Source organism: Eleutherodactylus coqui, chromosome 3 (assembly GCF_035609145.1).
Source record: "Eleutherodactylus coqui strain aEleCoq1 chromosome 3, aEleCoq1.hap1, whole genome shotgun sequence".
Taxonomy (NCBI): Eukaryota; Metazoa; Chordata; class Amphibia; order Anura; family Eleutherodactylidae; genus Eleutherodactylus; species Eleutherodactylus coqui.
This window is the reverse complement of record NC_089839.1, coordinates 293,030,852-293,091,799: the sequence shown is the minus strand read 5'-3', so window position 1 is coordinate 293,091,799 and position 60,948 is coordinate 293,030,852. Positions and strand designations below refer to the sequence as shown.

Genomic DNA, 60,948 nt, shown 5'->3' with positions numbered 1-60,948 from the left:
CTCCTGCTGTGGTTGTGACAGCCGCAGCAGGAGATTCCTTCAGCCCTGCTGGGATGGGGGGCTGTTTCCCTGTGGAAACGCCTCGCATCCAGGGCTGCAAGAAGGATTGCGACAGTGTTACTGGGGCGTCAATCACATCCCGATATCGCTCTCGCCAGTGTGCAGGAACCCTTAGAGAAAGGCAAGACTCCAGTGCACAAAAGAGCGCAAAAATGGTATCACTGAGCAGTGGAAAAACACCACCTGGTCAGATGAATCCGGATTTCTGTTGCACCGAGCTGATGGGAGGGCAGAATTTGGCAAGCTTTTCCTGTCAGGTGGCAACGGGTCAGGCTGGTGGAGTAATGGTGTTGGGAATGATTTCCTGGCACACAAGGGGTCCTTTGATATCTATGGATGGACGCCACAATGTATTTCTGCTGTTCTGAGTCCAAAGGAGGTCCAACATGCTATTAGATTGGGGTCTCTAATATAGTGTCCAGACGTATACCTCTAATGGGAGTCTAATAAAGTGGTCGGTCAGTGCACAGTGGTAGAATTAACAACAGTTATGATTTTGTTTTATTCCGTGTGGAAACATTTATCAGAGCGCTATTTTTCTAATACAGAGCGCCAAATCCCCAGAAGTCACTGAATTACAGTAAAACAATGCAGTAATCTTCTGCCTGTCTGCAGCCACCACTAGGGGGAGCCATCGGAAGATACAGGAACAAATTTATGAAAACTGTCTAAAAGTTTTGTTGTCCCTGGTAACCAATCAGAGCACAGCTTTCATTTCTCAGGAGCAAAAAAGAAAATGAAAGCAGTGCTGTTGCAGCATCCGAGAAGCGGTCCCCAACCTAGGAGATTGCGTGGATGAGTCATAGGCCTTGTCACGGTGGCACCACTGTCTCCCACCCGGAGGGTAGCCAGGGACACGTCCGCCAGGGGCAGGCTATTTAAGTAGTGGGTAACCGGAACCAGGTTTACCTTTTTCGTCTTTTGTGTTGTCACGGGTGAGCTCCTCCCACCTGTATGCGGTGAGCTCCTCCCATCTGTATGTGGGGAGCTCCTCCCATCAGTATTCCGTGAGCTCCTTCCATCTGTATGTGGTGAACCCCCCCCATCTGTATGTGGTAAGCCCCTCCCATCTGTATACAGTGAGCTCCTCCCATCTGTATGCGGTGAGCTCCTCCCATCTGTATGTGGTGAGCTCCTCCCATCTGTATGCCATGACCTCCTATCATCTGTATGTGGTGAGCCCCTCCCATCTGTATACGGTGAGCTCCTCCCATCTGTATGTGGGGAGCTCCTCCCATCTGTATGCCGTGAGCTCCTTCCATCTGTATGTGGTGAACCCCCCCATCTGTATGTGGTAAGCCCCTCCCATCTGTATGTGGTGAGCTCCTCCCATCTGTATGCGGTGAGCTTCTCCCATCTGTATGTGGTGAGCTCCTCCCATCTGTATGTGGTGAGCTCCTCCCATCTGTATGTGGTGAACCCCCCCATCTGTTTGTGGTGAGCTCCTCCCATCTGTATGTGGTGAGCCCCTCCCATCTGTATGTGGTGAGCTCCTCCCATCTGTATGTGGTGAGCTCCTCCCATCTGTATGTGGTGAGCCCCTCCCATCTGTATACAGTGAGCTCCTCCCATCTGTATGTGGTGAACCCCCCCATCTGTTTGTGGTGAGCTCCTCCCATCTGTATGTGGTGAGCCCCTCCCATCTGTATGTGGTGAGCTCCTCCCATCTGTATGTGGTGAGCTCCTCCCATCTGTATGTGGTGAGCCCCTCCCATCTGTATGTGGTGAGCTCCTCCCATCTGTATGTGGTGAGCCCCTCCCATCTGTATGTGGTGAGCTCCTCCCATCTGTATGTGGTGAGCCCCTCCCATCTGTATACAGTGAGCTCCTCCCATCTGTATGTGGTGAGCGCCTCCCATCTGTATGTGGTGAGCCCCTCCCATCTGTATGTGGTGAGCCCCTCCTATTTGTATGTGGTGAGCCCCTCCCATCTGTATGTGGTGAGCTCCTCCCATCTGTATGTGGTGAGCTCCTCCCATCTGTATGTGGTGAGCCCCTCCCATCTGTATGTGGTGAGCTCCTCCCATCTGTATGCAGTGAGCCCCTCCCATCTGTATATGGTGAGCTCCTCCCATCTGTATGCGGTGAGCCCCTCCCATCTGTATGTGGTGAGCTCCTCCCATCTGTATGCAGTGAGCCCCTCCCATCTGTATGTGGTGAGCTCCTCCCATCTGTATGTGGTGAGCTCCTCCCATCTGTATGTGGTGAGCCCCTCCCATCTGTATACAGTGAGCTCCTCCCATCTGTATGCGGTGAGCCCCTCCCATCTGTATGTGGTGAGCTCCTCCCATCTGTATGCAGTGAGCCCCTCCCATCTGTATATGGTGAGCTCCTCCCATCTGTATGCGGTGAGCCCCTCCCATCTGTATGTGGTGAGCTCCTCCCATCTGTATGCAGTGAGCCCCTCCCATCTGTATGTGGTGAGCTCCTCCCACCTGTATGTGGTGAGCTCCTTCCATCTGTATGTGGTGAACCCCCCCCATCTGTATGTGGTGAGCTCCTCCCATCTGTATGTGGTGAGCCCCTCCCATCTGTATGTGGTGAGCTCCTCCCATCTGTATGCCGTGAGCTCCTTCCATCTGTATGTGGTGAACCCCCCCCCATCTGTATGTGGTGAGCTCCTCCCATCTGTATGTGGTGAGCCCCTCCCATCTGTATGTGGTGAGCTCCTCCCATCTGTATGCGGTGAGCCCCTCCCATCTGTATGTGGTGAGCTCCTCCCATCTGTATGTGGTGAGCCCCTCCCATCTGTATACGGTGAGCTCCTCCCATCTGTATGTGTTGAGCCCCTCCTATTCTATGGCTCTGAGAGCAGTCTCTGTGTCCGTTGCCTCTTTCATGAGATTCCAGATTGGGGTTCACATCAGTGTTGGCGCCTCCGCTGATTTAGCTGCAAAAGAACCCGGACGAAATAGCAGAACTGCACAGCGAACAGCATAATGACAGCCGATGAACCAATTTTAATCAATGGGTTCCATCCTGCGCCTTTCGGGTCTAGTATGTCCGAACAATGGAAAAAGAAAGCCCCGAAGTGAACGAGCTCCTAGGGTGTATTTACACGGGTGAGATGTACAGAAATCGCATGGAAAAAATACACCTTGTTTTCAATGGGTTAATTTACAATGAGGCTAAGATAGAAAAATCGCAGCGTGCCCTATTTTTGGATGATATAGCCCATTATTTCCTGGGAGGCATTGCACGATGTACGTCGATATACCATTTTTACGTATAAGTATTGAAGCAATATGTGTTGTTTTTTTCACCAGTGTCAGGAACGCTATGTTTTCTCCTTAGGGAGAGTGCCTAGACCAGTGATGGCGCACCTTTTAGAGACCGAGTGCCCAAACTGCAACTCAAAACCCACTTATTTATTGTAAAGTGCCAACATGTCAGGGGGCGGGGCTTATCACAACGTATGATTTTACCGCCGTCGTTCTTAAAAGGACAGGGCTGTTTCAAAATAGACAAATGGCAGATTTTGACTTCTTTTGAATGCGGATGCTGTGGAATTTGCCACGGAAATTTCCGCTGAGGACATTCTGCAGCATTTCCACCTCGTGTAAACATATCCCAGCAGTGATATTGACCCCCCCCCCCAGAGCGGCCCAAGCAGTTAGAGTGACCCCACCAGAGCAGCTTCAGCACTAATAGTGACCCCCCCCAGAGCAGCTTTAGTGGTTATAGTTATCCCGCACAGCGGCCCCAGCAGTAATAGTGACACCGCACCATGGCCCCAGTCGTAATAGTGACATCCCACAGTGGCCTCAGTGGTAATAGTGAGACCACACAGTGGTCCCCAGTGGTAGTAGTGACACATCACAGCGACCCCAGTAGTAATAGTGACATCCCACAGTAGCCAGTAGTAATAGTGACATCCCACTGTGGCCCCCAGTAGTAATAGCGACATCCCACAGTGGCCCCCAGTAGTAATAGCCCCCTCACCCCCCTCTGAGACCCAAATATCCCCCCCCCCCTCATCTGCTTGGCGCTGTTGCTGCCACTGATCCCAGGAGCACACTGTGACGTGCTGCCGGACACCTTCTCCCCTCCCCTGCTCTCGCGGAACCAAGTAGAAGACGTCAGAGGAGGGGGGAGGAGGATCCCGGATGCACAATGACATCACAGTGTGCCCCGGGATCAGCGCTGCTGAGTGAATACCAGCAGGGGAGCTCCGGCACCCCTGCCGGTATTTACTAATGCGGTGAGTGGCCGACCGCAGCAAGTGCCAGCTGGAAAGGCTCTGAGTGCCGCCTCTGGCACGCGTGCCATAGGTTAGCCACCACTGGCCTAGAAGGTGAGTGAGGAGACTTATAAGGCCATCCATGCTCCTCTGGGTAATATGCAAATAAGGGAGATGTAACAATATGTCTGCAGCGCCACCTATTGGAAGGCAGCATTCCTTCAAGTCAATGTTAGACTCTTTATCCAAGCCTAATAACAATGACTGGGAATTGAAAGCAAGTCAGAATCCATACACAGACAGCAGTTTTGGGGGGTTTGCCCCTCATCAGTGTGCAGTAGGTTTCTTGCTTGGCTAGCAAGACGCTTATGCCATCCTGCAACCTCGCACTCTCATTGAAGTCAATGGGGTTGTGGTGCAACTCACAAGTTGCTGTGACCTTCAGATTGCAAAACATCCAACCTTGGTGGATTTTTTCTGATCTGCGGTTGTGGCCACTTGCGGGTTGCACCACGACCCCATTAACTTCAATGAGAGGGCAAGGTTGCAGGACAACACAGCGGTCTTTAGTCGCACGTCCCCTCTTTCAGCCAAAGTCACCTTGTAGCCCTAGTCTGGCAATAAGATGCTGCAATTTTATCAGAATGTCAAAGTTCCATTTTAAATCTGCTTATACTGGATGAGACACAGGCGGCACCAGCCTTGCAGCATGCTAGGGCCCGACCGCACTGTCTTCTGCATCATCCGTTTCATGTACTGAGTGCAGAAGTGTGTCCTGGCATGACTGCGGGTCCCAAACTCAGAGCACCCTACGCGGTTGGGGTCCGGAGACCTGCGTTCAGGCCGGGACTCAATTCTGCAGGCCACATGATTACGGTGGCGTTCAAAATCGCAGTATCACGCTCCCATTGATTTCAATGGAGCCTCGCAGGCGATTTTTCGAGCATGGTCTGTTCTATTTTTTGCGTTTCGCGCACCTCATCAATAGTGGGATGTGCTAAAGCCGCTGTCAGAGGCAGGAATACATCCGGCTGTGCGGACCCCACATAGCACTCCAAAAGCAGGCAGATAATTACACAGTGTTTCATTCTTGTCCTTGCGGATGGTGGACACATTGACTTCTACGGAGATCCTTGGTATAACAGGCTTTTTTCAGTTTTTTTTGCACAACCAAAATGCGCACACAAAACACGGAGTTGTGAATGAACCCATAGAAATGAATGGGCGCTGTTCTCTGCGTATTGCGTCATGCACAAATACGCCCGTGTGAAGCTGGCCTCATTGCCCAAAACAGCATATGAAGTGCAACGGTTCAGGATCACATTTTTCACATTGTTTGCATTCACATTTGCATATTTTGGTCAGTATTTGTAAGCCAGCGCCAGAAACGGGTCTAAAACATGTTAGAGGTGCAGATATTTCCGTGACACTTTTTCTCTGCACATGTTCCGCTCCCAGTTTTGGTTAAAGGGGTTTTTCCAAATTATTGCAAAATTGGACAGAGGGCTGGAAATGGTTAAAATAAGAAAAAACTAGGTTACTTTCACCGCTGTGATCTCCCGCTGATACAGCGCCGCCGCTCCTGTCCGGCCTTACTTGGCAGCAGTGACATTGCGTATACACATGTAAGGCTGGATTCACACAGGGCGCAATTGCCGCCGAATTTCCGTGCGGACTCTCCGGCACAGGTTTTGAAGCTGCCTCTCTGCCGCGGAAATCTTGCGGAATTTCCATGCGCTCCGAGATTTCCACAGGATTTACGCCCCGTGCGAACCCAGCCTTATGGTTGAAGCTAATCACTGGCCTGGCGGGTCGGCAAGGCCGCACTGAAATTGATGGGAGCGTTATACCGCGATTAGCAAGGCGTTCAAAACGCCATAGTAATCGCGGTAAATGATGAGTGGCCTTAGATGGCTGAGTGCAGCGATTGGGCACGTTTTTCATTGTTGTAAAAAATAAAGGATATGAAAAGTTTAACTTTTCCCCTTTTCCTGTATTTATAATAAAAATATCAAAACAAAATAAAAAAACATTTTTGGCATCGCTGCGTCCGTAAAAGTCCGATCTACCAAAGTAACACATTACTTGTCCTGTAGGAGAAACAACAGAATGGCGCTTTTTTGGTCACCCCATTTCCAAGGGAAAATGTAATAAAAAGCCATTAAAAAGTTGCTACAAAAAGAAACTACAGAAGATCCAGCAAAAAATGAGCCGGCGCCGAACTCCACTGACGGGTAAAAAAGTCATGGCGGTCAGAAGATGGCGACAAAAAATGTATTGTTAAAAAACCAGTACAGCAAGAAAAAAACACGACATAAATGTGGTCTCGCTGTAATCGTACCGACTCACAGAATAAAGCTATGATGTCATATGTGCCGCAAAACCCCCTAAAGATGGCGAAATTGTGGTTTTTTTCCACTTCCCTCGACTTACAAAGTTTTCAAAAATTTTCAGTCCATTATATTTTACATTAAATAGTACCGTTGAAAAATACAACTCGGCCCGCAAAAAACGACGAGCCCGCAGACAGCGACGGAAAAATAAGAGTTTTTTGAAAGTGAGCAGGAAAAACCGAAAATGGACGTATTATTAACCACACTACTACCGTATATTACCGTATTATTTTTTGTAGTTATATTCAAAGCTCCGCAGCACCCCCCAGCGGCCTATAAAGATACTGCAGCGCTCTCCTCCCCCTTTCTGGGAAGTGCCCTGGTGGCATATTAACTTTTTCCACAAGACTTCTGCACTATTCAGCAATTCCAGCAATCTGATTGGTTGTTTGGTGAATCAGCCAACCCAAACAACCAATCACTGTGAAGCAGCCAACCTAGACAACCAATCAGGTTGCTGGAATTGTGAATCAGCCAACCCAAACAACCAATCAGGTTGCTGGAATTGCTGAATAGTGCAGAAGTCTTGTGGAAGAATTAATATGCGTCCCGGTGGCATATTATCAATTTCTGCCCTATTCAGCAATTCCAGCAACCTGATTAGTTGTTTGGGTTGGCTGATTTAACCTGATTGGTTGTTTGGGTTTGCTGATTCATCCTGATTGGTTGTTTGGGTTTGCTGATTCAACCTGATTGGTTATTAGGGCAGAGGTGTTGCAGAAATTGATAATATGCGCCCCCCGCTGACCGGACGACTTCCGGCGGGAGGTGTGTAGTCTCTATTGAAGCCACACCCGGCGGCCCCTGCACGGTAAGGACCGTGGCCCCGTCTTCCCAGTCGTGCGCCTCTCTGTGGCCGGCGGTGACAGACCGCCCGGGGATCAGCTGTCTCCCTCTTAGCTCCTCCTTGGACTACATTTCCCGTCATGCCTTCCTGTAGAGCTGCCTGCTCGGGCATCATGGGAGTTGTAGTGTGAGGAGACTAGTGGCGTGCAGCTGGAGAAGTTGTAGCGGTGAGTGAGGTTATGTTATGCTGCTGCTGTCACCGGGGGGTCGGGTGGGCTACAGTCACAGGGCAGGGGGTATGTCTTGGGGGGAGTGAGGGCTGTAAGACATTGCTGTGCACCCCAGGACAGTGGCATCACCCTGGAGAGTGGCAGCTGGGTGTTCAGCCCCTTTATTATGTCCCCTTATGAATGCATTCCTGGTGGCACGGTAGCGGGCGGCTGGCACCGGCTGTGAGATCCCCTGCTTGATGCCTTATCACCGAGGGCCACATCAGCATTACGGTCGCCTATAAAGGGCCGTTTGCGAGGGCGCAGTCACACGGGCAGATTTGTGGTGCGTAATACGGGAAGTGTAATCGCCATTGGTTAGCGCTGCGGTCCGGGCGGTTTTCGTGTGTATTTTATGCATGTCCTGTTTTTGGTCCGTATTATGGGCTGAAATAGCCTATAAAAGTCAACCGGATCGCGCAAATGTGTATTAGTGCGTATTTACTGAAGACGTATGTGAGAAGGCGGGGGAAATCTATGGGACCTTGTTGCACTTTTTTTTTCCTTTTGCGCACGTGAAAAACATATTGTGTGTCCAAATGCACGCGGTTTTGGTCCGTGAAAATGCGTATTTTATGGAGCGTAACTGCATTGGTGTGAATGAGCCCTAAGGCCTCATGTCCACGGGGAAAATCAGGCCCGCTATGGATTCTCCATGGACCCGTAGTGGGTCCCTCCTGCCCTGCGGACATGAGCGCTGAAAATAATAACTTACCCGCAGCGGACCGGGCAGGTCTTCTCTTCTTCACGGCCGGATCTTCTTTCTTCGGCCCGGCGGATGTGCCCGGCGCATGCGCGAGGCATGCTGCCGGTGTGCCGAGCACATCCGCCGGCCGAAGAAAGAAGATCCGGCCGTGAAGAAGAGAAGACCTGCCCGGTCCGCTGCGGGTGAGTTAATTCTTATTTTAGGTCTCCCGCGGATCCGGACGGCTTCCATAGGTTTCAATAGAAGCCTGCGGGAGCCGTCCGCGCGGGAGACCCGCACGAAAATGGAGCATGTCCATTTTTTTCATGCTCCATATTTTTTTTTTTTTATTCCCTTTTATTGACCATCCGCGGGTATTTATCTACTCGCGGGTGGTCAATGCATCCCTATGGGATGCGGATCCGCGTGTGGGTGATCCACTGCGGATTTAAATTCATTGTTTGCCCGTGGACATGAAGCCTTAATGTACGCCCTCCATAACCCGTCAGCGGCGCTCTCTGCACTGTGATGGGGTTCACCCCTTTCACCTCTCTAGTACAGACTTCCTACCATGGCAGTTGGCTGGATGCCTGGGTGAGGTTGGCAGAGCTGTGCCAACACCTGTGAGCTGCTGAACAGAGCGGTATGGAGCTCAGAATCCAAGATGGCACCGGCTCCTTGGGCTGGCGCCGCACCCTCTGCTAAGCGCTGGCTGCGTCCTTTGGGGAAAGCTGGTCCTTCTGCTTCATACTTCATCGCGGGCCTCATAAAATAAAGCGGCGGGCGGGTTCGGCCCGCGGGTCTTGGTTTGACACGTTTTCGACTTGTTCTTTTCCAATTTGAGCCCGTATATTACCACCATATAGTGCCAAGATTGTACCGCCATACTGCAGCCGTAGAACAGTGATGCCATCATACCGCAGCCCACATAATGCTGTCATGTAGATCAGCGCCCCCAACAGGTGAGGTCTTCAGGATTTCCTCAGTATTGCACAGGTGATGTAGTTATTGTCGGTGCCTCAGATATTGCCACATGACCTGTTGGGGGCGCTGCGGGCTGGAGTTGGGGAACACTGATAGGTAATCCCACTATATCACAGTCCATAAAATGCCAGCATATGATGCCCAGATATATCTTCAGGGCTTCTGCACACGGGCGGATGTGATTTGCGGAATCCAGCGCCGGCGGCTGTCCCTGGATCCCGCAGTAAATACCGCCCATAGCCTCCTATGGAGAACCGCTGCTTCCTGCACACGAGCGCAAATCAAGTGCGATTTCCGCTCTCAGCAGGACAATCGCAGCACGCTCCATTTCTGTGCGGTTTCCACGTGGACGGCATCCATTGAAGTTAATGAAGCCGGCCATCCCGTGGCCCGTACGCAATCATCATTGCGGAAAGGCTGTGGGGTCTGCGTCCTTTCCTAGTGATGGCGGCTTTATCTGTACTGCACATCCTCTGCGGTGCGACTACCGCAGTACAGATAAAGAATCTGGACAGGTAAGCGGGGTCACCGCCTCATGTCCACAGGCAGATTTGATTTGCGAATCCACGATCGTCACCCGCGCCGAAGATCTGCCGCCAGTAGGAAAGCATGGAGCATCCGCACCTCCACGCACATATGTGGATTTGATTCGCAGCGTGTACCATTTTACCGCAGATTCCGCGCGGATGGGCTCTATCGATCTCTATGGAAGAGAGCGATCCGCAGTGCATCCGCACATTCAACTGCGCAAATGTACGCAGATAACTCTCTGGCTGCTTGGAGACCAGGGAGGAGGGGAAGGCAGTCACTTTGGGCTGATTGGATCGTGCTCTTACTAGTAATCTGCAGTGAATCCGCGAATCGCCGTTCACTAACGCGGTCTGGTAATGATGGTGTCGGCCCTGGACTGCACTGTCTCCTGGCTCCGTGTATGTATCGCAGCAGAAGGCCACTTCCAGTACACTTTCCGGTCTTCAGTCACAGCAGTGGGCCCACGGGGCTCATTGACACGATGGCGGCGGGCCCACGGGGCTCATTGACACGATGGCGGCGGGCCCACGGGGCTCATTGACACGATGGCGGCGGGCCCACGGGGCTCATTGACACGATGGCGGCGGGCCCACGGGGCTCATTGACACGATGGCGGCGGGCCCACGGGGCTCATTGACACGGTGGCGGCGGGCCCACGGGGCTCATTGACACGGTGGCGGCGGGCCCCGCGGGGCTCATTGACACGGTGGCGGCGGGCCCCGCGGGGCTCATTGACACGGTGGCGGCGGGCCCCGCGGGGCTCATTGACACGGTGGCGGCGGGCCCCGCGGGGCTCATTGACACGGTGGCGGCGGGCCCCGCGGGGCTCATTGACACGGTGGCGGCGGGCCCCGCGGGGCTCATTGACACGGTGGCGGCGGGCCCCGCGGGGCTCATTGACACGGTGGCGGCGGGCCCCGCGGGGCTCATTGACACGGTGGCGGCGGGCCCCGCGGGGCTCATTGACACGGTGGCGGCGGGCCCCGCGGGGCTCATTGACACGGTGGCGGCGGGCCCCGCGGGGCTCATTGACACGGTGGCGGCGGGCCCCGCGGGGCTCAGTCACATGAGTATTTTTTCAGGCAGTGTGTGATCATGTAAAAAAAAAAAATACACCGTATGACGCATCTTGCAAATGCGCACCAAAAGACTCCATGGACGGCGGCGGCCGTTGTTTTCTTGCGCCTGACCTATGCAGAATACCTGCATATTCATTTAAGCATTTTTGCACAAAATTAATGCGATTTCACACCCTTTTTTTTTTCTTTTGTGTGCGCAAACGAGTCCATTTAACGCATAGAAATGCATGTCCAAGCGGGCGAGATATCCGGGCAGAAGCGGTGTATTTGTGCATTCAAAGTGCACTTGCGCCCCTGTGAACAAGCCGTTAAGATTTCCGCTTCTCACATGCGGCTCTTCAACTCTACACTCTGTCACACGGCTGCACAATTCACGCAACATTTTACAGCTTCGGAGTCGGCGGTGCCATGTAAAACTGTACTGCGCATGGCGGTGTATCTCGCACGCGCTGTCATGAGCAGTCCACCGATTTTGGTTTTTTTATTTGTTTATATCTCCCACACCGTTGGGAAATGTAATTGTGTATGGGCCCTTTGTGTGTGTGTGCGTGTGTACGTGTGTACGCGTGTTACTGCATATCACATGGGTATACAGCGCACACGTAATACATGGTAATCATGCGCCTGCATGAGATTGAGCCCCATCTTCCAGGGCCGTGCATCACGTAGCGCAGCCATGCCTTCCTATTAAAGTGCGCTATTATTACAATATAGAAGCCAGTCGTGAGATACAGCGCTGCAGCCGTCGCTGTGACTACACTCTGTAGACGCTAGCTTCATGCAATATGTGATCTCTCATGGGAGGGTCCGGGTTGGGTGGGGGTCCGGGTGGAACGCTCATCAGTATACAGAATGCTTATTGTTTCCAGGGATTCCCCCATCAGAAGCTCCTTTGTGATCCCTGCAGGGGGATGACCAGCGGGTGACTAAGGATGCCATAAAGGCTGCAGCGGTCGCTCTGCTTACATGTTGTATAAAGGCTCTTCTACACGCAACGAGCAGCCTTCAACAAATCAAAATCATTCAAAGGAGCGAAAATGAAGGATAATCGTTCAGTGCGAACGCAGCAACGACGGATAATAAACTGTTCACTTTTCGGTCATCTTATTTAGCATAAAGACTTTGGCGCGTTCCCACGGGAAATCAGCAGGTCTAAACCGACCTTAAATACATCGCGTGGCTCTCGTGTGATGTGGGGAACCCTTCCGATCCGCTGTTGCGTGTGAATCTTGAGGATCCGAATTCCACAGATGGGATGCAGGGCGATTATTGTTTTTGTCTCTTCACTAAACGATGGTCGGGCTTCTCCTTGCACGGGCAGGGCGAGCCGTTACAGGGTACAAAGACCCGTCGTGGCTCAGAAGGGTGACTGGGGGAAGAAACCGGCATGTATGCGGTAACTAGAAGATCTTCTAAGGAAGGGTCTCGCGCACGGATTTTATTTGCGGAATCCACAATCGCCATCCGTGTGGACATTCCGTGGCAAACACAGGCATAGAAAGGCATGTAGTTTCGTTTTCTTTTTTTTTTCTCCCTCACCCCCCTTCACACTCACAGATACAAATTGCGTATCCCACAATTTGCATATTCTCTGTAGGACTTTAGTGCGCAAATACATAGAGTGTTTTTTTTTTTTTTTTGCCCGGCCGAAATGCTCACGCCAAAATATACGCATGTGATCGTGCCGATTGCAATCAGTGGGTTCTCTTCTCTGCGTATTGCATGTACAATTACATCTGTGTGAAGTCGCGCTCACTCGGCTGTATGCGTAAAACCCTGTGCACCCGCAGGATTGTATCGCTGTGACGTCGGTGGTGAGCCGGCCTATTGCCGCGGTATTGTACGGTTTATGACGGTATCTCACGCACACGGTCGGGCACAGACTTCCGGTTTTGTTTTTTTTTTTAAATTAAATTTCCCACATTTCGCACCGACATGTATATACGCCGCCCGTACGTAATTACATTACGTATGAGTGGCGTTGATTAAGTGCTCGTAGAGAATAATGGGCTCTCTTGAGCCTAATAGATGGCAAAATAGAACCTACTGCTTTCTCTTTTGCTCACGTATTGCACAATGGTGACACGCAAATGTAAGCAAAACAGCTTAAGGCAATGTGTTTGCCCGTAAATTGGCGCATATGACGAGCATAATACGCGGTAATGTAAACACAGCCTAATACCGGGTTGTCTTAGATTGCTTCGGGGGATCCTGAACTTTGTGGCCCCTAATAAATGGGTCCTCTGGACAAACGGTCAGGATGCCTTCTCCACAAACCAGGTATGGCCTGATAGTGTATCCATACGGACTGAGAAGCGAGCGGCCTGTGAGGATGAGCGGTCGCCGGTTGTACGTGCAAGCTGCGGTTCTCTGGAGGACCTTTTATCTGTTCTATTCTAAACAAATGTAGAGCGCCTGCGCACGGTGGGAGCCGGCGTCCGCCTCCGGATTCTGCAGCAAATGCTGCCCATAGCATGCTATGGCAAAACGCAATTTCCTGCCCACGAGTGGAAATCTATTGCAAGTTTCCACTTGCTGGAGAAAAATCCCAGCATGCTGTTGCATCCGTGCGAACGGCTTCCATTGACTTCAATGGAAGCCTTCTGGCCCGCGGCCATTCCCATTGCGGAAAGGTCGCGGTATCCGTGTCATCGCCTAGCGACACCCGCGTCACCTGTACTGCGCATGTGCTGGCCAGCTTGGCTGGCACATCCACATTAGAGATGGGAACGCTGCGGACAGGTACGCAAGGGGTCATCGGCCGGGCATCGGGTCGGATTCTGCTCTGGGATCCCGCATGCAGAGTCCGACCCGGCCGTGTGCAGGCGGCCTAAAAGTCCCAAATAAAATGTCATGGTTTATATTAAGGTGGAAAATCTGAATTCAGTTGTAACAAACCCTCATCTGTGAGAAGTTATCGCTCAGTCTGCTGTGTTCTGTTTCTGAATGGAGACAAGAATGTTCCTGTTTGCTGACATGAAGCGGAGATCTTAGAAATTGCGTGGAATTGCATGAGTGTGGACGCTCTCCAGATGAAAGCCTCAGCTGAGGCTTTGTTACATTGGCTTCCGTGTAGGCAGTCCTCTATACATTATGGGCTCCTGGGTGATGTATTTTATTTGCGCTGATACATTGTAACAAACGCCCATCACTGATGCATGTTTTCGTTCCTCTAGGTCCATGACTGCAGAGACTACACGCGGTGTTGGGTCCTTCTCGCGGGGAGAATATGGAGGCCAGCGGTAGCGTTGACAAAGCAAAGTCTATGTTTTTATCAGCGTGGAATAATGTAAAATACAGTAAGCTTGTTTTATTCTTCTTCACCGTATTTGAAGCCTTATCAGCTGATATCTTCGGCTGCCTGTCCACGGGCCTTGTGAGATCCTGCCGCAGATCTCCACTGCGGGTGCTGTCGCCTGGGAGCAGGAGCCAGCAGATGGATCTCCGCGGTCAGCCTATCTGACAGGCTGACCGCGGAGAATCGTGGCAATTCGCAGCATGCTGCGTTTTGCGAGCGGAGAATCATAGGGGGGCTATGGAAAGCGTGCACTGCGTTCCCGCGGCTGGATTATTGCCGCGGAGAACGCAATGCAACAATGCCGTGGACAGGCAGCCTTAGGGCTCCTGCACACTGGCGAGGGTGAATCACGACCCGAAATCGCCCTCGCAATCCTTGGATGTGAGGAGATTTCACATGGAAATGGCCTCGCATCCCTACAGGCTGAAGGAATCTCCCTTGGCGAGGAGTGGGAGGCAGAGCTACAGGGGATCTCCTAGAGATCTTCCCATATTCTCTTCTTTGGGAGAGAGGGGGTTCTCATAGTGATTCCTCTCTAGCCAAGAAAGAATGTGGGACTAGAGGGCGGATTCCTCTAGCGCTGCCTCCTGGCTAGTGAGGATTTACTATGGGACCCTTCCCCTGCTCCCAAGGAAGCCCTCTAGCCCTGACTCCTATCCCTCCGAATATGGGGAGATTTCTAGGAGATCCTCCTGTAACTGCCGCCAGCCCTATTGAAAACGATGGGCGATTTTGCTAAAAGAACGAACATGCTGCAATTTGTTCTCTGCATCCCATGCGATGCAGGAAAACATTGCAAATGTGTATTAACCAATTCAAAAGAATGGGTTTCATATTTGTGAGTTAAAAGGAAAAGTAATTTCCATCTGTTAATACTTAGTGGGGCTCCTTTTACCCTAACGACATCTGATACTCCCCATGGCATACTTTCTACTAACGTCTGCACTTCAGCTGGTATTTCCCTCCATTCATCCTGCAAACATCTGGCGAGTTCTCTCTGTTCATATTTCTTGATCCAACGTTCCAGTACGTCCCAAAGATGTCCAGTGAGGTTCAGGTTGGCACTCTGCGCAGGGCAGTCAATCGTGCAACATCCATATCCTCAAAACAGCATTGGATGTGTGACGCAGCGCGTTGTCTTGTTGGAAGTATTGCTGATCGTTCCCAGAGTATTGCCACATTGTCGGCAGCACATTATTGTCTTGAATGTCAGGGTACACCGCAGTGTTTTTGGTTCTTGTCACTACAACCAAAGGATCCAGGCCGTGCCACGTAAATCATTAGCAGACCATAACAGAACCTCCGCCATACTTACCTGTTGGCACAAAACACTCAGGCAAAAGGAGTTCCCCAGGATCCTCCACACCCAGGTACCTCCATCCGATGTAAAGATGAAGTAGGGTGATTGGTCATCGGGCAGTTTAGCAATGGAAGAACATTCCATGTAGTGACAACACTCCTTGTAGATGGGCTAATGCATAATTTTTTAGAGAACTTACTAGATGTTTGCAGGATGAATGGAGGGAAATGCCAGCTGAAGTGTATCAGATGTTAGTAGATGGTATACCACAGAGTATGCGATGTCATTAGGGCCAAAGGAGCCCCACTAAGTATTAACATATGGAAATAATGACTACTTCTGACTGTTGCTCAGGTGTTCAATTACTTTTGGTAGCAGAGTGTATAATAACCTAGGCAATCCCCCTGTAAGACAAACTTTAGCAGTGTGATCAGGACTAAACGGAAAGGAAAATATTTCTATATCCCCACAGGAAGCTGCTATCTTGGAGTGACCTTTATATACTTAAAGGGGTTTTTTTCAATTAAAAAAAAAATAAAGTTCTATACTCACCTATTCCTCTGGAGGCAGTCTCCTTATGGCACCTTCCCCTCCCTGAGCTTCTGCAGTCCCCCGTGTCACGTTGTCTCTAGCCGAGCTGGCTTGTTTGTTGTGTTTTGTGTTTTTTTTTTAAATAACAAGAACCCCTTTTAAAAGTGGAAAACCCTCTTAATGGGGTGATATTTGCCGCATCTCTAGAGCAACTTTACAAATAGTCTTGACTTAAGTTCCTGCCATTTAATGTATACAGCACCTATGCAGATCTATGTGTATAGTTGGAGCCCATCCCTGTGTGTAGTCTGATCCTACAGGCGCGTGTTACTCCGCTGCGACTTACTCCTGAGCACTGTAAAGGCCTCTGTGGTCAGAGCTGGTCAGTGTTATTCATGCACTTCATATTCTACAATGCTGAGGAGGCATTTTAGCTGCATTTTCCTCAAGGAGTCTTGGTTGGAACCTGTCATGCTGTTGGGAAAGGGGAAAAGACACAGGCTAAAGCATGAGGTGGAGAAGTAGCTTGCAGGGACTAGCCTGGCGGCTTTGTGGGCAGAGGGGGGGAGCACCCGGTGGGCTTTGGACCGGTGATTTTGCCAGTGGAGCACCTGGTGGCTCTTCCAGCAGGTGGAGCATGGAGTGGAAAAGTAACTTGTGGAGATCAGCCCGCTGGGCTCTGTCCCCGCAGCTGTGCAGGTAGGCATGATGCCCGCTTTGCACATTGAGGCGCAGGGATTTCATGCTGCATCTTCTGTCATTGCCGTCAGCCAGGTTAAATATGGCGTCAAATCCTAAATGATTCAAGTCAAGGTTTCCCACTACGCATGGTATAATTCTTGTTGTAGTAACCTGTATCTTTGTATTTTAGGCTGGGTACTCAGGACGAAAACCTATTTTAAACGAAGCTCCCCTGTGTTTTTGCTCGGCAAATGCTACCACTTCAAATATGAAGGTGAGTCCCAATAATGAACTGCTTTTAGGGAATGACCATAGACCGCTCTGGCTCTCCACAGCAGACTATAAACCCACGGGTATTCAAAATGCCGACCCTCAAACTATTGTATATGGTTTGTGCCTTACTAAGCTGCCAACAGGCGCAACAGGCAAACTTTGTTCTGACCACAATGGCCGGCGTGGCACCGTTGGTCTCATGTGGTCCTACGATGAAAATAGTTTTTTCTGGAAATATCGGTGAACATTTCTTTTACTTTTCAGAGTCCGATTCTTCTCCCGATAGCTCAGATTCTGGTTCGGTGACAAACGAAGATGGATTTGGCAATGTGGAGGATTTCCGTAAGGACTTTATTTCCAGGATATGGCTGACATACAGGAAAGAGTTTCCCCAACTGGAGGGGTCAACATGGACCACAGACTGCAGCTGGGGCTGCACCCTCAGGACCGGGCAGATGTTACTGGCTCAGGCTCTTCTGGTTCACTTCATAGGAAGAGGTCGGTACTAATTGTTTTACAGGATTTGTGCACTTTTGTTCCAAATCCTCTAAAATAAAATGCAGCTTTGCAGATGCTCAATTTAAAAAAAACAAAAAACTACCGTTTTGTGTATGCAGCTCGTATGCAAATGTGGTCAGTCTATCAAAAAACCCTGTGCGTGTCCTGATCCTTAACTTCCTCTGTATTCTCTGGTTAGCCTACAGCAACTTTATATTCAGTAACCCTGCAGGCGTGTCTGCATAGAAGCTTGTACAAAAAGCGGTAAAAGGTGTTTTTTAAAAAGGAGATTTCGGAGGCTAATCGAGGATAAGCCCATCAATATCTGATTGCTTGGGGTCCACTCCTTGGGACCCCCGCCGACCAGCTATATGAAGCGACAGCAGGAGTGCCGCTGTCACTTTAGAGCCTATCGGGCATAGCGCTGTGCCTGGTAGAGCAGCTGACTCAAATGGGACAGCGTTGCTCTTAGGTCATTTGACTGATAAATGTCGGGCCGCCCGAGTGCTGCTGCCTCTTCAGTCGATTGATTAGTGGGGGTCCTGAGCTTTGGACCTCCACCAATCAGATTGCTTAACCGGTAGGATAGGTCTTCAATATTTCAATCACTGAACAACCCTTAAATTACAAGGGTTGTGCCTAGATGCAGAACCCTTCTGAGAATGCAGGGCTTGCGGAAATCCCCTGATTACAATGAGTCCTGCCCTTGGCACCCTGCTAATTTAGCTGGGGTGGGGGGTGGGGGGGGGTTGGGAGCTGCAGCAAGCCTGACATTTGGCCAATGAAGGGGGATGTATAGTATTACAGAATGGCCATTCACATGAATGGCTACCCTCTAATAACAGAACAACAGAAGGTCTGCCAGGATGGGAGCGGGTCTCCATTCTGAAACATAAAGGGGAGTTCTGAGCAGGGGACCTCACTATATGATCATATGCCCTAATAGGGCGTACGAAAGGCAGATGACATCTTAGAACAAAACTCGTAAAGTTACTTCATTTTGTATCTTCAATGTGCTTTTTAAGAGCGACAGTCTCATGAGAATGGCTTTTGCAAGATGCTCTTGTTTTGCAGCAGCCAGGTCACAAATTCGGTTGGTAAGTGGGCAAATCTCACAGCTCTGTGAATTGCATTTTGGGGGTTGATGCTGTGCAGTTGGGGTTTTCAGAACACTCTCTAGGTTTATATACATCTTGCATTTTAGCGTATGTACACATGTTGCAGCATTTTACAGTAAAAGTATTGTGGATAAGGCTATATTCGCACTACGTTTCTTTCCGTCTAGCGGTTCCATTGTAGGAGCTGCTAAACGGAAATGAAAAACAGAAGCTAATGGATAACTTTCCATTTGTTTCCATATTTCATTGACAGCCATGTTAAAAGGAAGCGTTCAGGTTCCGTTTAGTTTAACTCGAAGTGAAAGTGCTGTAGTCTGCGCTTTTGCTTCAGTTTTAAAAGAATGAAAAGTCGCCGACCACATTGAAGCTGGAGGTCTTCCGGTTCAGTGCGTGTCTAAGAGCACAATAACTGAAACCTTTTCTTACTCCTTTAGCTGCTTCCGGGACGGAACAGTTAGATCAAAACAAAAAGCTCTAATGTGATCATAACCTAGGATTTGAAGAAATCTGCAACATAAGTGGAGCTGTGGCATGTTTATAGCAATCTATGCAGTGATTTCCCCTCTTCAAATGAGAAGGTGAAATTCATGTCAAAATTTGAATGTGACCCATGTGGACTTCGACATGGATCCGCACCAAAATCCACTGGTGGATTTTTTTTGACAACTCTTAGACATAGCCTTAAAAAGGATTGTTGATTGACGGCGCAGTTACTCTTTAAAAGGTTATCTAATGGACATGTCAAAAGTTTTGCTTACTGGGGGTATCAGCTGCTAAGACCCCCGTCCATCGCCAGTACAAGCCAGCTTAAGTGCTTGCAGTCACCGGTCACTCGCTGAAGATGGGCCATAGACTTTCTATTGACCTCTTCTGTAGCTAACAAGCAGTGACTACATTCAAATGGGAGCTTCAGCTAGCTCATTCCAGCGATCAGTGAGGGTCTCCTCATCCGGACCCCAAACGATCAAAACTTTTGACACATTCCTGTAACAAGCCAAAAGTTTACAATGTGATTGTTATCAGCACTAGAAACCAAGTAATCTTAAAGTGAAGAATGGGATTCCTTAGACAAAGCTTAGAAAGCGCAGTTATACTTTATGGTAACATCTGTTATGTTTATGCGATTAATGTCTGTGTCCCTGTCCAGTAGCAAAGCTTTAACAGCACAACAGGGGTTAGAGGAATACCCTTCAGTCCATAGCTAGGGGTCTCAATAATGAGGCTCCCACTTATCAGACTCTTATGTCATAGTGGGGGGGGCATTCCCATCACAATCAGAAACCCCTTTTACTTTTTTTTTTTTTTTTTTTTCCTCTCTCTCCTTAGACTGGTTATGGCCAAATGCACTGGACCTTTACCGACCAGAGGCAGAATTCTGGTTACAGAAGCTTGCACCCACCGAGTTATCGTATGACCTCAACACTCAGAATACAACATCCAGCGGCTATCAAGGAACCAAAAAAGATGAGGACCAAAAACAAACTGCATTTCATCATCGGAAAATCATCTCTTGGTTCTCGGATCACCCCACGGCCCACTTTGGGATTCATCAGTTGATCAAGCTTGGAAAAAACTCAGGGAAAGTTGCTGGAGACTGGTACAGTCCTACGGTCGTCTCTCACCTCCTAAGGTAGGACAGCTGTTATAAGGACCCTTTTACATGTGCTGATAATCGTTCAGATTCCCGCGATCCAGTGAGAATCTGAACAATTATTATTTAGTCTGTATGCATGCACTGACTAAACGACGGATCGGTCTGTGTATATAGGCAGTCTATGGACGACTGCCTGTTTATGGTGAATGGAGGCGGGCAGTAAGAATGATCTCTGACCTGCTCCGTCTCCTTCACTGAGCGATGATCGTTCCTGTGTAAAAGCACAAGAGTGATTATCACTTGGACAGCTGTTGGGAGTTCAGTTCCCTACAGGTCGTCCCATGTAAAAGGCCCCTTAGTTGTAGCAATAATGTAAGTGTTTGAACATGCTTTGGGGCTGGCTGGGTGACTTTACACCTTAGGTTTACCCCGAACACAGCTAGTTCCGGAGGAAAAGTACAATACAGTTTTCGATAAACAGAACTGGCATTTAAAATCAAACGGCTCAATCAGTCCTACTGACATGCTTTTGGTGTCATTTTAAAGCCAAACATCTTTGGTTGCACTGTCATAGCTCCACTTCTATCAGTGCTACCGGCTATTTGAATTGTAGTTGGTAGCACTGAATTTACAAGTATAGTGTCTGGGGTGATGAGTACCAGAGAAGAACTGTGATTATTCTGTCTGTCTCTGTCCAGGGGTAGGGGTGATATTAACTGTTTCATGTTTTTTGTTTTTTTCCCCTTTATCAATCAGAGAACATATTTGCTCTCTGATTGCTACATAAGGGGGTCTTTTTTCCTTACAAAGGAGTGAAAGGACAAACACTTACTGATCTAATCACTTCTTTATGCCCTTTAACGCACAGATGCCATAGGCATTGCCGACATGGCATCTAAACGTTTGTAATTGACAATTTTTTTTTCCCTGATATTTTTTCAGTATTAAAAAAAAAACAAAAAAAAAAACTGAAAAAAAACTACACAATTGTTGTTGCCTCATGCGTAACAACCCATACTATAAAATATTACATTATTTTGCCAGAGTGGTAAACTTAAAAAAAAAGACATAGACAAACTGGAGCAAGTTCAGAGAAGTTACCAAGATGGTGAGCGGTCTGCAAATCATGTCCTATGAGGAACGGTTAAAGGATCTGGGAATGTTTTAGCTTGTAAAACAGAAGGCTGAGAGGAGACTTAATAGCGGTCTACAAATATCTGAAGGGCTGTCACAGTGCAGAGGGATCAGCCCTATTCTCATCTGCACAAGGAAAGACTAGAAGCAATGGGATGAAACTAAAAGGGAGGAGACACAAATTAGATATTAGAAAAAACTTTCTGACAGGGTGATCAAACAGCCAATCAATGATGGTCCTGAGCAGTGAGAGTAATCAATGAGTGGAACAGGTTACCACGGGAGGTGGTGAGTTCTCCCTCCATGGAAGTGTTCAAACAAAGGCTGGACAAATCTGTCTAGGATGATTTAGTGATCCTGCACTGAGCAGGGGGTTGGACCCGATGACCCTGGAGGTCCCTTCCAACTCTACCATTCTGTGATATGGAAAAAAAAATCCAAAATACACATTTTCTGTTCATCTTGCTTCCCCAAAAGAGGAATAAAAAGGGGGAAAAAAGAAAGTAATCAAAAAGTGATACTGTACATAACTGGTGACGACTTGTTATTGACGTGCAAACAAAAATTAAGCCCCTATTTGACTCTGTCAATGTAAAAATAAAGGTCCTGAAGTAGGGTGATTGCCTATCTGTGGAAAGTGTTTATATTCTGCAAAAGTACTAAAACTCTATCAATTTGGAGTTATTGTACTGACCCATAGAATAAAAGTAACATTCATACCACTCTATAAATCCCCCAAAACAATGGTAAAATAGTATCCCTCTATGCCCCCTCAAAGTAATAATGCCTCTCCATGTTACAGTGCCTGCCTGTTTCTTCTTCACCATTGCCTCCCAGCAAAAAAATTAAGCTATTGAATATATAAGTACCTGAAATTGGTTCCTAAAAAAGAACTTGTCCTAAAAAATACGAAGTAGGAAATTTTACAAGCATTTTCAGCACTGTTCTTAGCGCAGTTTTCCCGGCCCATGAAGCATCTAAAGCATGAAGAGACGCACACATTCATATATTAGGCCGGTTTCACACGGGTGTAAGCATATTTGCGCAGTGAGTGTTGCGTTTTTGTGCATGCCTGTGTGTATTTTTCTTTTTCACACACACAAAAAAAAACATGCAAGCAAGACCTAAAGTCATTGTCCCTGCCCACTGTACTCAACCATAAATGGGTCACCTATGCGGCCAGGAGCCATTCTGCTATGCTTCTTGACTTTCTGGGTTTGTGAGAGTTGCTGAGCTTGGAGACATGTCTTCTGATGATTATTATCTTTTCGCTTGGTTATGGTCTTGCCAATTTGGAGAGTCACTTGAGATGCTGGAGAATGGGCCTAGAAGGAAGAGGAGGTTCGAAGTTCATCCTCTGGGGTGTCGCTGTGTGCGCATTTGGACAAGTTTATCACCTTCTGTCGTTTTGTCGTTCCCGCTGTTCAATAAGCTTTTGGAGGAGGTGCGATCTGGACTACATGCAAGTTCCTGGCCACTGGGAATTTGTATGCTTCGGTACATTTTGTGTTTCTCATTGGACAATCTACAATTTCTGGAGTCATCAGGAAGACCTTTCATGTCACTTTTTTGTGATGCCTCTGCCGTCTTATGAAAACTGGATGGACATTGCCCAGGGATTCCAGGCTAACGCACAGGTTCTGAACTGCATTGGGGCACTGGACGGCAAACACATCCGTGTTAAAAAGCCACCGCACTTAGGATCCCAGTATTAGTTATAAACAGTACTTCTCGGTAGGTCTGTTGGCTCTTGCTGATAGAAGCTATCTGTTTATAATTGTAGATATTGGGGCTTATGGAAGCGTTGCAGATCGCATTTTGGGGGTTTTCCAGAATGGGTCAGCGGCTTCTTGCCAACCAGCTGTCCCTGCGAGAAACATGGGTTTTTCCTGGCTATTCACGTCCACCTACCCCATTCATCATTGTGGTGGAAGAAGGTTTTGGTCTTGCCACTTCTGCGTCCCTTCGCTCATAGAGACATGGACGGCCAGTCTTTAATTACTGACTCGCATGTGCCCAGTGTATTTCGGAGTGTGCCTTTGGGATTCTCACTAACAAGTGGAGAATCTTCCAGAGCGCACTTCAGCTGAAACCTCAGAATGTGTGGGTGGTAATTAAAGCCTGCGGGGTTCTGCACAGTTCATGCTGGGACAATAATGCCCGTTGGAATGCAGAGGAGGCTTGACCAGCAACTCCCTCTTCAAAAGTTGGGATCACCCCAGGCTGCATTGCAGATCAGCAACATCAGATCTGCAAATTGGGAACATCTTTACGGAGTCCTCATGGGGCAGTTCCATGGCAGATGGACTAGGTTCGAGAAACGAGATGAACTGATCATTTTCTAAAATCCGGACGTGCTTTCATGTTACGTTTTAGCAATTTTTTATTTTTTATTTTTTATTTTTTCACTTTATTAGTTAAGGACTCTCAAGACAACGAGGACCCTTGACGTGGGTTGCGAGCTTAAATATTATTGGCAAATTTATACGCTTTTATATTCATTTTCTGACGTTAAACAATAGGTATAAGTTTGCCAAATTAATAACCATTACCTCGTTAGCGCTTTGTCCAAAATAAAAATAATCAATAAAACTATATAGAAAAGCTATGGTATTTGTCCTTTATTTCTACTAAAATCATGTGCTGTGGTTCAAAAAAAATTCTGTAACAAACTGCCTTGGAAGCAACTGGCCTCACGGGCACAGCTCAGATGTTTTTGTTCCCATCTCCCCTCCAAGGGTATCTTTCATTTGACTACTTTTATAGCTAAAGTTTTTTTGCATCAATCTTCATATATTCTTTCTGTACATCTCTATGAAGGTCAGTGATTTACTTTTAGAGCACTAAACCTGAGGGAAAAAATTTAGACACAGGACTTTCCCCTTTTCATTGTGCAAAGCATCACCAGTCAAGTGTGTAAACTTTTGGATTTCACTTGCATGATGTTTCTGTGGTAATTTATAGGACACATGAAGGTCCATCATGGGCCAGCCTACTGTCACTTCACACAACGTTCATAAATTTTTCACAGCTAACCAATGGGACGTTTTACTAAGGACACAGTATTGGGCAACTTTGGACACCCTTGTTCTGGACTTATGGAACATGGGGATTAATCAACAAAGCGGACTTTTAAAAAATGACAATATAAACAGGAAAAAACTCTTAAAAAATAACTGAAAAAAAAGACAGCACCCACATAACCAAAGGGAGCACTGCTATCAAATTGGCTTTTCAATTACAAACAGTTAGCATGGGCCCCGTACTAAATCTGTCGGGGGCAACTACAGCACCCAAGTGTTTTACAGAGGGCTGGGACTTTGCTGCCTCCCTATTGACATTGATTACTATGGGGGTGCCAGCGGGTTATCAAGCGGGGAGCATAAAAGAAGCTCTCCGGCTCTGTCATTGATGTGAATACAAGCTATACAATACATTCCTAGTGGAAGAATAAGTTACTGTTCTTGGAATGCCACAATGAAAAACTTTACTTTTGCCTTTAATTGGTTTTCCAGCCCTTATAAACTGCTGTTTATTAGGCATCTGGAGCCCAGTTGATGAGGGTTTTTTTGCCGGCTCCTGTCACGGTGTACAGATCAGGAAGCATATGGCTCCATACATAGCAGTGGCCTGGCGTGGGATGGCTGTGCCTGCAATACTACGCTGGACCACTGCATAATATGCGGTGCTATCTGCAGTCCTTACACAGTGACAGTGGCCTGGTGAGCAGCTGATTGGCTGCAGTCCCCTGAAAAACAGTTATTGGTGACATGTTCCGTGACTAGGCCATTCATTTGTAAGGCTGGTCATCATGGGGTTAAATTGTGTTAACCTCTTAACAAATTTTAATGGTATCTGTAAAATTTTCCAGGAAAGCAAAGGAAAATTCCACCGAGCCGGAGCTGCAGGGCATTTCCATATACGTCGCTCAGGACTGTACAAGTAGGTAGTGGTCTTGTTGTTTTTCTAATTTTTTTATTTTTTTAAAGACTAAACCAGTTGTGTATTGTCAGCGCTTAAAGGGGCTGTAACAGAAATACAACTTGTTCCCTGTCTATGAAACGGGATAACTTGGTGATTGGTGGCGGTCTGCCATGGAGACCCCCACCAAACCTGAGAATGGATGTCCTGTGTTTCCTGTCGTCGTCTTATTGCACCCGTTGCAGTGAGGAGGAGAATGAATGAAGTGCTGACTTTTCAATGGAACTGCCAGAGATGTCCAAGTGGCAAGCACTCAGGTTTTTCCATCAGCCCCATTGATATGAACAGCGCGCCAAACGCACAGGCTTGACTAATGTTCTATTCGTTCTGATGTCACAGCGGGTAAGGAGAAGTGAGCTTACAGTGACAGCAAGAGGAGGACCTGAGACCCCCTATTCTCAGAATCAGTCTCAGCGGTGAGACCCCTACCGATCGGCACGTTATCCCCTGTCCTGTGTATAAGTGATAACTTGCAGTTCTGGTACAATCCCTTTTATTCATCATGCAACAAAAACTTCTGCAACTTTTGATATTTTTTTTTCCAAGGCTTCCGCAGAGGATTATAGTACCTGGCAAGTGGATGAGACTTTACTGAACGCCCATCCACATAGTGACCTGCGGTGCACGTACCCGCATGTTACTTTCTGATGTGGATGGATGGTGGATTTTTCCTATTTACTTCATCAGGAAGGTCAAAAGCTGCAAAACTCTTCAGTAAAATTTGTTATGGATCTGCTGCAGAATCCATAACTGCGTATTTTAAACTTAATCCTCACGGTTGTCCTGCTTGAGCAAATTTACATCAAAATTTGCATGATTTTGGTAAAATTTTACTTTCAGAATCCCATGCAGATCTGCTGCAGAAAACTTCTTCAGCAAAATCTGACCGGTGTGCCCCTTAAAGGGGTGTTCCAGCTTTAGCCAATGTTGTTCTGTGTACAAGGTGAAGTTCTCTAATATGTTCTGTATCAATTCTTCATGCTTCTCAAAATCTCTGCTTGCCATCCTTCAATAGGAATCATTGTGGTTCACTTCCAGTAAATAAAGCTCAGCCCGGTTCATTACAGTAAGTCTGTCAGCGGTCTACTAATAGCTGCGCACCTGAGCGTCCATAGCATGACAAGGGCAGATGATTAGGAATGTTTGTTGAATGACAGCAAGCAGAAATCTTCAAAAAACTGGGAAATTGTAGGTTTACCGATACTGGAATGTCATTATATAGAGGACCGGTAATAAAGTTAGGTGAGCTGACTGTGACTCTCGCCCCCCTACTTTGCCTGGACAGGCTTTTGGGTCCTGCTCTCAGGCTGTAAATGGGTCAGTTGGGTGGTCCCCAGAACTACCTTTAACAGGTGACCTTAGACTTGATTGACAGTCCACTGGACCCGCTCAGGGACCGCTGGGGACCCTCCCGCCTGACCCGCTCAGGGACCGCTGGGGACCCTCCCGCCTGACCCGCTCAGTGCCACAAGCTTGTCCAAGTGAATAGAAGGTAGTATGGGAAGCCAAAACTGGTATAGTCAATGGAGCCATGGCTGTAGAGCCATGGGTCCAGGTCCTGCGTATGAGTTATATAAATTCACCAGTATCGACAAAATATGAAACTTCATCTTTGTGAGGTGAGATGGGGCAAATGCACAGCATTCTGGGAGATTATATCTGATATAACTTGTTATTTCCGCAGTTTACCGCAACGATGTGTATGACCAACAGAATAACTCTGACTGTGATAAATCCGTTCTCATTCTGGTTCCCGTCCGACTCGGCTGTGAAAGGACCAATACTGAATATTTGGAGTTTTTGAAGGTACTCGGAATTCTAAAATGTCTGCTGTCCCGTTCTGCGGTGGAGACGTTACTGGATGGGATGGGTCAATTTACAGCTTACCCATGATGGCAGAATAAAACCCTGCTATCCCCCATAATCCCATATTCTATATGCTGGGGTGGGTTTTAAAGAAGTTCTCAACTTGTTTACTGTTTCATATGAACCATATTTTGCCAAGAGATGGTGGCCGGTGTCGCACGGTATAGATCTTCTCCCCCTCCAAGGGTCAGTGATGTCATTGAGTTGCTTATTTTAATAACTAAGCCCATCCCCTCTAATGACCTCACTGGGAGGGGAGAGAAGATGATTGTCACCACGTGACCTAATGTAAGAACTGGGCTGCAAGTGGAGTTGCTGGCACTGGTGGACCCAAATTAGATTTGGGCAAGTACATGTCTGCAGGTAACCCCTTTAAAGACTGATTGGTGGTCGGTGGACTCTGGACTGATAAGGAACGAGAACTCTAACGGCTCTGTCTGTAGATGGAGAAAGAGGTCTTTCATTGGGCTGATATCTCCAGTCATGGTTTTTTTTATCATTTTACCCCCAATAAAACTAAAAAACTGGAAAAAGTCAGGTGACAAATCTATTTTAAAAATCGCCCTATATGTCACGGGAAAAAAAGGAATAAAAATAATTTTGGTAGCTAAAGGAAATAAAATAGGGCAGTAAAGCTGCCACATGGGTAAAATCTCTAAAAGGTATGTGGTCCATAAGGTACAAAACAGCCTGGTCCTTAAGGGGTTATGGCTTTTTTGCCAGTTTGTAACCCTGGAAGTCAATATCCATCTATAGGTGGCGGTGGAGACAGTTTTCTTCTTTCTGGAGAGGAGCTAATTTGCATACTTTTCCCAGGGAGCATTGCCTGTAAGATTCCCTGGATCTCCATAAGGAGAACCAGTGACTGTAATGGCAAAAGAGAACTCAACGACAATCGCCCCTGTGTGAGCGCAGGAGCAACAGAAGATGGGACAGCCGTCAGGCCTGACAATCATCCCATGTAAATGTACCCTAGAGGGTAATTTACACGGGGCAATTATCTGCATTCTCAGTGAGTTTGTTTCAGCTCACCTTAAAAATAGTTGCTGATTGATCAAGTCGTGGTGTAAAGTCAGTTGTTCGCTCTTAAATGACTTGCGGACAAATTTGCTCAGTTTTCTTCAAAAATGAAATGTTGGCAAATAACTAAAGAATAATTATCACTTTGTGTAAAGGCAAACGAACGACTGTTCATACGCTTCAGTGACTACTCTGAGCGACTATCTGAGCGATGGCTGCTCTGTGTGAAGGTACTAGAAGGGGAGATAAAACGCCTTATGTTCCGTTCTCTCGTTTTCAGGGGATTCTTAGCCTTGAATATTGTGTTGGGATCATTGGTGGGAGACCAAAACAGTCGTATTACTTCGTGGGATTCCAAGGTAGGTACTACAGAGAAAAAATGTGATTATGACATTCTATATTCTGAGATTTCTCGCCACCATATCTGTATTTTCTAAACAGACACCTGGCACATTGTGAATTTTCCGTCAAGTATTTTTCAGTCATGGGTGCAATTTTGCATAAAGTGTAAAGTTGTGGTGGTGTTAGTCGCTTAGTCGTTCACGACCTCCAGGCAACCCTAACTGCGAGCTCCCTCCATGTTTGTTTCTTTCAGTTGTGTGATATCCATCCCAGTATCCGCTCTGACAGTAACGGCCATCGTGTTCTTTGGCGCCGGGTCTTCTTTTGCCACTGATCTGTCCAAGAATTATAGATTTTTCTAGCTACTCTGCTCGCATTAAATGGTCATAATATGTGAGTCTGAGCCCGCTCCTCTTGGCCTATGTGAGTCTGAGCCCGCTCCTCTTGGCCTATGTGAGTCTGAGCCCGCTCATCTTGGCCTCCGTGAGTCTGAGCCCGCTCCTCTTGGCCTCCGTGAGTCTGAGCCCGCTCCTCTTGGCCTCCGTGAGTCTGAGCCCGCTCCTCTTGGCCTCCGTGAGTCTGAGCCCGCTCCTCTTGGCCTCCGTGAGTCTGAGCCCGCTCCTCTTGGCCTCCGTGAGTCTGAGCCCGCTCCTCTTGGCCTCCGTGAGTCTGAGCCCGCTCCTCTTGGCCTCCGTGAGTCTGAGCCCGCTCCTCTTGGCCTCCCGTGAGTCTGAGCCCGCTCCTCTTGGCCTCCCGTGAGTCTGAGCCCGCTCATCTTGGCCTCCGTGAGTCTGAGCCCGCTCATCTTGGCCTCCGTGAGTCTGAGCCCGCTCATCTTGGCCTCCGTGAGTCTGAGCCCGCTCATCTTGGCCTCCGTGAGTCTGAGCCCGCTCATCTTGGCCTCCGTGAGTCTGAGCCCGCTCATCTTGGCCTCCGTGAGTCTGAGCCCGCTCATCTTGGCCTCCGTGAGTCTGAGCCCGCTCATCTTGGCCTCCGTGAGTCTGAGCCCGCTCATCTTGGCCTCCGTGAGTCTGAGCCCGCTCATCTTGGCCTCCGTGAGTCTGAGCCCGCTCATCTTGGCCTCCGTGAGTCTGAGCCCGCTCATCTTGGCCTCCGTGAGTCTGAGCCCGCTCATCTTGGCCTCCGTGAGTCTGAGCCCGCTCATCTTGGCCTCCGTGAGTCTGAGCCCGCTCATCTTGGCCTCCGTGAGTCTGAGCCCGCTCATCTTGGCCTCCGTGAGTCTGAGCCCGCTCATCTTGGCCTCCGTGAGTCTGAGCCCGCTCATCTTGGCCTCCGTGAGTCTGAGCCCGCTCATCTTGGCCTCCGTGAGTCTGAGCCCGCTCATCTTGGCCTCCGTGAGTCTGAGCCCGCTCATCTTGGCCTCCGTGAGTCTGAGCCCGCTCATCTTGGCCTCCGTGAGTCTGAGCCCGCTCATCTTGGCCTCCGTGAGTCTGAGCCCGCTCATCTTGGCCTCCGTGAGTCTGAGCCCGCTCATCTTGGCCTCCGTGAGTCTGAGCCCGCTCATCTTGGCCTCCGTGAGTCTGAGCCCGCTCATCTTGGCCTCCGTGAGTCTGAGCCCGCTCATCTTGGCCTCCGTGAGTCTGAGCCCGCTCATCTTGGCCTCCGTGAGTCTGAGCCCGCTCATCTTGGCCTCCGTGAGTCTGAGCCCGCTCATCTTGGCCTCCGTGAGTCTGAGCCCGCTCATCTTGGCCTCCGTGAGTCTGAGCCCGCTCATCTTGGCCTCCGTGAGTCTGAGCCCGCTCATCTTGGCCTCCGTGAGTCTGAGCCCGCTCATCTTGGCCTCCGTGAGTCTGAGCCCGCTCATCTTGGCCTCCGTGAGTCTGAGCCCGCTCATCTTGGCCTCCGTGAGTCTGAGCCCGCTCATCTTGGCCTCCGTGAGTCTGAGCCCGCTCATCTTGGCCTCCGTGAGTCTGAGCCCGCTCATCTTGGCCTCCGTGAGTCTGAGCCCGCTCATCTTGGCCTCCGTGAGTCTGAGCCCGCTCATCTTGGCCTCCGTGAGTCTGAGCCCGCTCATCTTGGCCTCCGTGAGTCTGAGCCCGCTCATCTTGGCCTCCGTGAGTCTGAGCCCGCTCATCTTGGCCTCCGTGAGTCTGAGCCCGCTCATCTTGGCCTCCGTGAGTCTGAGCCCGCTCATCTTGGCCTCCGTGAGTCTGAGCCCGCTCATCTTGGCCTCCGTGAGTCTGAGCCCGCTCATCTTGGCCTCCGTGAGTCTGAGCCCGCTCATCTTGGCCTCCGTGAGTCTGAGCCCGCTCATCTTGGCCTCCGTGAGTCTGAGCCCGCTCATCTTGGCCTCCGTGAGTCTGAGCCCGCTCATCTTGGCCTCCGTGAGTCTGAGCCCGCTCATCTTGGCCTCCGTGAGTCTGAGCCCGCTCATCTTGGCCTCCGTGAGTCTGAGCCCGCTCATCTTGGCCTCCGTGAGTCTGAGCCCGCTCATCTTGGCCTCCGTGAGTCTGAGCCCGCTCATCTTGGCCTCCGTGAGTCTGAGCCCGCTCATCTTGGCCTCCGTGAGTCTGAGCCCGCTCATCTTGGCCTCCGTGAGTCTGAGCCCGCTCATCTTGGCCTCCGTGAGTCTGAGCCCGCTCATCTTGGCCTCCGTGAGTCTGAGCCCGCTCATCTTGGCCTCCGTGAGTCTGAGCCCGCTCATCTTGGCCTCCGTGAGTCTGAGCCCGCTCATCTTGGCCTCCGTGAGTCTGAGCCCGCTCATCTTGGCCTCCGTGAGTCTGAGCCCGCTCATCTTGGCCTCCGTGAGTCTGAGCCCGCTCATCTTGGCCTCCGTGAGTCTGAGCCCGCTCATCTTGGCCTCCGTGAGTCTGAGCCCGCTCATCTTGGCCTCCGTGAGTCTGAGCCCGCTCATCTTGGCCTCCGTGAGTCTGAGCCCGCTCATCTTGGCCTCCGTGAGTCTGAGCCCGCTCATCTTGGCCTCCGTGAGTCTGAGCCCGCTCATCTTGGCCTCCGTGAGTCTGAGCCCGCTCATCTTGGCCTCCGTGAGTCTGAGCCCGCTCATCTTGGCCTCCGTGAGTCTGAGCCCGCTCATCTTGGCCTCCGTGAGTCTGAGCCCGCTCATCTTGGCCTCCGTGAGTCTGAGCCCGCTCATCTTGGCCTCCGTGAGTCTGAGCCCGCTCATCTTGGCCTCCGTGAGTCTGAGCCCGCTCATCTTGGCCTCCGTGAGTCTGAGCCCGCTCATCTTGGCCTCCGTGAGTCTGAGCCCGCTCATCTTGGCCTCCGTGAGTCTGAGCCCGCTCATCTTGGCCTCCGTGAGTCTGAGCCCGCTCATCTTGGCCTCCGTGAGTCTGAGCCCGCTCATCTTGGCCTCCGTGAGTCTGAGCCCGCTCATCTTGGCCTCCGTGAGTCTGAGCCCGCTCATCTTGGCCTCCGTGAGTCTGAGCCCGCTCATCTTGGCCTCCGTGAGTCTGAGCCCGCTCATCTTGGCCTCCGTGAGTCTGAGCCCGCTCATCTTGGCCTCCGTGAGTCTGAGCCCGCTCATCTTGGCCTCCGTGAGTCTGAGCCCGCTCATCTTGGCCTCCGTGAGTCTGAGCCCGCTCATCTTGGCCTCCGTGAGTCTGAGCCCGCTCATCTTGGCCTCCGTGAGTCTGAGCCCGCTCATCTTGGCCTCCGTGAGTCTGAGCCCGCTCATCTTGGCCTCCGTGAGTCTGAGCCCGCTCATCTTGGCCTCCGTGAGTCTGAGCCCGCTCATCTTGGCCTCCGTGAGTCTGAGCCCGCTCATCTTGGCCTCCGTGAGTCTGAGCCCGCTCATCTTGGCCTCCGTGAGTCTGAGCCCGCTCATCTTGGCCTCCGTGAGTCTGAGCCCGCTCATCTTGGCCTCCGTGAGTCTGAGCCCGCTCATCTTGGCCTCCGTGAGTCTGAGCCCGCTCATCTTGGCCTCCGTGAGTCTGAGCCCGCTCATCTTGGCCTCCGTGAGTCTGAGCCCGCTCATCTTGGCCTCCGTGAGTCTGAGCCCGCTCATCTTGGCCTCCGTGAGTCTGAGCCCGCTCATCTTGGCCTCCGTGAGTCTGAGCCCGCTCATCTTGGCCTCCGTGAGTCTGAGGCCGCTCATCTTGGCCTCCGTGAGTCTGAGGCCGCTCATCTTGGCCTCCGTGAGTCTGAGCCCGCTCATCTTGGCCTCCGTGAGTCTGAGGCCGCTCATCTTGGCCTCCGTGAGTCTGAGGCCGCTCATCTTGGCCTCCGTGAGTCTGAGGCCGCTCATCTTGGCCTCCGTGAGTCTGAGGCCGCTCATCTTGGCCTCCGTGAGTCTGAGGCCGCTCATCTTGGCCTCCGTGAGTCTGAGGCCGCTCATCTTGGCCTCCGTGAGTCTGAGGCCGCTCATCTTGGCCTCCGTGAGTCTGAGGCCGCTCATCTTGGCCTCCGTGAGTCTGAGGCCGCTCATCTTGGCCTCCGTGAGTCTGAGGCCGCTCATCTTGGCCTCCGTGAGTCTGAGGCCGCTCATCTTGGCCTCCGTGAGTCTGAGGCCGCTCATCTTGGCCTCCGTGAGTCTGAGGCCGCTCATCTTGGCCTCCGTGAGTCTGAGGCCGCTCATCTTGGCCTCCGTGAGTCTGAGGCCGCTCATCTTGGCCTCCGTGAGTCTGAGGCCGCTCATCTTGGCCTCCGTGAGTCTGAGGCCGCTCATCTTGGCCTCCGTGAGTCTGAGGCCGCTCATCTTGGCCTCCGTGAGTCTGAGGCCGCTCATCTTGGCCTCCGTGAGTCTGAGGCCGCTCATCTTGGCCTCCGTGAGTCTGAGGCCGCTCATCTTGGCCTCCGTGAGTCTGAGGCCGCTCATCTTGGCCTCCGTGAGTCTGAGGCCGCTCATCTTGGCCTCCGTGAGTCTGAGGCCGCTCATCTTGGCCTCCGTGAGTCTGAGGCCGCTCATCTTGGCCTCCGTGAGTCTGAGGCCGCTCATCTTGGCCTCCGTGAGTCTGAGGCCGCTCATCTTGGCCTCCGTGAGTCTGAGGCCGCTCATCTTGGCCTCCGTGAGTCTGAGCCCGCTCATCTTGGCCTCCGTGAGTCTGAGCCCGCTCATCTTGGCCTCCGGCTGGACGTTCCATCACAAATGGGGTTGAAAGTTCCAGATGAAAAAATGCTGCATGACGCACTTTTTCTTCCATCCGTAAGCTATGCAGTTTGGTAGAAAGCGAGCGGACTTCATTGTAGTCAATGGGGTTTGCCTGGCGCTGTTCGGTTCCGTCCAGAGGCAGAACCGTTCAGCCACAGGGATTCCTCTTTCCTGCGCACCGAACGGAGTAGGAAAGTGGAATCCCCAGCGCAGATGTGAAACCACCCTAATGTATACACATGAAGGGAAAGTTGTTTTGATAACAAACTGTACTACATCATGCTACGGGTGGAGGGATAGACCAGCAGAAATGCAGTCCTAAGCTCTCACTCACGACCTGAAGGTTGTGAGTTCAATCCCTGCGTGGTTCAGGTGGACAGCTCAGTCCTATGCTCTCGCTCACGACCTGAAGGTTGTGCGTTCAAACCCTGCATGGTTCGGGTAGACAGCTCAGTCCTATGCTCTCGCTCACGACCTGAAGGTTGCAAGTTCAATCTCCGCGTAGTGCAGGTAGCCATCTCAAGGTTGACTCCGCCTTTCATCCTTCCGCTGTCGCTAAAATGAGTAAGCCGCTTGGGGGGGGGGGGGTTATAAATTTCCTGAAGGCGCTGTGGAATAAGTTGGCACTATACCAATAGCAAGATTTTTTTCTTTATTTGGCTAGAGGGATGATATCTCTCTCTATATAAATGTTAGATTGATGAGAATTTAAAAAAAATTGTCCAACTCCTAACTTTTCTCCGTAAAAACTTGATATCTACAATAGGCCATTTTCTGCTGACACTCCTTTTAATATTCGCAGGAATACCTTTTTTCTTTTTTTGTCTACCAACTGTATTTCACAAGCCCAGAAATAGGAGACCAAGTAGAGCGAACGGATTAGGACTCCCTTATTAAAAGACCGTGAAAGTGCCAGATTATCAAATATTCTGGATTATAAAAAATATATATATATTTTTAAACCGGGTAACAAGACGGCGCCTGCCATTTGTAAATGACCATTCTCAGACTGAATAATTACCGCAGCACCGAGGCCTCTATTAATTCATCAGATCCCACCAAAGTCCACTCATTTGTCACTTAGCCTCCATTGTAATTGGTTTCTGCAAACTGCATGTTTAATTTCCTGCACTGCATAAACAAGGCATATTTTACCTTCTGTCTAATGAAAGTTTAAGCGCTTTCGCTGTTCTCATTTGGCAGATTTTATTTACATATTTACATTTGAGCAGTTTAAGCGCCGCGAGTTGATGTTAGGATGACAAGTAATACGTCCTCGTTGTCGGCCGCGCTTTCCCAGCGCATTTTTCATCCACAAACTCCGGCATATAATTGTGTGTTTGTGAAAGTAATTTCATCACCAAAAATTAAATGACAGACTCATCACTTTTATAAAAAAAAATCTGCTTATACAAGCATATTTGATTATGCAGAAGTTAATCTGTCCCGTTAAGGAGTGCGCATCCGTCACGGAGGCTTCCGAATGGCAGGAGCCTTTGTCTGCGATTTTTCTCTTCTGTTCTTCTGCATAGAAATTGGATTGTAAGCGGTGTAATAATAAAGTGTATTTGGAATTACTTATCTTCTGTTTTGTCCTTGCAGATGACAGCTTGATATACATGGATCCTCATTACTGCCAATCTTTTGTAGATGTCAGCATAAAGGATTTCCCTCTCAAGGTAAAGTCGCCGTCGGTTTTGGCTCCGTTATCTTGCTCCTAATTTATGCGCTAATTATGAACTAAGATTATACAGTCATCTCTGTTTCAGTAATGAAACCCCCTCTCCACCCCTTCAAAAAAAAGTCTTAGGAGTTACCTGCTCAAAGGGGCACAGAGCTTGGCTGAATGATTCTGCCCCTTTGTTTTAGCGATCGGTGGGATCTTGGCACCCGGACCCCCAGGAATGAAGAGCTCTGACTTGTCACTATGAAGTGTCCAGAAGTGCTTTTGCTTTAGGGCAGTAAGTCTTTAAAGGGCTTGCTCCAAATTATAAAGTTATTCCCTGTTCACGGGATGGGGAATAACTTTTATGACCGGTGGGGGGCTGATTGCTGGGACCCTCACTGATCCAAAGAATGGGGTTCTAGAAGGTCCCGGCGTGAATGCAGCGGAAACTATGCAACCACTTTACTCGTATGAATGGGAACGTCGGAAATTGCCGATTACACATGCATTGTTATCTCTAGTGCTCCTATTGAAATGAATGGAGCGGGAGCACACATGCACAGACTCTGCTCCATTCATGCTGGGACCTTCGGGACCCCTGTTTGGATCGGTGGGGGTTCCAACAGTCATATCCCCACAGATCATAAACTTTTTCCCTGCCCTGTAAATGGGGGATAGTTTTATAACTTGGCTTAACGCCTTTAAGTACGTCTGAGATGTGGTTAGTTTCTTAAAGCCACACGAAGGTCTTGTAGATCACGGTGCCTCGCAGCTACTAGTAAATCACCAGTAACGTATTGTCTAAATACTGAACCAAGTAAGTCTTAAAGGGGTTGTTCTAGTAAAAGAAGTTCCCCTCTACCCACAGGAAAGGGATAACTAGCTGGTCAGTTGGAGTCTGACTGCTTGGATCCTCACTGGTCATAAAAACATGGGGGAATGGAGAAGCGATCGAGCATGCATTCACTCATTTCAATGCGACTGTCAAAGGCATGGCGTAGGATGTGCATGTGTGACCATTGCTCCGTTCACTCAGCAACCTTATGTGATTATTGAAAGCTCCAGCAGTCTGACCCCCACCGAGCAGTTAGTTATCCCCCATCTACAAACCTTCTTTTGGTGGAACACTTATTAGTGCAAGAGAAGGTGGCCAACTTGATACATTGTAACAGACTATCAGGAAGGGAACAAAGTTCTGCTGAGGCGATTAACCCCTTAATGACACAGGACGTAAGGTTATGTCCTGCACATTCAGGTGTGTATGGAGGGAAATCGTGGGGTGATCTTCCTCCATACATTGCGGCTGACGGCTGTTTCTTGTAGCCAACAGCCGCCCGCAACAGCTCTGATAAGCTGCACAGCTCTTCGGAGCTTTTAAGCCTATAAATGCTGCTGTCAATTCTGCCAGTGGCATTTAAATCCCCCGGGCATTGTCGGGGTCCCACACAACGAGGCATGGCTTGATAGAATGCCTGTTAGAACGCAGTATGCTGTAATGCTATGGCATTACATCATACTACAGGAGCGATCAAGGCATTGCAAGTTCTTGTTCCCTATGGGGACTAATAAAAGTAAAAATTAAGTTTTAAAAAGTTTTGCTAATTAAACTTTTATTATTATATATTTTTTTTAATTATATATATATATATATATATATATATATATATATATATATATATATATATATATATATATATATATATATATATATATATATATAAAAAAATACCCCTTTCGCCATATTTCTAATAAAATCTAAATAGTAAAACAAAAATACATATTTGGTATCGCTGCGTCCGTAAAAGTCCGATCTATCAAGGTAACGCATTATTTACCTCGCACGGTGAACATCTTGAGAAAAAAAAATAAAGAACACTCGAATTGCGCTTTTTTTGGTCACCCCATCTCCAAGAAAAAATGTAATAAAAAGAGATCAAAAAGTTGCATGTATTCCTAAATGGTATCAACGCAAACTACAGGACATCCCAAACAAAATGAGACGCCGCACAAATGTGTAGACGGAAAGATAAAGTTAAAGCTGTCAGAAGATGGCAGCAGAAAACTTAAAAAAATTAAATCTTTGAAAAAAATATAGTATAGCAAAAAACTACATAAATTTGGTATCATAGAAATCGTACTGACCCATAGAATAAAACTATCAGGTCACTTTTGTTGCAGTGTGTACGCCATCGAAACAAGACGTACCCTGATCCGTGTCATTGGCCTTTGAGTATGGCAAGATGCATACAGTAGGTAGAAGTGGCTTAAAAACTAATGCAGAGCAAGAGTGTTGGCGTCACCCATTGCAAAAGAATCGGGCTGCCATGTTTATTTGTCAAGTTGCATTAAAACGTGAGCAGGAACCTGATTGGTCAGGATGCTTATCTGCAATATAACCCCCAACTGCCACCAGCACCGTCTGCTGCCTGACGGTCCTGATGCCACGTGCATTTGCGCTACGTGCCAAGGCAAGGAAGTCCTTTTTTTTTTTTTACCTTCTCTTCCAAATCCTTGGCACGCTGACTTTACAATTCCGGCATCATGATACGCTGACAATGATAGATAGACCCCAGCGGAGTAATGTACATTTCACTACAGCTCAGACTCTTCACAGATAGATTTGCAAATCTAATTAGGTAGAATCACATGCACATTACCGCGTTCAAACATTGCTTTCTCGTGAATGTGGAGGGTGAGGAATCTCTAGTCAAGGTTAAAAAAAAAAAAAAAAAATTTGAAGGCGTGTGTATTGAGCAAAGTACCTCCATGTGAACGAGGTGTAATGTTTACTAAAGCAGCTGATAAAATATGATTGACGCACACCAGATGCCATTTCTTAGATCACCCAGACGCATCCTAATGGTAAATTCTTCGTAAACAGAAACGTGCGCACTACGGCAAATTACGCTGTATGTCACCTTTAAAGGGGTTTTCCAGGCAGCGCCCGCTGTCCGTTCTGGGATACACCGGGGTCTGAGCCGAAGGCGCTGCTCCAGTACTGTGTGGTGGGCGCCGCTCCTAAGTGCAGGCGCAGTTCTCATTGAAATCAATGGGAACTGTGCCTGCAATTCCAAGCACCAGCTACTAGACTGGTCAGAGTAGCAGCTTCCGCTCCGACCCCGGTGTATCCCAGCACTGACAGCGGGCGCTGCCTATAAAACCCCTTTTTAGGTTTGTAGTCAAAACACTCAGATGTTCTTAGCTTGGCAGAAACTGTCACGCATATAGCTGTAAGCCTTGCCATAGGTAGTCGTGGCACTATAAGGGTCTGTTCCTATCGGCGTCAGAGGTTCCATTCGGAATATCAGTTGCTGAATCCCGTTAAACAGCACTAGTTCGTCCTGTAAAATACGGGACGTGCTGATGGACACTGAATGGACCTTATTATACTCAGTGGGTTCTCTTCAGTTCTGTCTTGACTGTTTCATTCGGCCACTTTGTGCCATCTTTCCTTATCTCATAATGGAAAACAGAACCCCCAAGCCCCAATGTGAATGAGCCCTTACTAGTAGGTCAATCAAAAACGAATATGTGGATCAAAAGTTGGAGACTCGCTTGAAAGTTCAGTGTTCTGCACGCCAACGTATTGTTTCCTGTAATGAGTTAAATTGCAAGATTCTGGCTTCCTGCAGCGACCACTAGGGGGAGTTCATTGTATACACTGAGCTGCACCTAGTGGTAGCTGCAAGCAGAAAAGGGAATGACTTTTCACATCTGAGCTAGAGATTTGGAACGCCGTATCGGACAAATAGAGCTATAATCTAAGTAATCTACACTTCATGTGAATGTCAGACTTTCTAAATTCTGTGCAGAGACCTGTTCTAGCTGGAACCTCATGGTGACTACAACAATGCGTCCCGAGGCACTATGGAGTACCACCTCAGTTAGAGGCTTGCGCATGTGCATTACTGTCCCATTCATTCTTTTGGCAACAATATCAAACTTGAAGCTACCCTGCCGTTTTGGGACAGACTTTTGGAGGTCCGGGTGTTGCGACTCCTACCAATTGCTAAAGCAAGTATTCAGAAGTCCTCAGCTGAGTTTAGTGCCCGTTCCAGTGCAAACATGAGAAGCGTACAGGTTTGTTAGACTCTCTGGAGCATCTACAAAGCTCCGTGTAAGGATGGGAACGGCTGCGCTGGTACAATACTCAACTGATCACTTCACCCGTTCGTTTTTAGTGATCGGTGGGGTCTCAGTACCTAAACCCCACTGATTAAAGGAGTTGTCCGGGTATTGGAAAAACACTTTTCAATAGGACTTCCTGGAGTAAAATAATCGGAGATACTTAGGCCTCATGTCCACGGGATAATTAAATATTTAAAATCCGCAGCGTTCTTCCCGCACGCAGACCCGCACCCCATAGGGATGCATTGGACACCCGCAGGTATTTAAATACCTGCGGATGTCATTTTTCCCGTCAGGCGCAGATCCGTGTGCGGGAAAAAAAAACGCGACATGCTCCATTTTCATGTGGGTCTCCCGTGGGGACAGCTCCCGCCGGCTTCTGTTGAAACCTACGGAGACCGTCCGGATCCGCAGAACACCCGTACCTGAATTAAAACTTGCGCTGCGGATCTTCCCTCCGTCGCGGCCGGATCTTCTTTTTTCGGTCCGACGGATGTGCCGAGCCAAACCCAGGGCCGAAGACAGAAGATCCAGCCGCGACGGAGGGAAGATCCGCAGCTTCCGGACAGGTAAGTAAATTCTTATTTTTTAGCATCTTGTCCGTGGGAAAGGAGGGACCCGCTGTGGGATTCTGCATGAAGAATCCGCGGTGGTCCTCATTTTCCCTGTGGACATGAGGCCTAAATCTTCCATGGACGTCAGGATCCAGCGCTGCTGCAGCTCGCTATGGTCCCAGCGTTTGTTGTGACAGATGTCAGAAACTATCTTTTCTCCTTAGGGAGAGCACCTGGAAGGTAAAAGAGAAGGCCATTCATGCTCCTCTGGGTAATATGCAAATAAGGGAGATAGAAAAATACCTCTACAGCGCCACCTATTGGAAGCCAGCATTCCTAAAAGTCAATGTCACCAGAAATGACGTGACCGCTGCAGCCAATGAGAGCCTGCAGCATCACGTTCTTGTACTCCTGGCATTATGGTGCTCAGCAAGTCAGTGCCAATTCCTGGGGAATGGTTGGTGACGCTGCAGCCGTGGAGGGTTAAGTATCTGTTTATTATGTTACTCCAGGGCTTCCTACTGAAAAGGGGGTGTCCAGTAACCGGAAAACCTCTTTAATACTTATGACATGTCAGAAGTTTTATTACAGTTTTGTTAGCTTTGGATCCCCACTGACAACAGAAACCACCCCGGGTTATGTCCTTGTGACTCCTGATCGTTGCTTCATTCGAGACTTCATTAACTTCTTAAAGCAAATTTAAAACCGTTCAGCCGGAGGGTGCCTTTACATGGGGCAACCTGTCAGGCGCAGATGTCCGACCGGTCATCCCAACGATGATTGCTCCGGTTGACCATCGCTCAGTGAATGGAGACAAAGTGGGCTGCGGATCGTTCTGACCCGACCGTCTCCATTCACAGTAAGACCGATCCATTATTCATCATTCAGTTTCTGCAGGTATCGAGTCTGGGCGAACTTATCGCTGGTCGGTCGTGCATTTAGACTAAGCGATGATCGTTCAGATTCTTCTTGACCGCGTGAATCTGAACGATTTTTTGGGGGGCTAATGTATAAGGGCCCTTACTGCAGGGACGATCTGCTGGCTCCGGGGATTGCCAGGCTAACCCTCTTTATGATGAGTCTTCTGTTCTTCACACCTCGTTGTATTACATCTTCTTCCCTGCAGTCATTCCACTGTCCTTCCCCAAAGAAAATGCCTTTCAAGCAAATGGACCCGAGCTGCACAATTGGATTTTACTGCAGAAATGCACGGGACTTTGAGAAGGTGGTAGATGAACTGACAAAGGTAGGTATGTTATGTGGGGGTGTATTCTAGTGCCCCCACCCTGTGTATATGGGGGCGCTTGGAGGGAATATGCCAATATTCATCAATACAAAACCATTTCTGTGATCCGCGGTTCTGGTTCACATGAAATTAAATGGTTGTGTTTTATTAAAGGGAACCTGTCATGGCTTTTCGGCCCTATAAACTACATTATGGGCTCAAAGATCAGGGAATGGAGAGTCCAGGGAGCGCTGGTTTATACCCACTAGGTGCCTTGTTCCAGCACGGTCACCCCTTGAAGTCGGCACATGCCAGCTGTGTGACTCTTGAATCCGCGCATGCTCGCACATGGAGGAATGGGAGGGCAAGTGCGCAGACTACATTGGGGCCACAACACAGGAGCCGGGTACACGATGAGTATCTGTCCCGAAACTCCCTGTTCCCTGACCTTTAAGCCCCATGATGTAGTCTATGGGGCTCCAAAGTCATGACAGGTTCCCTTTTTAAAGGGACACAAAGACTTGGGGGTATAGCAATAAACAATGGGGATCTATTGGAAAACTTGGAATGGGGCCTCAGAAAAGATAAATGATTTGGGTCCTTATATATTATATCTAGATAGAAATGGGCCCCTTAGTTCACAAAGAATATTGTTTTATAGTTAAATACAGCCCACAATAAAGATGATTAAAAAATAATTCTCACCAGATGTTAGAATAGCGCCACCCGCTGTTTATCAAGATATTCCAGGACTAATGTTAGAATAGCGCCATCTGCTGTTTTTTTTCCAGCTATTGCAAGACTGATAGAATAGCGCCCTCTCCTGTCTCTATTCTGTGTCACATTACTTATGCTGAGTTATATCCTGTATTATACACCAGAGCCGCAAATCAGGATCAGTACAGGATAAGTAATGTATATACAGAGTGACTCCACCAGCAGAATAGGGAGTGCAGCTCTGGAGTATAATACAGGATCTAACCCAGGATCAGTACAGGATAAGTAATGTATGTACACAGGGACTCCACCAGCAGAATAGTGAGTGCAGCTCTGGAGTATAATACAGGATGTAACTCAGGATCAGTACAGGATAAGTAATGTATGTACACAGTGACTTCACCAGCAGAATAGTGAGTGCAGCTCTGGGATATAATACAGGATATAACTCAGGATCAGTACAGGATAAGTAATGTATGTACACAGGGACTCCACCAGCAGAATAGTGAGTGCAGCTCTGGAGTATAATACAGGATGTAACTCAGGAGCAGCACATAATAAGTAATGTATGTACATGGTGACTCCACCAGCAGAATAGTGAGTGCAGCTCTAGAGTATAATACAGGATGTACCCCCTATGAAAACCGTATTGGCATGTATTCTGTGGGTCCTGGAGTTCTTCTTGTCTGTCAAGATTTTAAAAACTCATTTTTTATGTTGTATCCATTTCTTGGAAAGCTGGGTAAAAATCTTGGGCACCATTTCAGCTGCTTTAATGATTACCCAGCTTTGCCAGATTCCTGAATGGGCAGATCAATCACATTATGCAGTAATACTGGAACAGGAGATGTATATCTATGTAACTAGATAGTTCTTGATTCTAGTAATGCCCCAATGTCAGCGCTAACGTTGACTCTATTTGTTTGGGGTAATATCTGCACCCCATTCTTGGACCGTAAAGGGGTTTTCTGGTTACAGGATAACCCTGCTTCTATGTGGCTGAAGGGGTTAAAGTAATCTGAAACATACTTGCCCCTCCGTGGCCGCTGGGACATAGCGCTGCAGCCCCGCTGGTGGTTGTGATGGCCGACGTCACAGGGCCTCAGGTGTCTGCTGCGGCCAGTGAGAGGTAGTAGTGTCACCGCTCGTTCTCCTGGCATCGGCACTCACATTCCGAGGGCAATGATGGCAGGAGTTCGTGACGCCGTAGCCTCTCATTGGCTGCAGCAATCACCTGAGTTCCTGTGACGTCAACAATCGCAACAACCACCGGGACCACAGTGGGGCTGCAGCGCTGGATTCCAGCAGCCACTGAAGGGTAAGTATGTTTCAGATTATTTTTAACCCCTTCAGGCCTATTGAAGCGGAGTTGTCTAGTAACCAGACAACCCCTTTAAGGAGAGTGCATCTTCGTCTTTTCAAAAGCAAAATCTGTTGCTTGCCAGAAGGTGGCGCCATTGAGACATCTCTTCCATCCCCAGGATTCTGTTTTCTAGGACTTCAGCAGTTGCTCAATTTTTCTTACTTTTTGCACTTTGTTTTTTCCCGACTCTCTGTAGTCCGCACGATATTGGTACAAAATAGTAGTAACAGAGGCTGTTTTTTATGATGTGGATGCTATTTTATTTTTGCGGACAGAAACGAGTACAGCGGTACCGGGGTCCTCTAAAATCGAGATTTTTTTTTTTACTTTGCCAGTTTGATAATACAGAACATCAGTTAATCTGGCATCATTGAGATAATATAGGTGTCGGATTATTGAAGGGTCGTCATCTTCCTTGGACAATGGCTCTTATCGTCTAAGTGATCGCTTAAGAGTCCCCCACGATCAGCAAGGTATCCGCTAATCTGGAGATAGGGGGATAACTTGCAATTTTGAAACAACCCCTTTAAAGGAAAGTGTCTCATTCATGGCGTGATTTTCAGCATTTTTATTCTGACGCATTTCGCATGCATAACTACAGTGAGACTAAAATGTATCAGAACTTTAAACCACGGGTACTTTTTTTTTTTTTTTGCTGTAATTTAGAGTTTTATAGCTTTATCTACAATGTGAAGTGACTAACGAGCCTGGCGTACCCTCTGACTGTACACGTGTTGTACATTACACATGCATATGATTGCATCATACCAAGTACCAGGGTTATAGAGAGATTAGAAATATACAGATGTAGCAGAGCTGACTCGGCAGTGCTCAGGATTGTATCAAGCTGTGTAGTTTTGTATAGAGCATGTTCGGCTCTGCTACTTTAAAATTTTATTTCTTCTAAATTGTGAAAGGTTACAATTCTTGAAACTTTTTTTTAACCATGTAAGTGCTGCCAAACCTTTACCACCAGTGTGGATTGTGTTGCAGCAGCTTTGGTTGCTCCATGCAGCCTTCCGCGTATCCTGTTCTTACACGACCCTTCATTCTGTATTCCAGGTACTGAAATCTTCCAGCAAGCAGAGTTATCCTTTATTTACCTTTGTGAACAGACACGCTCACGACTCTGAATTTGAACGCACTCCGGTCTACGAACAGAATGACCTTTTCACGGAGGAGGAAAAAAAACGATTAAAGAGATTTAACACGGAGGAGTTTGTCTTACTGTGAATTTGTTTTGTGCGTGTCCTCTTCCTAGAAACTTTCCATTCCACGATGGGTCCATCCGGCAGGAACACTAGAACTTGGCTGTGTGGTTGGAGTTTTGTTTTAAAGTTATTTCTTTTTTTTTTTATTAAAGTTTTATTCATTGTTTTTAAATATTTGTGAGCGGCCTTTTTAATTATTTTTTTTAATACCTACACTAATGACTTTTTTATGTCTGCGACCGAGGCGCCACAATTTGTCTTGATGACGTTTGCAGCGTCACTGTGATTGCCACATCGGATTGTACATTGAAGGTCCCTCCAAATAAAACTGAGCTGGTAAAAAAAAACCTGTGGATTTGTGATTGGTCTTGTTATATGATGGGAACATCGGTGAAACGTATTCTTTGGCCATCCGTTGGAGCGTGCGTTTATACTGTACGACTTATCATCCCTTGTAAAAGGCCTCCTTTATGCAGGGCACTTTTGATGTAGTTTGTGAATGTTTTTGGTACCCCTAATGAGCAGAAGATGGCGTATTTTCATTTCTACGTCTCCTACGTTAAGTTCCAGCTCTGGGTTTGGCTCAAGTGGTAAACTGCACCAAAAACCGACTTCTGTGACCTCCGAAATAGAGATTGTGTAGAATTAGAAAAATATGGCGGCTTTTTATTTTCTACTGCCGTCCACGCTTGGCTCCGTTAAGTTGAATGTGGCTGAGCTGTAATACCATACGCCCCCTACAGACTGGTGGTATGCTGGTTTCGGAAAAAAGCCACCATGTTTTTCTAATCCTATGCAACCCCTTTAAAGGGAACTGGTCACTTCCCCCACAGCATGATAAACTAAGTTATGATGCTTTTAGGAAATGTTACATAGGGAGTCACATGAGTATAAAAGTGCCTCATCCGATTCCCTGTCGCACCTCAAACAGCACCATAACTTAGTTTCTTGTGCTGTAGGTAAGTGACGGGTTCCCTTTAAGACTTCTGCAGCTCTAGCATTGCTGCTACAGATCTCTTAGGAGGATGCCTTTACACTTGGCAGATTGGTTGTGTGCTTTCCACAATGGAAAACCTGCAGCAAATCCGCACCCAACTGTTGTGAATTTTGCAAAGTATATTGTTGCAGATCTTCTGTGGGTTTTAACTCCTGCATTCCAAGGATTGAAAACCACAAAGATCTGCTGTGTGTGTGTGTGTGTGTGTGTGTGTGTGTGTGTGTGTGTGTATATATACACACACGCACGCTGCAGATTCAGTGCTACAGTTTACCATGCTCTGTTGGGATTTGTTCTCTCCATCCACATGGTTTATACTGTAAATACAATGGGATTTCTGCAGAAAAATCCCTTGCGGATAATCCATACAATTGCTGTCTGGGTGAAGGCGGCCTTGGGGTGAAATTGGCACATTGTGGACTTGTTGTAACTGTTGAATGCACACCAAAATACCGCAACCATGTGCTTTACAATGTAAGTGAATGCTTTTATGCTCTACATTCACTCAGACGAAAATGTACATGTCACAGGAAAGCCAGAGATTACCCTGCAGATGTCACTCATTGCAGTAAGCGAGCTCCACGGTCAACATGCGGACACTTTATTTTGGTGCGGATTTACATCACTATGTGCGATTTATACTCTATAACTAACAGCCATTGTTTGCTGAAGACCTACATTCCCCGTGTACAGACCTCTCCGTTGTGCCTTAGAATAGAGAACGTGGCAGCATCAATGGATGTAGAGAGTAGCAGATTGTTTTATTCTTCCATAATAAAAAGTAGGCAACATTTCGGTCCCCAATTGGACCTTTGTCAAGCTTGACAATCTGCTACTTTCTACATCCATTGGTGCTGCCACATTTTCTATTCTACGATATTGTATTACGGAAGGGGTTCGGAGCTGTGTGGCTGTTGCATCCACAGAAGGTCCAACCACAGGTGTGGTGTACTATGTGCTGCTTGGAAATCTGTTGTCATATAAACTCTCCCTTGTGCCTGTCATACAATACTGATGTAGCTTGTCGGGTATTAAGGGTTCTATTGTTTGTTGAACAATTATATTAAAAGACAGAATATGGTTTTGAAATTATCAATACATGTCCCAGAAAGGGCTGTTAATAATCTTGTACATAGGGGGCAGTATTATTGTAGTTATATTATTGTACATGAGGCAGTATTATAGTAGTTATATTATTGTACATGAGGCAGTATTATAGTAGTTATATTCTTGTACATAGGGGGCAGTATTATAGTAGTTATATTCTTGTACATAGGAGGCAGTATTATAGTAGTTATATTCTTGTACATAGGGGGCAGTATTATAGTAGTTATATTCTTGTACATAGGGGGCAGTATTATAGTAGTTATATTCTTGTACATAGGGGGCAGTATTATAGTAGTTATATTCTTGTACATAGGGGGCAGTATTATAGTAGTTATATTCTTGTACATAGGGGCAGTATTATAGTAGTTATATACTTGTACATAGGAGGCAGTATTATAGTAGCTATATACTTGTACATAGAGGGCAGTATTATAGTAGTAATATTCCTGTACATAGGGGGCAGTATTATAGCAGTTATAGCCTTGTATATAGGGGGCAGTATTATAGTAGTTATATTCTTGTACATAGGAGGCAGTATTATAGTAGTTATATTCTTGTACATAGGAGGCAGTATTATAGTAGTTATATTCTTGTACATAGGAGGCAGTATTATAGCAGTTATATTCCTGTACATAGAGGACAGTATTATAGTACTTATATTCTTGTACACAGGGGGCAGTATTATAGCAGTTATATTCTTGTACATAGGAGGCAGTATTATAATAGTTATATTCTTGTGCATAGGGGCAGTATTATAGTACTTATATTCTTGTACATAGGGGGCAGTATTATAGTAGTTATATTCTTGTACATTGGGAGCAGTATTATAGCAGTTCTATTCCTGTACATAGAGGACAGTATTATAGTAGTTATATTCTTGTACATAGGGGGACAGTATTATAGTAGTTATATTCTTGTACATAGGGGGACAGTATTATAGTAGTTATATTCTTGTACATAGGGGCACAGTATTATAGTAGTTATATTCTTGTACATAGGGGCACAGTATTATAGTAGTTATATTCTTGTGCATTGGGACAGTATGATAGTAGTTATATTCTTGTACACGGGGGGCAGTATTATAGAAGTTATATTCTTGTACCTAGAGGGCAGTATTATAGTAGTTATATTATTGTGCATTGGGACAGTATGATAGTAGTTATATTCTTGTACATAGGGGGCAGTATTATAGTAGTTATATTCTTGTACACGGGGGGCAGTATTATAGAAGTTATATTCTTGTACCTAGAGGGCAGTATTATAGTAGTTATATTCTTGTGCATTGGGACAGTATGATAGTAGTTATATTCTTGTACATAGGGGGCAGTATTATAGTAGTTATATTCTTGTACATAGGAGGCAGTATTATAGTAGTTATATTCTTGTACATAGGAGCAGTATTATAGTAGTTATATTATACATAGGGAGCAGTATTATAGTAGTTATATTCTTGTACATAGGGGGCAGTATTATAGTAGTTATATTCTTGTACATAGGGGGCAGTATTGTACATAGGGGGCAGTATTATGGTAGTTATATTCTTGTAGTAAGGGGGCAGTATGATAGTAGTTATATTCTTGTACATAGGGGGCAGTATGATAGTAGTTATATTCTTGTACATAGGAGGCAGTATTATAGCAGTTATGTTCTTGTACACAGGGGGCAGTATTATAGTAGTTATGTTCTTGTACACAGGGGGCAGTATTATAGCAGTTATATTCTTGTACACAGGGGGCAGTATTATAGCAGTTATATTCTTGTACATAGGGGGCAGTATTATAGTACTTATATTCTTGTACATAGGGGGCAGTATTATAGCAGTTATATTCTTGTACATTGGGAGCAGTATTATAGTAGTTATATTCTTGTACATAGGGGGCAGTATTATAGGAGTTATATTCTTGTACATATATTCTTGTACACAGGGGGCAGTATTATAGCAGTTATAATCTTGTACATAGGAGGCAGTATTATAGCAGTTATATTCTTGTACATAGAGGACAGTATTATAGTAGTTATATTCTTGTACATAGGAGGCAGTATTATAGTAGTTATATTATACATAGGGAGCAGTATTATAGCAGTTATATTCTTGTACATAGGAGGCAGTATTATAGCAGTTATATTCTTGTACATAGGAGGCAGTATTATAGCAGTTATATTCTTGTACATAGAGGGCAGTATTATAGTAGATATATTCTTGTACACAGGGGGCAGTATTATAGAAGTTATATACTTGTACATAGAGGGCAGTATTATAGTAGTTATATTGTACATAGAGGGCAGTATTATAGTAGTTATATTCTTGTACATAGGAGGCAGTATTATAGTAGTTATATTATACATAGGGAGCAGTATTATAGTAGTTATATTCTTGTACATAGGGGCAGTATTATAGTAGATATATTCTTGTACACAGGGGGCAGTATTATAGTAGTTATATTCTTGTACACAGGGGACAGTATTATAGCAGTTATATTCTTGTACATAGAGGGCAGTATTATAGCAGTTATATTCTTGTACATAGAGGGCAGTATTATAGCAGTTATATTCTTGTACATATGGGCAGTATTATAGTAGTTATATTCTTGTACATAGGGGACAGTATTATAGTAGTTATATTCTTGTACATAGGGGGCAGTATTATTGTAGTTATATTATACATAGGGGGCAGTATTATAGTAGTTATATTCTTATACATAGGGGGCAGTATTATAGTAGTTATATTCTTGTACATAGGGGGCAGTATTATAGTAGTTATATTCTTGTACATAGGGGGCAGTATTATAGTAGTTATATTCTTGTACATAGGGGGCAGTATTATGGTAGTTATATATTTGTACATAGGGGGCAGTATTATGGTAGTTATATATTTGTACATAGGAGGCAGTATTATGGTAGTTATATTCTACATAGGGAGCAGTATTATAGTAGTTGTATTCTTGTACATAGGGGGCAGTATTATAGTAGTTAGTACAGGAGAACAAAGTTAGGGCTCTTGATGGGGGAGGACAAAAATAACAAAAGGCAAATACAATTAAGCTGTTATCTCAGACAGACAACGACCTACCGCCACCACAAAGATCCGGCGGGCTGAAGGACCTTCGGTGACCTCCTTTCCATGTGACTAGCGCTGCTGTGGGAAGAGCCGTTCTTGAGTTTGGTAGAAAGGACTGTATATTGGATAAGTGCTAACTACAGAGCCTGACAGCAGCTAGCAGGACCTGTGGTGTGTCAGACGTGATCGCCTGTGTGAGTGGAGTCAGGGATCACATGATGCGGGGCTGATCACTGTATCCAGGAGTCTGCTTTGCTGGTTGTCATTTCTGCTAGGTGAGCTGAAGGGTTCAGGATGTAGCAGAGCTGTGTGTGATATTTGAGAATTGGGATGGATGTGGATGTAGCACAGCTGTGTGTGGGAATCAGGATGGATATGGACGTAGCCCTGTGTGTAATGTGTGGGAATCAGGATGGATGTAGTAGAGCCATGTGTAATGTGTGGGAATCAGCATGGATGTAGTAGAGCCATGTGTAATGTGTGGGAATCAGCATGGATGTAGTAGAGCCATGTGTAATGTGTGGGAATCAGCATGGATGTAGTATAGCTGTGAGTGTGATGTGTGGAAATCAGGATGGATGTAGCAGACCTGTGTGGCGCATTGCACCACCAGAAATAATGGTACTTTAATTTCCTTATTACTAATAATTTAACAAAAAGCCAAAACATGGTGCTGCTCATTCTACTGTACTTTGTAGTTAGAGATTTCTGTATTCAATCTAACTAAGGACACTGGCATAACATTTTATTTTTTGTAAGGTCTGTGTCCTTTTCAATCAAAAGATTAACGGCGCTTGGACTGTGTATGGCTCAATATATGCAGTGTGGCAAAATGCACTTTGTATTTTTTTACACAGGCACGCAGATTGCAAGAAAAAAAAATTGCGTTGCACACTAATCCGATGCGAATTGTGGGTGAGATTTGCCCATTCAAATCAGTGGGGATGCGAAAAAGGAAAGGACTCTGATGCCACTCTTGTGTCCTGTGCAGTTTGGCTTTATTTTTTTCTTCTTTTTATGTTTTTTTTAAAGAAGAAAAAAAAACTTTTTGCTTTCATGGACTCATTACAGACCATTTTTTTTCTTTACAGCTTGCCTAAAGAAAAGTTCCAGACTAACAGAATTTCTAGATTATCCATTGCTGGATTATAGGAATTAGATACTTTTGTCACCCCTTTGCCCATCTAATGGTTCTCTGCTGCTTCACCAGTGCTGGAATGGTTAGAATGTAAATGAAGGTCTGTTTTTCCAGCCTTCACAATGTGCTGCTCCTTGTTTTAGAGCTTCTACACATCCTCCTATTATTGGGCTTTGGTTTCCATTTTACGGGGGGAGGGGGGAGATTTGCTTCTGTTCCCGATGGTGGACAATGAACAGAAGAATTGATTCAGGGTCTTCATTTGCAGATGAAGCAATGGTGGAATCATGTTAATTGTGTCCGTGTAGCGCTGGGAGCCTCGGCCATGACTCGGCCTCTGTTTTGGGACAACGCTAAAACATCAAAAATTCTAAACATGACAAGTTGCTTGCAGCGCATTTTCGGGGTCTGATGAAAGCCCGCTTGTGCTGGGCTGTGTCGCCCTCTGTTTAGAGAGTATTTACAGAGATGTATGAATATTTGATTAATGAGTCACGGTCTTAGGAGAAATGTGATTATTGAGCCTCTTCTGAAAAGCGCCTCGTTGACTGTTAACACAGCTGCCAATCGCGATATTGACACGGCGGCCTTTTCTGTGGGTAATGTATTCCGCCAAGAGAGTTCAGTGGATCAGAGAGACATTATTCAGTGATCTCAGTTTAAGCTCTTGCAAGATCAATTTACAAAGTCTGCTTTCTAAAGATTCCCCCCCACCCTACGGAAACAAGCCGTGACACGTGGCCCGTGAGAGTCTTCCATATACAGCATAAACCCACGTCCATTGTGAACCCCGTTTCTTCTTCGCCCGCCGTTGTCAATAGCTGCTCTGTTTTGGAAGAACAGCGCAAAATATTTTCCCTGTTTGGTGATGGGTTTATTAATAGCTGCTGGTTTTTGGATGAGTCTCTTCATGTGGAGGATCGGGGCATCGTCAGGTGCTTTAGAGTAACCCTACTGGGGTGGAGAAACAAAGATGGCCACACCAGCTTCTCTGACTACCTGATGCACACTGTGTATTAGTATGCATCATTAGTCTAAGGCCTTATTCACACGACCGTTTATACGCAGGTATTTAGCCGTGTCAAAAAACTGCCCAAAAACCGCTACCCACCGAAGCATTGGATTCCCATGTATTAATTCAGATGAACGTTTTTTGGGGCGTGTAAAAATTCGCGCCTGGAAAAAATAGCCCATCTGCATTTTTTTGGTCGTACTTGTAGAATGTTTCTATAGGGAAGACTTTGGAAAAGCAGGTATGTTGATGATTACCTATCCGCTGGATTGGTCATGAATAGTTGATTAGCGGGGTCCACCACTTGGGATGCCTGCTGATCCCCTGGCCTGCTGTTAATGCAGTGGGGCTGGACAACCACATGGGTGGTCAGGGCAAGAAGTGTACTAGATGGCTTCGCTCCCATTAGAAAGCAATGGCAGCTATGCCTATTATTACACTTTTGGTTCTTCATTGCGGTTACAGCTGAGAGCTGCCCCTGATTGGTCCCTGCGCTGAACCAATCAGAGGCAGCACTCACTCACTCATTCATGAATGGGTGAGTGAGAGCTGCCTCTGATTGGTGAGGGCTGTGACCAATCAGAGGCAGCCCATTCAGCAGGCGGGGATTTTAAATACTACACAGAACTGCCGGCCGGCCGCGGCTGATCTCCGGCTGCAAGGACAAGGTGAGTGTGTGTGTGTGTGTGTGTGTGTGTGTATAATATATAATTTATTTTTTTTTTTTTACACATTTTTAGATGGTTTTCAGGGAAGGGCTTATATGTTTAAGCCCTTCCCGAAAATTCATCCTGCGCTCGCCGGCAGCCCATTGCTTTCAATGGAGCCGGCTGTATTGCCGGCTCCATTGAATTCAATGGGCGAACATCGTTCTTCTCTGCCACAGCTGTTACAACTGTGCCAGAGGAGAATGATCTTTATAGTATATGTTCTCAATGGGGTCGGCGCTGCTGCTGCCGACCCAATTAAGCGCATATATAGAACACAAGGAATCGCAGAACGCAGATAGGCGCGATCTGCGATTCGTCGTGTCCTATAATTTATCGGACATCCACATAAAAAGAGGACATGTGACCGATCCCATTGCGAAGCAATGGTTCTATATATGCGCAGATCGCATGCGCATCCGCAAATCGCGGCAAAAAACGGTCGTCTGACCGAGGCCTAATTGATAAATACTATACCAGAACCAAAGTCAGTACTTAGATACAATACTAGAACCAAGCTATGTACATAGATGCAATACTAGAATAGCTCAATGGATAAAAACTGTATCAGAACCTAGCTCAGTACATAGATAAAATACCAGCCCCAAGCTCAGTTTATAGATACAATACCAAAATCAAGCACAACAGAAATACAGCACCAAAGCCAGACGTAGAACAAAAATTCTATAGCAGAACTAAGTAATTGCATTTTGAAGGTTCCAATGGGCTGACAGCAGTACCTTGAAACATCAGAGTGGAGAAGAAAGTACCAGGAGGAGGATGATTCATGTAGTTCCACAAAACGCTGACAAATTGAGGAAGATGATCTGGCTGGGCGAAGCTGAAGGGAGCGAGATCACTGCCAGCCTATATCTGCCCTTTTGCCCCCTACAAGCTGGTGCCCTGTGTGACCATGCAGGGCACACATAGCTAAGGCCGGCTATGGTCCACCTAATGCCCTAAATACTGGTGGACCTACATGCTCAGTCAGGACACACATCCAGGTCTCTGCATAGTGTTCACTGAAGGGTAAGCAACAAAAAAATCTTTCGACCCTGCATATTAGGAAGGAGCAGCCTCTGTAGTACATGGCTCGATAGCTGAGAAGACTCCTCTTGCAGGAAATGTAAGAAGTGACTATATTGTCAGCTGCCAGAGGGGGAAGGAGACTGATTCCGTCCAGAGCCCACCCCTAGCAGCAGAGATTAGCAGTAACACTAGGGGGGATGAATAGAAGCATAATAAATCTTTTAAAAAGGTTTTTTTTAATGCTAGAAAGACTGCAAATTACTTTAAGATGACAATTAACAGCATTTCAGAATAGACATCTTGGTATGAAAATGATTCATGGGATAACTCTTTTCATTATTTAACCTCTATTATGTTTACTGAAATGTTGAAGGACTTGTTCGAGTTAAGGACACCTCTGTCACTGGGTCCCCCATACCTTATAATAAAAAAAATCAGTGGTTGCTCACCTCTCCCTGCTCCCTCGTTAGTCCCCCACCACTGGTTTTGGTCTCCACTTTGATGTCACTTTAGATGCTGAGTTCGTCTACAAACAAGCTACAGCAGCTAATGACAGTGATTGTGGCTCAGCGCTGTAATTGGCTACTACAGCAGGTTTACGGGATGTCACTGCTGCCTGTAAACAGAGACCAGAGCCAGTGGCCAGGGGGAGGGGGGAGTAACCGCTGATTTTAAGGCACATGGGACAGAGTGATAGGGGTTTCCATAACTAGGACAACCCCTTTAATACTCTATTAATCATCACTGGATATGTAATTTAAGGAGTTTGATCAGTGAAGAGCATTGTGTGTAGTTAAAGTACATTTTCTGCTGTTACACTGTATATATGCTGACATTTTTATTCGCTATCTCCCATCAGATACCATTGGCTGTTACATAACTATCATCTTTGCTTTCTCCCACTTACATATTTCCCATTGTTTTTCTTCTTCAGAACTTGACAAACTCAAGGGAGCCTTCATACAAAAACTATTTTAATAGCTAAAAATGCACAAAAGCCTCAGTTGTTACTTTTCCACTTTGAAGCAAAGATGACCCAACCAAGATATGTCAAGGAGGTTAAGGGTTAATGGCCCAATTACTCCACTTGCTATTCAATAGAGGAAAACAATTCATAGAGATTTCAGAAAAAAGCTTCCCAAGGAATGGTCCTAAATGCTTCTCTGTATGATTTTGACCAGTACTAATGCAGAAAAATTGCAAAGGGTTAATTAAAGGGGAACCTTCAGAGATGCCTGCTTATAGGAAATATGTCTTCTGAGCAAAGCAAAAATTGGGTTCAGATGAAGATTGCCACTTCCATTGAAGAGATAGCACAGTCATAGCTCTCCGATGTTCAGCAAAGGACTTATGAGGAAAATGCTCTCTACTTGACCTTGAAACTCTTGAAGGTCGTATAGTGCTGAGTGAACCAAGCCTGTAGAACTGTTTCTGGTCGAATTCTTAGAGTGTTACATAGGTCTTTTATGGCTCTTAGATAGTGTTATACACTAGTTTTAGGGGTTTTGGTGAACTTTCCATTCAGCTTGATCTAATTCGGACCAAACCAAACTTTTCCAAAGTTTAGCAAACTGGCCAAACCGAACGTTTGCTCACTACTATTGGTGAAGTCTGTGTAACTTGGACCGCCACCGAATTCCATCACTGAAAATCCAAAAAACAATGTTACAAATGAAGTATCATTCACGTCAGTGGAATTTATCTAATATAATGTTGTGTAAATGGGGTCTTTTAGGTGTCCACATGGCTTAGGGCACCCTAGAGAACATAGGAGCACTTTTATTTTGCAAATTGCTGGGGGCCCAACCTCACAATGGGACCTTCAAATGTATTGTGTCAATAACATTACCATAAAATCACTAGAACAAAATGTTGAGCGCCCCGCCCCTTTGACTTTTTTGATCGTCATTTGGAGGTTTCTTAATATGCAAATAGGAGATGGAACAATGCCTCTATAGTGCCACCTATTGGAAGGCAGAATTCCTGCAAGTCATTCTCTGACCTTCTAACAGGCCTTGTAACAATGATTGGGAATATAAGCCAAAGCCAGAGTCTTCTCCAGAAGGACAAGGTAACAACGTACAGACAGACTGTTTCAGAGGTTTTGCCCCTCATCAGTGTGTAGTAGGTTACTGGTTGAGAGGCCTATGATGTGGGTCAGGAGTGGTAATGTTTCTCCTTATAGAGAGCACCTAGAAAGTGTGAGGTTATCTTTTTCTTTCGGGGAGAAGACTCTGGTTTTGGTTTGTATTCCAAGTTATTGTGACAAGGCTTTTTAAAAAGCCAGACATTGACTTGCAGGAATGCTGCCTTCCAATAGGTGGCACTGTGGAGGCATTGTTCTATCTCCAATTTGCTTACTAACTTTCCCAGAGGAGCATGCATGGCCTTATAAGTCCACCTTCTAAGAAAAACTGTACCCTTCTTGACCCTTGGAGGTTTCTGTATCTCCAATTTTGGTCTCAATGGTACTCTAAGGTCACATTCACACGGTCATATTTGTGGTCTGTATTGCGCGCGTAATACGGACAGCATACACCCTGTTCACTTGCATTGTGGTGTTTAGAAACAAGTGAAAAAAATAGCAGTGTGTCCTACTTTATTCTGTATTATGGACAAAAATCGCCCCCTGCAAGTATATGGGAGCATTAAAAATACATGATACATGCGTATTTACGTAAGAAGGCAGGAGAAATCAATTGGACTTTCTTGCCTTTTTTTGCACTCGTGAAAAAAATGCAAAAAGAACCAAATATGCACTAAATATGCACAAATACATGCAGTGAAAAAAGTGGTGTAATCTACATTTAAAGGGGTTGTCCCGCGGCAGCAAGTGGGTCTATACACTTCTGTATGGCCATATTAATGCACTTTGTAATGTACATTGTGCATTAATTATGAGCCATACAGAAGTTATAAGAAGTTTTTCACTTACCTGCTCCGTTGCTAGCGTCCTCATTTCCATGGAGCCGCCTAATTTTCGGCGTCTAATGGCCAAATTAGACGTGCTTGCGCAGTCCGGGTCTTCTTCTTTTCTCAATGGGGCTGCTCGTGCAGGATGCCGACTCCGTGTAGCTCCGCCCCGTCACGTGCCGATTCCAGCCAATCAGGAGGCTGGAATCGGCAATGGACCGCACAGAAGCCCTGCGGTCCACCGAGGGAGAAGATCCCGGCGGCCATCTTCAACCGGTAAGTAAGAAGTCACCGGAGCGCGGGGATTCAGGTAAGCGCTGTGCGGTTTTTTTTTTAAGTCCCTGCATCGGGGTTGTCTCGCGCCGAACGGGGGGGGGGGGTTGAAAAATAAAAAACCCGTTGCGGCGCGGGACAACCCCTTTAACTGATGGAAAGTGAAGAGATAGGGCGCTCTCCAGGGTGCTGCAGCCCCTTTGGGTTAGTGATTGGTGGAGGTCCGAGTTCACAACCCCCCAACGATAGCATCTTCTACATTCTCAATATTCAAAAATAGTCAGAGGTGCGCATACTTTAAAGGAATTGACTGGTGTAGAGCATCATTGGCTGTCAATCTGATGAAGGAATTATTATTGGGGCACTGCCACTGACTTTTTTTTATTGGTGCTTTCTGGCTGTCACTGTAATGGGAGAGCTGTGATTGACACTGTAATGGGGTTAACCCTTTCCAATCCACTGTCTGACGTCTGAAGACATTCTGACTGAAGGCTGTACAGCTCCGATGTCGGAAGACGCCCGGCAGGGTATTCTTACTGTATATTACTGGCCACTCTGTCTGGGGGGGCCTCTCCAGCATGTCCCATACTGCAGTATTGGCTCTAGACAGCAGATTGCGCTATTGTATAATGGCAGAACCCCCCCCCCCCCCCCATAGGAAACCCTGAATCCAAAATTAGATTGCAAAGGGTTAATATCAATAACTGAAGCACTGGGTTGCTACTGTTCTTGGTTATCACAATGGGGTTACTGTAACTGCCTCTAGTATTTGGGCACTCTGGCTATCACTCTATGGGGTTACTGTAACTGCCTCTAGTATTTGGGCACTCTGGCTATCACTCTAAGGGGTTACTGTAACTGCATCTGTTATTAGGGCACTGGGCTTATCACTCTATTCGGTTACTGTAACTGCGTCTGTTATTAGGGCACTGGGCTTATCACTCTATTCGGTTACTGTAACTGCGTCTGTTATTAGGGCAATGGGGTTATCACTCTATTCGGTTACTGTAACTGCATCTGTTATTAGGGCACTGGGCTTATCACTCTATTCGGTTACTGTAACTGCGTCTGTTATTAGGGCAATGGGGTTATCACTCTATTCGGTTACTGTAACTGCATCTGTTATTAGGGCACTGGGGTTATCACTCTATTCGGTTACTGTAACTGCGTCTATTATTGGGGCACTCTGGCTGTCACTCTATGGGGTTACTGTGACTGCCTGTATTATTGGGGCACTTTGGCTGACACTCTATGGGGTTACTGTAACTGCCTCTGTTATTGGGGCACACTGGCTATCACTTTATGAGGTTACTGTAACTTATCTGTTATTGGGGCACTCTGGCTATCACTCTATGGGGTTATTGTAACTTTCTCTGTTATTGGGGCACTCTGGCTATCACTCTATGGGATTATCGTAGCTGCCTCTATTATTGGGGCACTCTGGCTATCACTTTATGAGGTTACTGTAACTTATCTGTTATTGGGGCACTCTGGCTATCACTCTATGGGGTTATTGTAACTTTCTCTGTTATTGGGGCACTCTGGCTATCACTCTATGGGGTTCCTGTAACTGCTCTGTTATTGGGGCACTCTGGCTATCACTCTATAGGGGCTAATGTAACTGCTCTTTTATTGGGGCACTCTGGTTATCACTCTGTGGGGTTATTGTAACATTCTCTGTTATTGGGGCACTCTGGCTCTCACTCTATGGGGTTACTGTAACTGCTCTGTTATTGGGGCACTCTGGCTATCACTCTATAGGGTTACTATAACTACCTCTATTATTGGGGCACTCTGGCTATCACTCTGTGGGGTTATTGTAACATTCTCTGTTATTGGGGCACTCTGGCTCTCACTCTATGGGGTTACTGTAACTGCTCTGTTATTGGGGCACTCTAGCTATCACTCTATGGGGTTACTGTAACTGATCTGTTATTGGGGCACTCTGGCTATCACAATATGGGGTTACTGTAACTGCCTCTGGTATTGGGGCACTCTGGCCATCACTCTATGGGGTTACTGTAACTGCTCTGTTATTGGGGCACTCTGGCTATCACTCTAATGGGTTACTGTAACTGCCTCTATTATTGGGGCACTCTGGCTATCACTCTATGGGGTTCCTGTAACTGCTCTGTTATTGGGGCACTCTGGCTATCACTCTATGGGGTTACTGTAGCTGTCTCTGTTATTGGGGCACTCTGGCTATCACTCTATCGGATTATCGTAGCTGTCTCTATTATTAGGGCACTCTGGCTATTACTCTATAGGGGTTACTGTAACTGCTCTTTTATTGGGGCACTCTGACTATCATTCTGTGGGGTTATTGTAACATTCTCTGTTATTGGGGCACTCTGGCTATCACTCTATGGGGTTACTATAACTGCCTCTATTATTGGGGCACTCTGGCTCTCACTCTATGGGATTACTGTAACTGCTCTGTTATTGGGGCACTCTGGCTATCACTCTATGGGGTTACTGTAACTGATCTGTTATTGGGGCACTCTGGCTATCACTCTATGGGGTTACTGTAACTGCCTCTGGTATTGGGGCACTCTGCCTATCACTCTATGGGGTTACTGTAACTGATGTTTTATTGGGGCACTCTGGCTATCACTCTATAGGGTTACTGTAACTACCTCTGGTATTGGGGCACTCTGGCTATCACTCTATGGGGTTACTGTAGCTGTCTCTGTTATTGGGTCACTCTGGCCATCACTCTATAGGGGTTACTGTAACTGCTCTTTTATTGGGGTACTCTAGCTATCACTCTGTGGGGTTACTGTAACTTTCTCTGTTATTGGGGCACTCTGGCTCTCACTCTATGGGGTTACTGTAACTGCTCTGTTATTGGGGCACTCTGGCTATCTCTCTATAGGGTTACTGTAACTGCTCTATTATTGGGGCACTCTGGCTATCACTCTATGGGGTTGCTGTAACTGCTATGTTATTGGGGCACTGTGGCTATTACTCTCTGGGGTTACTGTAACTACCTCTATTATTGGGGCACTCTGGCTATCACTCTATGGGGTTATTGTAACAGCTCTGTTTTTGGGGCACTCTGGCTATCACTCTATGGGGTTACTGTAACTGTCTCTTTTATTGGGGCACTCTGGCTATTACTCTATAGGGGTTGTTGTAACTGCTATGTTATTGGGGCACTCTGGCTGTCACTCTATGGGGTTATTGTAACAGCTCTGTTTTTGGGGCACTCTGGCTATCACTCTATGGGGTTACTGTAACTGTCTCTTTTATTGGGGCACTCTGGCTATTACTCTATAGGGGTTATTGTAACTGCTATGTTATTGGGGCACTCTGGCTATCACTCTATGGGGTTACTCTAGCTGTCTCTGTTTATGGGGCACTCTGGCTATCACTCTATGGGGTTACTGTAGATGTCTCTGCTATTGGGGCACTCTGGCTATCACTCTATAAGGTTACTGTAGCTGTCTCTGTTATTGGGGCACTGTGGCTATTACTCTATGGGGTTACTGTAACTGTCTCTATTAGTGGGGCACTCTGGCTATCACTCTATGGGGTTACTGTAACTGCCTCTATTATTGGGGCACTCTGGCTATCACTCTATGGGGTTACTGTAACTGCTCTGTTATTGGGGCACTGTGGCTATTACTCTATGGGGTTACTGTAACTGCCTCTGTTATTTGAGCACTCTGGCTATTACTCTATGATGTTACTGTAACTGCCTCTGTTATTGGGGCACTCTGGCTATTACTATATGGGGTTACTGTAACTGCCTCTTTTATTGGGGCACTCTGGCAATCACTCTATGGGGTTACTGTAACTGCCTCTGTTGTTGGGGCACCCTGGCTATCACTCTATGGGGTTACTGTAGCTGTCTCTCTTGTTGCGGCACTCTGGTTATCACTCTATGGGGTTACTGTAACTGCTCTGTTATTGGGGGCACTCTGGCTATCACTCTATGGGGTTACTGTAACTGCTCTGTTATTAGGGCACTCTGGCTATCACTCTATAGGATTACTTTAACTGCCTGTGTTATTGGGGCACTCTGGCTATCACTCTATGGGGTTACTGTCACTGCCTCTGTTATTGGGGCACTCTGGCTATCACTCTATGGGGTTACTGTAACAGCTCTTTTATTATGGCATTCTAGCTATCACTCTATGGGGTGACCGTAACTGCTCTGTTATTGGGGCACTGTGG

General features: G+C 46.9%; 1 protein-coding gene across 2 annotated transcripts; it reads left to right on the top strand.

Moving 5' to 3' along the window:
• The first annotated feature begins 7,372 nt into the window (after window positions 1-7,372).
• ATG4C (autophagy related 4C cysteine peptidase) lies at window positions 7,373-44,875 on the top strand. Of its 2 annotated transcripts, none has more exons than XM_066597705.1 (11): window positions 7,373-7,444; window positions 14,144-14,266; window positions 16,968-17,051; window positions 17,315-17,548; window positions 19,993-20,296; window positions 25,266-25,336; window positions 27,060-27,181; window positions 28,542-28,620; window positions 35,274-35,350; window positions 41,146-41,265; window positions 44,387-44,875. In XM_066597705.1, the coding sequence occupies exons 2-11, from the start codon at window positions 14,197-14,199 to the stop codon at window positions 44,555-44,557; spliced, it is 1,332 nt and encodes a 443-aa protein (XP_066453802.1). In that variant the 5' UTR covers window positions 7,373-7,444; window positions 14,144-14,196; the 3' UTR covers window positions 44,558-44,875. The 2 variants fall into 2 exon arrangements, with proteins under 2 accessions (XP_066453802.1, XP_066453801.1); XM_066597704.1 differs by lacking the exon at window positions 7,373-7,444 and adding an exon at window positions 7,456-7,646.
• The last annotated feature ends 16,073 nt before the right edge of the window (window positions 44,876-60,948 follow it).

What these genes read in the sequence shown, in the direction of transcription:
- ATG4C (XM_066597705.1), top strand. Translation starts at nt 14,197, where the DNA reads ATGGAGGCCAGCGGTAGCGTTGACAAAGCAAAGTCTATGTTTTTATCA. An exon ending in CGTCGCTCAGGACTGTACAA is followed by an intron (nt 25,337 to 27,059) that starts GTAGGTAGTGGT and finishes TTATTTCCGCAG; the next exon opens with TTTACCGCAACGATGTGTAT. An exon ending in TAAAGGATTTCCCTCTCAAG is followed by an intron (nt 35,351 to 41,145) that starts GTAAAGTCGCCG and finishes TCTTCCCTGCAG; the next exon opens with TCATTCCACTGTCCTTCCCC.